Genomic DNA, 52,520 nt, shown 5'->3' on the forward strand with positions numbered 1-52,520 from the left:
AATACTATAATACCATATTATAGTATATAATATATACACTATATAGTGTATATATTATATATACATATATATTATACAGTATACATAATATTCATTCATCAGTTAGACACTTGGACTGTTTCCATAATTCAGCTATTATAGATAATACTGCTATTAACTTTGGGATGAATGTATCCCTTTGAATTAGTATTTTTGTATTCTTGGGGTAAATACCTCTAACCAAAATTGCTGGATTGTAGATTAGTTCCATTTTTAACTTCTTGAGGAAACTCCATACTGATTTCCAGAGTGGCTGCACCAGTTTGCAATCTCACCAACAGGGCAAAAGGGTTCCCCTTCCTCCACATCATCAGCAGCATCTGTTGTTTCTTGCGTTGTTGATTGTAGCCATTCTGACTGGTGTGAGGTAACATCTCACTGTAGTTTTGATTTACATTTCCCTGATAATCAGTGATGTTGAACATCTTTTCATGTCTGTTGGCCATCTGTATATCTTCTTTGGAACACTGTGTATTCATGTCTTCTGACCATTTTTTAATTGGATTATTCATTTTTGGGGTGTTGAGTTGCATAAATTCTTTTTTTTAATGTTTTTATTTTTGAGACAGAGACAGAGCCATGAGTGGGGATGGGAAGCAGAGAGAGAGGGAGACCCAGAATCTGAAGTAGGCTCCAGGCTCCCGGCTCCCAGCTGTCAGCACAGAGCCCGATGCGGGGCTCAAACTCACTAACTGTGAGATCATGACCTGATCTGAAGTTGGACACACAACCCACCGAGCCACCCAGTGCCCTGAATTGCATAAATTCTTTATATATTTTGGATACTAACCCTTTATGAGATATGCATTTACAAATAACTTCTCCCATTTTGTAGGTTGCTTTTTTAGTTTTGTTGATTGTTTCCTTCACTGTACAGAAGCTTTTTATTTTGATGAAGTCCCAGTAGTTAATTTTTGGTTTTGTTTCCCTCGACTCAGTGACATATCTAGAAAGAAGTTGATATGGATGATGTCAAAGAGGTTACTTCCTGTGTTCTCCTATAGGAGTTTTATAGTTTCAGGTCCCACATTTAAGTCTTTAATCCATTTTGAATTATTTTTGTGTATGTAGTAAGAAACTGGTCCAGTTTCATTCTTCTACGTGTTGCTGTCCTGTTTTCCCAACACTATTTGTTCAAGAGATTGTCTTTTTCCTATGACATATTGTTTCCTGCTTTGTCAAAGATGAACTGACCATACAGTTGTGGGTTCATTTCTGGGTTTCCTGTTCTGTTCCATTGATCTCTGTGTCTATTTTTGTACCAGTACCATACTATTTTGATAAGTACAGTTTGCAATAGGACTTGCAGTTGGGAATTGTGATGCTTCCAGCTTTGCTTTTTTTTTTTTTTTTTTTTTTTTTGTCTTCAAGATTGCTTTGGCTATTCGGGGACTTTGTGATTCCATACAGATTATAGGATTGTTTGTTCTAACTCTGTGAAAAATGCTGTTAGTATTTTGATAAAGATTGCTGTAAGTGTATAGGTTGCTTTGGGTAATACATTTAACAATATTTATTCTTCCAATCCATGAACATGAACATCTTTCCATTTCTTTGTTTCCCCTTCAATTTCTTTCAACATTGTTTTAGAGTTTTCAGAATACAGGTCTTTTGCCTCTTTCATTAGATTGATTCCTAGGTATCTTACTGTTATTAGTGCAGTTGTAGATGGGATTGATTCCTTAATTTCTCTTTCTGTTGCTCCATTTTTGATGTATAGAAATGCAACAGATTTCTACACAATGATTTTGTATCCTGTGACTGTACTGAATTTGGTGGAATATTTCAGGTTTCTATATAGAGTATCATGTCATCTGCAAATAGTGAAAGTTTGATTTCTTCCTTGCTGATTTGGATGACTTTTATTTCTTTTTGCTGTCTGATTGCTGAGGCTAGGGCTTGAAGTACTATGTTAAATAGTAGTGGTGAGAGTGGACATCAGAGTGGGATATTAATTTTTTCTCAAAGCATTTTTGATTGAATGTAAGAATATTATTCAGAGGCGCCTGGGTGGCCCAGTCAGTTGAGAGTCTGACTTCGGCTTAGGTCATGATCTCATGGCTCTCAAGTTCACGTCCCCTATCAGGCTCTGTGCTGACAGCCTGGATCCTACTTCAGATTCTGTGTCTGCTTCTCTCTCTTCCCCTCCCCTGGTTGCATTCTGTCTCTCTCACAAAAATAAATAAACATTAGAAAATTTAAAATAAAATAAATGTAAGAATGTTATTCATGTAGATATATTTATTTTGTATCTACTTTTTGTATTTATACATTGGTTTTATTTTTTTTTTTTATTTTTTTTTCAACATTTATTTATTTTTGGGACAGAGAGAGACAGAGCATGAACGGGGGAGGGGCAGAGAGAGAGGGAGACACAGAATCGGAAACAGGCTCCAGGCTCCGAGCCATCAGCCCAGAGCCTGACGCGGGGCTCGAACTCACGGACCGCGAGATCATGACCTGGCTGCAGTCGGAGTTCAACCGACTGAGCCACCCAGGCGCCCCTATACATTGGTTTTAAAACAATTTTAGTTGATTCTCTTTGGTTCCCAATGAATCATCATATTCTAAATAAATAATTTTGGCACCTTGTTCTATGTCTTCCATTTCTATGAAAAGCTTCCAGGCTCTCTCCATGTTATTAAACAATGAAAAGTTTATACTGAAGCATAGGCCAGAGTACATGTCTGGACTGCGACCTTGAAGGGTTATCCAATGTATCTCTCTCATGTCCAAATATCCAGCATCATGGATGAATTATTCTTTTAAAGGAATTAAAGACATTCTTTAGCTCTCATTCGATGTATTTTTTCAAGTATATATATTTTATCTTTAAGAGACTTTCTGCTTACATTTCAGACTAGGCTTTTTATTTTTCCTTTATTCTTCATGGTTTAATAAGTTCCTTAAGGATTTAAGAAGATACACAGTTGGGGCGCCTGGGTGGCGCAGTCGGTTAAGCGTCCAGCTTCAGCCAGGTCACGATCTCGCAGTCCGTGAGTTCGAGCCCTGCATCGGGCTCTGGGCTGATGGCTCAGAGCCTGGAGCCTGTTTCCAATTCTGTGTCTCCCTCTCTCTCTGCCCCTCCCCCGTTCATGCTCTGTCTCTCTCTGTCCCAAAAATAAATAAATGTTGAAAAAAAAAATTTAAGAAGATACACAGCAAGCTGGACACAAATGTAAAGGAAAGCAGAGAAATCAGTACCCACCTGTGCCCTGCATAGAGTTTAGCATAGTGTCTGATATAGAGTTGGTTCTGCCGTAAACTTGAAGGAAAAGCCACTTCTAAAAGGCCTAGAAATAAAAAAAATAATAATACAACTTCTTAAATTGATTTGGATTACTAAGTCTAAAATGAAAAGGAACTTCTAACACTAACATCTTCACTTCTGGGTGCAAGAGAGAAACATCACTAAATGAAAGACTATCATTGATTAGAAAAGCAAATAAAAACTCTGTTATCAATTTAAAGTGACAGCATACTAAGGGAGCCTGGGTGGCTCAGTTGGTTAAATGTCCAACTTTGGCTCAGGTCATGAAGTCATCGTTCACAAGTTGGAGCCCCACGAAGGGCTCTGTGCTGACAGCTCAGAGCCTGGAGCCTGCTTCGGATTCTGTGTCTCCCTCTCTCTCTGTCCCTCTGCTGCTTGCACTCTGTCTCTTTCTCTCTGTCAAAAATAAATATTAAAAAAAAATTTTTTTAAGTGACAGCATACTACTGCCACATTTTCTTCAGCCACATCTTCAAGAACAAATAAGAGCATTGAACAATTACTGGGTTTTAAAACTGGAAAATTTCAACTGATGACAGATATCAATTTCTGCTCCAACTCTGGAAAATTTTTCATTTTCTCCTTAATTTATTCATTTCTCCTTAAGTTTTATGAGGAAAACTCTATTATTGATGGCTCCCTCTTTAGGCATCTTTCTCAAAGTGGGGAAAATTAATGTAACATATTTAATTCATTTCCTTTTCTTGCCAAAACATAAGCTACCACTACTTCATTATAGGAAATACAGAAAAATGACTGGAACTTCCATTTTAAAAAAAAGGAAAAGTGATGTGAGTCAAGAGATATTCAAGAAGAATAAAGTTAAATCTGACTTTGAGCATATCTTGCTGTGGCCCATTCCTTTAGACAATTAATGCTTAGGCTTCACGATCATGATTTATTTTGAGATGTCAGTTTTAAGATCATGAAGGAAAAATGTTCAAGGCAATGATAATGTCCCACTTTAAAGTTCTTGTGTTTCTGCTTAAATGGTTATAATAACACATGCTGTAGAAATTTTCTATATTTATTTTAGAATTACTGGTATGTGCATATGCATTATTCTTGGTAGGATGGGCATCTTCATATCTAGGGCATCCCACTATGATGACTGATTATGTTCCAGCTGGTCTTTCTCTACTTAGGAATGAAATTTTTTACTAGAGTAAATTTAATCAGACAATCTTGTTAAATGTGGCACTGGTCCCAATCAGTCGAAAGTTTTAAAAAGAAAAAAAATATATATATATATATGAAAAAAGACAAAAGCTCTAGTCTTTAATGTCATGAACTTCTCCAATGTGAGTTCTGATTTTGGACAGACTTTGAATCATATCTTGAATTCATCACTTACTGGCTCAATTACTTTCAAAGAGCTGTGGAATCCCTCTAATTCTTGGTTTCTATAAATTGGAGATTAGTATTAATAGCTACATTTCAGGCTTGTCATGAGGGTAAATTGAGATACTGTTTGCATGTATTTAGCCAAGTGTCCCCAGATAGGAAGTAGGCAATAAATGTTGCCTTTTGTTGTTACTATTATGTTTTCTAACCAGTGTCAAAGAATAATTTACAAACCAACCACCTGCATCATTATCTCTTGAGATACTTATTAAAATATAAACTCTAAGTCTCTCTCAGTACCAACTATTTCAAGATCTATAGGCTTGAGGTCTAGGAATCTGGATTTTTCTAAAGAATCCCAGGTGATTCTTCCGCACATTAAAGTTTGAAAACCATTATTTAATCCTGGAATTTACTTTTATTTTTAATGCTGTTTTCTTATCATATAACAGGAGTTTAAAGTCGCTCATTAGTAATTATATTAATTATGTTCTTAATATGCTATCTTCCTGGAAGATAATAAATGAGCACTACTAGGTTTGTATCGTAAAAGCCCAACCCTGGGGCACCTGAGTGTCTCGGTTGGGCGACCTACTTCAGCTTAGGTCATGATCTCATAGCTTGTGAGTGCAAGCCCCGTGCATCGGGCTCTGTGCTGGCAGCTCAGAGCCTGGAGCCTCCTTCCGGTTCTGTGTCTCCCTCTCTCTGTCCCTCCCCTACTTACACACTGTCTCTGTCTGTCTCTCTCAAAAATAAACATTAAAAAATGATAATAATAAAATAAAAAAATAAGAAGCCCATCCCCCGGGGTGCCTGGGTGGCTCAGTTGAGCGTTAGACTGCAGTTTATTTATTTATTTTTTTTCAACGTTTATTTATTTTTGGGAGAGAGACAGAGCATGAACGGGGGAGGAGCAGAGAGAGAGGGAGACACAGATTCGGAAACAGGCTCCAGGCTTCGAGCCATCAGCCCAGAGCTTGATGCGGGGCTCGAACTCACGGACCGCGAGATCGTGACCTGGCTGAAGTCGGACGCCTAACCGACTGCACCACCCAGGCGCCCCTAGACTTCAGTTTAAATCATGATCTCACGGTTTTTGGGTTCAAGCCCCATGTCAGGCTCTGCTCTGACAGCTCAGAGCCTGGAGCCTGCTTCACATGCGGTCTCTGTCTCTGTCTCTCTTTCTTTCTCTTTGTGCCTCCCCTGCTCATGCTCTCTCTCTGTTTCTCAAAAATAAATAAATGTTGAAAATAAAAATTTTTAAATGCCTATTCCCTTTCCTTCCTCCCAAGCTCAGGGCCATTGACAACTGCTTCCAACTTCCCTGGAGTCTCTCTGATCTCTTTGCTCCCTGCCCAGGACCACTTGGCTCTCTATAATGCACTTCTTAGGCACTCTTCTTTTCTAAATATTTGAGCTTTTAATCATTCTCTAAATGGTAACTTCCAAGCCTCAGAATGTCCAAGTTAAAATCCTCAGAAATATAGCCTCTACCTCTCCTTTTAGCCATATCTCCATTCTGTCTCTGACACAGTGTATTCCAATGAAAGAGAAAAATTCATCATTTCAAGTAACTTATTTTGCCATTGAATAACTTTAAATTTCTTCCCATTGACATCATGTCCACTAAGATCCAGCTTGAACGCCACTTCCTCCCAAGAGCTTTTCCAAATCTTTCCAGCTGGAAGAGATTACCTTCTCAAAGCCCTTAGTTACTAACATTCTTCTAACACTTAGATTTTTCTTTTTTGTATTATGTCCACTATTAGGGTTTTTTTTTTTTCTTTTTTTAAAATTTCTTACAGACAAAAACACATCATCTCTTTCTCTTCATCCCTCATGGTTCTTGGCATAATCCTGATCTTAAGATGGTTATTCTAAAGTAACCACTGAATGAATGAGTAGTAGCAACGTGTGGCTTGCCAACGTGTGGTTTTCTACAGACACTCAACTTATAAAATATTTATCTTTTGGCACTTTTTTAAAAGCTGATTTATTTATTTTGAGAGAGAGTGCACATGCAAGGTGGGAAGGGGCAGAGAGAGGGGGAGAGAGAGAATCCCAAGCAGGCTCCATGCTGTTAGTGCAGAGCCCCATGAGAGACTTCATCCCACGAACCAGGAGATCATGACTTGGGCTGAAGTTAAGAGTCAGAGCTTAAGCAACTCAGCCACCCTGGTGCCCCCCTATCTTTTGAAACTTTTAATTACTCTGGGAATGCAAGCAATTCTTGCTTTGTTGAATGTGTATGGATCTTGGAAATCATCTATCCAACACTAGCCCTGCAGTTGAGATACTTCAAACCACAATGACTTGCCCAAATCATACTGTTAAGGATGACACTAGGTCCAGTAGTATATTGGACTAATTCTCTTTCCTGATGATTTATACATTTATTTTGTCATGTATTAATATACTTACTTTTCACTTTGGTATAGTATATATTATACTATATATTATATATTGTATAAGCTTGTATACAGTATATATAATAGTATATATTATATATTGTATAAGCTTGTATTAGTTTATTTTATTGCTTATAATGCTGTATTATCAACAATCACAAATTTTTACTGTGATACAACAAGAAGCACTGATCCTCATGCTTAAGAGACAGTTTGTTGACTATGTTTCAGCTGAACTACATTGGGTTCTGCTTTAGGCTGTGTTTCAGCTGGACTCAGCTGCAGACTGACTGCTGCATTCAGGTTTTCTACATGTGTCTTCTTTGGGGACCATGCTAATGGGGCAGCGGCCACCTGCGGCTTTTCTTTCGTGGTATGTCACAGGGCCTCAAGAATTAGACTGAACTGTGACATTATCATCTATGCCCACGTTCCATCGGCCAAAGAAAGTAATTTGGTGAAGCCCAGTATAAATGCTTCTCATGTTGGCAGGGGACTCCAAGTTGACAGGGCAAAGTGCATGGATGCATAGGAAAAATAAGAAGAACTGAGAATAATGATCTACCTACCCCATGTCTCTATAATTAGTTTTTACTATGTTTACATTTATATTTCATACCTGCAATAGGGATGTATGTCAAAATAGTTCATTTCTAAAGATACAATTATAGATATTCCTTATAACAAGTGCACCTTGAAAATAAAATAAGTAAAACTTTACCTACATGGAAATTTAGTTTCTATATCTCCATTATTAAATTGGAAAAAAAAGGTGTATTCAATTTTGTCTTCATACTTGACAACGTTTTTATAAGATTGGCCTACACTAACCATTCTCTATTACTCAGTCCTGCCCGTGTGAGAAATTACAGTGATTTCATTCATGCTAGCAATGTAAATAAGTAAAACTCTACTTGAAGATATTAAGGGATTTGGGTTTTGTTTCCTATTTGCACCAGCAAACAGAAGAATGTAAAGGTATGATTTTTAATCTGCAGTGATAAAATTCATGAGAAAATTGCTTAAAAGATATAAATTTTTAGGGGTACCTGGGTGGCTCAGTTGAGCATATGACCCTTGATTTCATCTCAGGTCATGATCTTCCAGTTTGTTGCATCAGGCTCCATGTCCGGCTCTGCACTGACAGCACGGACCCTGCTTGGGATTCTTTCTCTCCCTCTCTTTCTATCCCTACCCTGTGCACACTCTTGCTCTCTCTCAAATAAGTAAACATTTTTTACAAAGATACAATTTTTTAATAATTACCCAGGTTGAATCTAATGCATGTGGACTAAAATCAGTTTCAGTAAAACCTTCCTTCAAGGAAACCTCATGGAGCATGTTTACATAAATACACTGCAGAGTATTTTACACATGTATGTTGACTGCATGCGAAAATGATATCATTAAACAAAATATTCAACTGTTTGCCTTCTTGAGTGATAACTAGTGATTGCCTATAGTCTAGGCAAAATAGTATGTAAGAATAATTTGTTAGGCTCTATTATGCAGTCTTATTTCAAAAAGCTTACTACTTACCTATGATACTTAATAAGATCTGTAACTTTGCATTTAGCTGTACATTTTCTTACTAATTCTGGGATGGTGAGGGGTGCCTGGGTGGCTCAGTCATTTGAGCATCTGACTCTCTATTTTGCCTCGGGTCATAATCCCAACGTCATGGGATTGAGCCCTGCATTGGGCTTTACTCTGAGCTTGGAGCCAGCTTGAGATTCTCACTTTCTCCCTCTGTCCCTCTCCAGCACTCCCACTCTCTATCTCTAAAATTGAAAAACAAATAATTCCGGTATAGGCAAACCTTTAATTCCTTTCTAGTTCCTTGTATAGAAGACAGAACAGTTTTGGAAAACTCAAAAAAAAAAATAAAAATTTAGGGCTTAATTCTTTTTCTTTTGGAAATTAATATGTAACTAGAAATTGTTAAACAATGGGTTACTTAAGACCTCAGGTCTGAAAATTCAAGGTAAAGGGTTGTTTAAGAAGTTTTATTGCCACAAATACAAAGATTCAATAATGAATTATCTTTAACTCTCAGTTATTTTTTTATCTGTTGGGTTGCCTACCAAAAATCTTTAGCCCAGCTTTCTTCTAAATTTGATGTTGTTATGGGCCTAGCAATTCAGATTTTGTTTTTCTTTTGCCACATACAGTTTAATAACTGCCAGTTCTTTTTTTTTCCAGTTCTGAATAATGTAACCCATCTGATGTGCTATTTGTCCCCAGATGCCATGAATAAAGAATAGGTAAGAAAGATGCCACAGGGAAATGAACCCCCAAAACTATCATCATATCATTAAAGAGGGGGCACAAACAATTCATTTATTCCAGCCTAAATAGTTTTAGTATCTGCTGTCTCTGTATGGTACATTGAAGAGGCAGGAAGTATGTTCTAATTTGAAGTAATTTGTAATGAAAATAAGTTGTTTATTTCTGTCTACTCAGTATTGTATTGGTTGATTTCAACTAGGGTTCAGGTCTACATCAGGCAAGAGCTATGTGCATGTTACTCTGAGACCATAGTCAACTTTGACAGTGTTGGTGCTTTAGAAAGTTCCTTGGCTTTCATTAAAGTCATTTATTCATATTCATAACGAAAATTGTTCCAATTTTTCAGTACAAAGAATGCCGAACTGGTGAGTAATACTACCTTTACCGAAGTACGTATGTAATGATAAGAAAGAGGATGTCTCAATCTGGTTTTTAAATTTCATTTTTCATAAAATGAGGAATTAGGGGCACCTCGGTGGCTCAGTTGGTCAAGTGTCTGACTTTGGCTCAGGTCACAATCTTGCGGTTTGTGAGTTCAAGCCCCGCGTTGGGCTCTGTGCTGACAGCTCAGAGCCTGGAGCCTGTTTCAGATTCTGTGTCTCCCTCTCTCTCTCTGCCGCTTCCCCCTCTTATGCTCTGTCTCTCTGTCTCTGAAAAATGAATAAACATTAAAAAAATAAATTTAAAAAAATAAAATGAGGAATTAGAACTGTATCAGCTCCCAGGTCCCATCAGATAATAGGATGAAGTAGTAAGGAAGAATTATGTTTAGTCATTATTTTTATATACCAGTATGCATAATGATCAAAATACAGAGCATATTCAGGATGGTCCTAAGTGTAGAACATGTGACAGGATTATTTGTTGAGATACTAATTTGTGTTTCATTTTCATTGCTATGGAAGGATCAGAAAAAAAAAATAGCCATTTTTACTTAGTACCTCTATTCCACTCCTTCCCTCATTTCAGAAAGTAGCCTAGAATTTATATTACCTAAAGATAAACTTCCCTTTGAGCACTTGTTTCAAAAGCCTCAGTTTTTTAAGGTGTCATGCTGGACTCTGGAAAGAAAGGCAGAAGGAATGAGCAAGATACAGAGGAGAAGCATCAAAGTAGAAAAAGAAGATTGTCTCAAATAGGAAGGTGATGAATGGCTCTTACACCCGTGATTAACAGTCCACACATCATTCCTTATAGAAACCCTAGAAGTGCAGAAGAACCTGGGGAAGTTTAGTTGAGTACTTGGGTCTTCTAAGGAGGCTTCTCTTGAAGTAGTTGACAAAGCTTCCTTTGACTGGCATTACCTACCTACTTTCAAGAAGTAGGCTTGCATATTGAGTATGTCTTTAGGAGTCATGTTGACTGAAGTTGCCTTCCCCCATCTTCCAGTCGTCCCATGAAACTCCTTGATTCCAGTGTGGTTCTAAAGAGACAGATAGATGGGGCTAAAATGACTGAATTTGGATCTCTTACTAGCCAAGCAAGAAGAAGCTTGGAGTCAGATTCAATTTTATTTAATGATGAAAAAGTTAATGTAACATTTATTCCTTGTGAGTTTAGGAACTAAAAATTATAATGGCAAGAAATATTAAGCAGTAAAAAATTCTTTGAAAATGAACTATAAACATAACTGAATAATTAAATTAGAATTATTTTCCTTCCCCCTGAACATGAAAAGTTAAATTCAAACTATATATAGGGAAATAGAGTGAAAATAGTGTTATTGTTTGTAGAATGGATCACTGTAGATAAAAATTCTCTAGGATTTTTAAATACATGGAGAAATTTAAAGATCTCAAACTTATTTTTATAAACCTAAGGGGTAAAAATTCTTAAATTCAGCCTTTTTTAGCACTTATAGATGTACATCACTACACATTCAAGACATCTGCCTCTACAAAGCTTAGTTATTTTAGGATATAGCCCAGTGAACTTGTCAGCATGATGTAGTGGTGAGAAAAACATTCTACTGTGTGTCAAGTATCCTGACTCTAGTCCCAGTTTCTGACCTTAACCCTGTGAATGTGGTTACATCACTGAACTTCTCTGATTCTCAGTGATATCATTTATAAGTTTAAAGGATGGTGATGAGAGATTCCAAAGCTTCAGCCAACTTGAATTTTCTATTGTAATTTTTCCAAATACTTTATTTTCCTGGCGTTTAGTTGAATATCCTAAGAACCACCATCTTCACTGACATTCATGTACTAATATTGCCAGTTGAAGGAGTCACTATAATGATTCTTGCATCAGCTAACAATTTCAGAATTCTCTTTTCTTATTGTCTTCAGAGTCCATTTGAATTGCACAGCAAAGTATCAATACTATGACTTTAAACTCACATCAGTATTTGAACAAAGGCAACATTCCGCACCTCTTTTTATTCACAAGATGCCCTCCAAATGGTTCGTTTCAAAGAAAATCCACAAAGACTCTCTTCCACTAAAATTATTTAACAAAATTATGTTGCCAGCATTGATGACCTACACAAATGATGAAACCCGAAAGTATTTTAGGCATTGTCACTGTCTTTGAAATAAGCATCATCCTTTAGTTTATATATTGAGTTTAATTCACTAAATGTAAGGAATGTATGCTTGTTTTAGTTTTTTTTTTCTTTTTTTTTTTTTTTTTTTTTTTTTTTTTTTTTTTTTTTTTTTTTTTTATTTTTTTTTTTTTTTTTTTTTTTTTTTTTTTTTTTTTTTTTTTTTTTTATGAAACATCAGTAAGATTTCATTAATTGTAGGAAGTGGTAGGCCAAGGCAAGAAAGAGTATATATTTACATCATTTCCTGGTCTTCAGCATCAGAAGTAATGATACCATACTTACATCAATGTTTAAAAAGGAGGCTTCATTTTCTGCATATGCACATTTTAAACTGAACAGAAGTTTATACTTTAGAAATATAGGGAGACTGGTAGGGAATTTCTGAACGAATTTATTAGGAGGTGAAAAGTGGTAGTTCAAGCCTATTTTGTTTTCTCAACACGTTGCATGTTTTTATTTATTTTTTTTTCTTTTTCTTTTATGCATTCTTATGTTTACTTTGTCTTTATTAAATTTAACACTAGAAAAACTAAAAACAATATATATAGCTTGCAAGATTCCAAGTAAGAAACATAGATGGAATACCAAAGTATACAGGAAGACATATTAAGCAAAAAACAAGAAACAAAACAAAAAAAAACCCCAGTATTTATAGAAACGTCAATTTCAATTAGGATTTCTAGAAAATGTGTCGGTCTCAGAAGGGGTAACAACTTAAACTAATAAAACACGTCAGAGAAGCTGCAAAATCATATATTGTTTTGATTTTTGATTTGAATATAGTTGACACACATGTTACATAAGTTTCACGTGTACAACATAGTGATTCAACCTCTCTGTGTGCTATGCTATGCTCTCTACAAGCATAGCTACCACCTTTCACAATACAATGTCATGGCAATGTAACTGACTATATTCCTATGCTGTACTCTTATTCCCGTGGTTTATTCATCCTATAACTGGAAGTCTGTATCTCCGCTTCTCCTTCACCAGTTTTGCCTATCCCACCATCTTCCACCCCTCTGGAGAAGCTTTTTGTTCTCTGTATTTTTAGGTCTGATTCTGCTTGTTTGTTTGTTTCCTTGTTGTTTTGTTTTCTAGATTGTACATATGAGTGAAATCATTATGGCGTTTTTAATTATCAGTCTGACTTACTTCACTTAGCACAATACCTGCTAGGCCCATCCATGTTGTCACAAATGGTATGATCTTATCCTTTTTATGTCTGTGTAATATTCCTGTATGTGTGTGACCTCTTCCTTATCCATTCATCTATCAATGACACCTAGCTTGCTTCTATATCTTGGCTATTATAAAAATGCTTCAATAAACATAGGGTTATATATATGTTCTCAAATTCATGTTTTTGTTTTCTTTGAGTAAATACCCAATAGTGGAATTACTGTATCCTATGGTATTTCTATTTTTAGTTTTTTGAGGAAACTGTGTACTGTTTCCCACAGTGGCTGAACCAGTTAACCTACCCACCAACAAGGCGGGAGAGTTTCTTTTTTTCCATATCGTTGCCAATATGTGTAATTTCTCATCTTTTTTGTTTTTGCCATTCTGATGGTTGTAAGGTAATGTCTCATTGTGGTTTTGATGTGCATTTTCCTGATTATCGATGTTGAACATCTTTTCATATGTCCGTTGGCCATCTGTGTTTTGTTTGGAAAATGTCTATTCAAGTCCTCTACCCATTTTTTAATGGGATTGTTGTTTTTGTTTTTGTTTTTGTTTTTGTTTTTGGTGTTGTGTAAGTTCTTTGTTTTGGATATTAATTGCATATAAAATATATCATTTACAAATATTTTCTCCCATTCTCCATTTTGTTTTGTTGATGGTTTTCTTCACTATGCATATCTTTTTATTTTGATATAGTCCCACTAGTTTATTTTTGCTTTTTTCCCCATTCCTTAGGAAAATCTTAGGATTTTTATGGTATCAAGTCTCATATCTAGGTCTTTAATTCATTTTGAGTTTATTCTTATATATGGTATAACACAGTGGTCTGGTTCATTCTTTTGCAGGTAGCTGGCCAGTTTTCCCAGGACCATTTATTGAAGAGATTGTCTTTGCCCCATTTTATACTATTGTATCCTTTGTCATAGATTAATTGATCATATAAGCAAGGGTTTATTTCTGAACTCTCTATTGTATTGATCTATGTGTCTAGTTGGTGCCAGTTCCATACTGTTTTAATGATGACAGCTTTGTAGTGTATCTTAAAATCTGGAATTATGATAGATGCAGCTTTGTTCTTCATTCTCATGATTGCTTTGCCTACTTCAGGGTCTTTTGTGGTTCCATACAAATTTTAGTACTTTTGTTCTAGTTCAGTGAAAAATGCTATTGGTATTTTGATAGCATTGCATTGAATCTGTAGATTGCTTTGGGTAGCATAAACATTTTAACAATATTATTCTTCCAGTCCATGAACATGGAATATCTTTCCATTTGTTTGTGTTGTCTACAATTTCTTTTATCAGTGTTTTATAGTTTTTAGAGTGCAGATCTTTCACTTCTTTAAGTTTATTCCTAGGTATTTTATTTATTTATTTTTGGTGCAGTTCTAAGTGGAATAGTTTCCTTAATTTCTCTTTCTGTTACTTTGTTATTAGTGCATAAAAACATTGCTTTCTGAGTATTAATTTTGTATCCTGAAACTTTACTGAATTCATTTCTTACTTCTAGATTTTCTACTGTAGTTGTACATAGTTGTACATAGTTGTACATAGTAGAAAATCTGTTATAGATTTTCTACTGTAGTTGTACAACTTATGAGTTTACCTTTCTTAACAATATGGATGCTTCATTTTCTTTCTTTCTTTCTTTCTTTCTTTCTTTCTTTCTTTCTTTCTTTCTTTGTCTGGTTGTGGTGCCTGGGGCTTTGGGTATTATGTTCACTAAAAGTGGAGAGAATGAGCCTTTTTGTTTTGTTCTTGATCTTAGAGGAAAAGCTCTCAGTTTTTCACCTTTGAGTATAAGGTTAGCTGCAAATTTTTCATATGTGGTTTTTATTATGTTGATGTATAGTCTCCCTATACCCACTTTGTTTTTATCATGAACAAATGTCAAATTTTGCAAAATGCTTTTTCCGCATCTATTGAGATGATCACATGATTTTTATTTTTGTTTTTAAGTTTGAACATAATCTTAAATAACGTTTTTTTTTTAAATTCCTCCACATTTTATGTATATGCTGTCATGTCTTACATATTTTTAAAAAGTTTATTTATTTTGACAGTGAGCATGCACATGTGTGTGAGTGGGGGTGGGGCAGAGAGAGAGGGAGAGAGAATCCTAAACAGGCACAGCCCTACCAGGACAGAGCCTGACATGGGGCTGGATTCCACAACTGTGAGATCATGACCTGAGGTAGACTCAGAGGCTTTGACGACTGAGCTACCCAAGTGCCCTATTTTATATATTTTTACTCATAATTTTCTTGTTCTTTATTTTCGAGTATATTCTCTGCCTCCCCATTTTGCTTGACATTCTGTGTTGTTGCTGTAGATTAGGAAGAGTAGATACTTGTAAACTTGGAAGAATGGACTGTGTCTCCATCTCTCTTGCTTTCTCTCTTTTTTCTCTCTTGTATCTTTTGCCATTCTGTCTTTTGTTGTGCATAGGCTGTTCAGTCAGCCCTCAGTTCTTCAAGAATTGCTCTCTAAATGGGTATAATATGATGCTGTGTTCTATGGAGGAGGTGAGTTCACAGTCTTTCTACATCACCATCTTGGACCAAAACACTTATTTATGATTTTCTTTAAAAAAAATGCCCTTTTACAGAGGCATCTGTTAGACATGTGTCCACTGCTAACTGAAGACCCAGAATATCAAAGGGCCAGCATTCTTTCAAATTTAAAGACTAGGGATGTTTCCTGGAAATCACTTCAGTAACTCTACAATTAAAATTTGCATACATATTTTTTGCACATTAGCCTTTATCAGTGGGAATTGTTTACTCACTTTAATGAGACTAAAATAAAGGCATTCATTTAAATTCTGAATACTCAGATTTGTCCAAAGGATTTGAGGACAGGAAAGAAAGCAGAAAGGGGAGTAATTCATTTTATAGTTAAGAAAACTAAAGCAGACACATCATTGAGTTTCACAAAGTTAGACAGTAGGCTATGTTAAGTCTAGAACACAAAGAACCTTAAGCCATTTATCTTTGGAAATAAAGTCAGAAGAATTAATCCTCTCATTAATACTTTCTGGCCACAGTTTGTAGTTAGGGAAGTACAAGACTTTTTGGCCTATAAATTAAGTTTTCACCAATTCCCTAAAGAATAATGAAAATAGCTAAATACAAATATAAATAACCCGAAATAAATAATCTGTAGTGGGATGCAGCTTGTCTTATGAAGTGTCTGAATTTTTTACATCACCAAAGAAGTCATCTTTAGTTTCCTTAACCCACAGAAAATAAACTAAGCAATCAAATTGTAGGAAAATCTCATATGAATAGACAGATAGGTTGTAAATATTTTCCTCTGCCCCATATTTTAAAAAAGTGTTTATATATTTACATACACTCATAAGCTAATCCTAAAGTATGCTTGTTTTCAATTCAATTTCAAATTCTCAACTCTTTCCTTTATGACCTATAAATTAAGCCCATATACATGACTTGAGTTGGAAAGCAAATCTTTTGTAATAGTACATAAACCACCTCCTGACAATATTAGTAACCACTTCCTAAATTCCATGTTATATTTACTTTACCAAACAGGAAATGCAAATTATCCTTCTTTGTTATTCTTCCATTAAAGATATACCACTTCATTGAATTAGGGACTTTTGTTGAATACAAGCCAACCATTAAAAGAGATTATGAGTACCAAATATACACATACATCTTACCCCTTTCATTCTTAAAAGTGTGGAAGAATAGAAGAGAATAGGAGAGAATTAGAAAACATCTAAGCAGTCCTGTTCTAAGACAAGAGGACACTCAGCACTTTTCCAGGGCCCCACACTTACATGGGCTTTCATTTGTATTTTACTCCCGAAACATTATTTTATCTTGAAAATATTAGGAATTGGCTTGCATATAAGTATTTCAGTTCTTGATACTGGTCATTTATCTGAGATTCTTCTTTAGAACCGATGATATATACAGCAAATTAATTGGAAGTTACATTTAACATTTCTTTCCTATCTCCTAATTTTTTCTCCCTACCTCCCTGTCCCGCCCCCCCTTCTTTTTAGTAATAGCTAAATTGATAATACAAATTTAGAAAGGATCTGTTTGCAGAGATTAGTGAAAATATAGCAAGAAAGATAATTTTTTAATGATAAAGAGTTTTTATTTATATTGTAGGATTTCCTGAGTGTATAAGTTTGATATTTGTTTACACACACAGAGGACAGAGGGAGGAACAGGAGACCACTGTGGTCCCCCCATCAACAGTGTCACTCCATAGAGCTGGAGCTGTGAACTGGTTGCAAAAAAACAGGGGGCAGTAATAAGGGAGAACTAAAGTGGAAAAGTTATGAAGAAAAACAGATAAGTGTTAATTTTATTATTGTTTATTATGCAGCCACTATTGTTAAGTATATCATTAAATGATCATTTAAGCCAACAATAATCTTGTAAATTGGATGCTATTTTTTATCTACATTTCAAAAGTATGGAAACAGAGCTTACAAATATTAAATAGCCTGCTCAGGATCACACAGTTATCAAATGGCAGCACCAAGTTGTGGAATCAGGCAATCTAGCCCGGGAAATGTATCCCTTCTCAATGTCTTCCTCCCTCCCATCTTCTCTCAGTTGAATCCAACATATTTCTTTATCATTATTTGTCTTCCTAGGCGAGAAGAAGCTTGTTTCTATTCAGAAAAATTTCAGCTGCATTATCAAATTTTTTTTTAAATAGTGAGATAAATATGTATAAGCTGGGAGAAAGTAAATTTAACAAGCATTTATCTAAGTGCTTGACAAAAGGTAATTACTTTTATTCTTTTATCAACACTGTGATGTAGGAATTTTATTTTCCCCATTTTGCAGAACAAATTAAGCAGAAAAGTAAACTGCTAAGTAGAGATGCTAGGATTTGCACCAAGGCAGTCTGGCACCAGAATCTGTCTTAACAGGGGTTGACTTGTCCATGAGGCACATGGACACAATGCCAAGGGCCCGCCATATTTTAGGAAGACAAAAAATGTTTTAATCTGAATTTTTTTCTAAAATCAGAAGCAAAAAAAGAACATCATAACATTGATTATATAATAAATGCAATGAATATGATAATACTGAACATATAATAATGATTCCTTATGCCAACATGCACTCAAAATATAATAATATAATTTTATGTATGTATGTATGTATGTATTTATTTTTCAGTGAAGGAAACAGCCCATGAAAGCAAATACATTCACAGCCCACAAATGTCGAACTATAGCCATGTTCTTAGCTGCTGTGCTATGTTGACTCTCATTAATATATAAAGTTCATGGGCGCCTGGGTGGCTCAGTAGGTTAAGCATCTGACTTCAGCTCAGGTCATGATCTCATTGTTCCTGAGTTTGAGGCCTGCAGCAGGCTCTCTGCTGTCAGCACACAGCCTGCTTCAGATCCTCTGTTCCCCGTCTCTCTCTGCCCCTTCCCCACTAAGCATGCATGCACTCTCCGTGTCAAAAATAGACATTAAAAAAATAATAAAATAAAACAAATAAATAAATAAATAAATAAATTTCACATTCAAACATTCTTCAATTTAGTTGTGGAAATAATTTTCTCCCATAATTACCTACTTATTATTTAGCATTCTTCCTATTTCCCAGTTAATGGCATTCCATCCACTCTTTCTAACCAAAAGGAATTAAGAAACATGAATCTTCCTTTTCATGCAGATATCATTCATTACTATTAAACCCCAGACTCAGAATCATAAGACAAAGTGCTTTTGGACAATAAAATGTAGCTGAGGTCAATTTCACAAAGCATAAGACTGAAATCAAGTAAATTATTTCACTAGGCCTCATTAATTCTATGGAGTGCCACCTTTGGTGGTGGGGGTAGGGGTTGATAACATAGATCTGAAAATACTCTGAAAATTAAAAGACAGTTTAAATGTCGCATCCTGATCTGTACTGATGTCTGGCCTTGTTACAATCTACATTTATTTTACTTTTTGTGTGAACATCCATGCTTTACTAGACAAATAGTATTATGTTACATTCCAGAGTTCCATACCCTTTGAATATTATCCAGTACTCACTGTATTAAGGTATGTATTTATTTTCTTTGCTCTGCAAAAATAATAAGGGTTTCAAACAAGAGATTGAGGGCCCGTACTTTGTTTTGAGGATTCAGGTTATAATAGTAGTTCCCCACTTCCAGCTCTCAGTCAGGTGCCTGTATAGAAAAATCTTTTCGTGCATTGTTACGTATTGCATATTCATGCCCCTCCCCCCAATTCATATGTTGAAATCCTACTCCCCCAATATGATGATATTAGGAGGTCAGGCCTTTGGGAGATAATTAGAATTAGATGAGGTCATGAGAGTAAAGCACTCGTGAATAGGATTAATGTCCTTATAAAAGTTGCAAGAATGCTGGCTTCCTGTCTCTGCCCTCTGCTGTATAAGAATGCAAGAGAAGGCGGGAATTTGTGAACAGAAGAGGGCTCTCCGTGGCATATGACCATGTTGGTGTCTTGATCTCGGATTTCTAGACTCCAGAACTGTGAGAAATAAATTCTTAATGTTTATGGGTTGCGCCACGTATGTTTATTACAGCAGCTTGAATAGACTAAGGCACATACATACACATACAAACATACTTATATAATACAAGCGTGTTATGAGATCACAATAATTTATAGAAGTTTTTCAAGTATATGCCCTTTGTACTTTAAAATTTTTTGCTTTATTTTTTAATGTTTATTTATTTTTGAGAGAAAGAGACAGGTATGAGCAGAAGAGGGGCAGAGAGAGGGAGACAGAATTGAAAGCAGGCTCCAGGCTCTGAGCTGTCAGTACAGAGCCTGATGTGGGGCTCCAATTCACCAGCAGTAAGATCATGACCTGAGCTGAGTCAGATGCTCAACTGACTAAGCCACCCAGGCGCCCCTTAATTGTTTTTTTTAAATGTATTTTTTTATAAAATAATTTACAGTCAAAGGTAAGTAGTTCCCCTCTCCTCTGACATCCACCCATCCCTACCCTTGACTTTTTTGTTATTTTTGGGTTCTTATCCGGTAGAAGACTGTTAGCTTTCTGTTAAATCTTATATAGGTTTTTTTGTTTTGTTCTTGTTTGTCTATTTATTTATTTATTTGTTTTGTAATTTTATCAATCCCCAGTTGAGAGAACTGATGAACTACTCAACTCTTTGTAAAGAACGCTCTGTTATTCTGAGTGACAATTTATTCTTTTCCTGAGTGAATTCGTTAAGGCTTTAGGTGCCACAGAGACTGAGACTTAGGACCCTACAGATGGAAAAAACAAAACTGGAGATAGAAGAAAGGACTCAGGGGAAGCAAGGTGGGTGGAGGGAATCATTTCATCAATATTAATTGGTACCAATTTTCTATTATTCTTATTATAGCCTTTTCTTAGAAAAGAACATCTTTTATGTCCACATGGTGATATTTAATCAGTATAATTAGTAGCCCTAGTGGAAGACTCCTTCTACCTGCTGCTTTGCTGCTTTGTTTTTGCTCTAATAATTTACACAAGGATTTCACAAACCATAATCCATAGAGCTTTAGTCCTATAAAATATTCTGCCAAGGAAAAATATTAGATGTTCAAATACTTCTGGTAAGTTCATTGTACTGTCTCAACCCCGCCCCCCACCATTTCCATCTCTAGGCACTAAACCACCTCCACTGAGATTTATTTCACTGGGAACATTAGCATAAGGCACATTAGCATATTAAAGGCTCTGATAAGTGCCAAAGGGTTATTTGTTTTGCTTTATTTTAAAGTGATTTAATTGCATTCAACTCAGCTTTTCTTAAATTTTCCCCCTGGCAACTTTTTCCCCCCCAGATAACCCCTATTAGTATTCCAAGATAATATCCTTCCCTCAGGACAAACTTTGGGAAACTGTGTTCCATTTATTGTGCAACCATAGTTGTCAAGATTACACATTAGAAAGTGCTTGAAATCAGACTTGAGCAATTATTCAGCAACCAGTTATCCATGGTCTTGAGGTGAATGGGAGTCAAATGAGCTGAGGTTGATGGCTCTTTTCCTCCATGTGCTGGCTCTACTGACTGTGGGTGAATCCTTTCATTTTGTGGGTATCAGTTTCCTTGACTATAAAGCGGGACCCTAATATTGCTGTGGCTGGACTGTCCTCAGTATCCAATGGGAAAATCAAGCAGTCTGTCAAGTGCTTAGTGCGCAGAGCAGAACTCGGTGTTTTTCTTCCCAGCCATCTCTCACGCTGCTCCATTCATAAATGAACGGTTCAAAATTAGCAACAATAAAATTCCGATTAAAAAAAAAAATCTTTTTTTTCCCCTTCAGGTTCTTATAAATTCTGAGAAAGACATCTACTTTACTTATCTTGGGTTAGTGGGTTAGTGATTTCCATGGCTACTGAAAAATAATTTTACAGGAGACTAATTGCAAAGCAGATCAATTTTTTGAATGAACGTCCTTGAAAATGTCTCTTTAATTTCCATTTAATTGGAACAGATTCATCTGCCGTCCTTATTCATGCAAAACTCCCATTTGACACCACTTAGTTCCAAACTAAATGAGGTAATGTAAAGGCTAAAAGCAGCATCACTGCATAGAAACACAAATATTCGGCTCATACTCTGGTCCACAACTGAAAAAGTGAGGAAAAAGGGACTCAGTGGCAAAACAAAGCCTGTGATCCCAACACTGAAAAGCGAAACCTTAACTGAAAGCATAAAAGAAAAAAAAGTAGAATTATAGGCCTTGTCATGACATTTGGAGACAGGATTTGTAGAAGAGAGTAAAAGATTCCATCTTGCTTTGAACGTACTTCTACATTAACTCTATTCCTTCAATGTGTACATGGTACATGCTTAGTTCAAGCCACATCCAGTTCTAGGCAGGCTAGTAAATAAAATAATCGTCAAGTCCACTGGGATGCCCTCTACCCTCCAGAGCTTACATCTTGTGTAGTTGGAGGAGAGGGCAAAGGTCAGGAAGCAAACAAAAACTAGGCACATAGGTACACAAGAGAGAAAATTGTAAACAAGCTAAATCCTCTGATGAAAATAAAACAGATTAATATGCTGGAGAGAGAGAGTTAGGAGAAACATGGGGAGATGTCATGAAAGTCCCCTCTAAAGAGGAGTTTTGCTATTAATGTATCTCTCCTTTAGTTTATGCCTTTCATTTGTTTGTGGGACAACCTATTATCTGCACATTTCTCATATAACACAGTGCCTGGTACACTGTGGCAATGAATGGCAAACAGAGAATTTAATATGAGGACATAAATTTAAACTTCAGCCTAAGGGATTTAGTTTAGTTATTACTGGACACATCCCAATCCTGAAGTGTTAAATCCCTAAATGGCTTTGTTACTTTAATTTCTGGATTTCCTTTCTGTCTTAGTCTGCTCAGGCTGCCATTACAAAATACCATAGAAAAGGGGGGCCTGGGTGGCTCAGTTGGTTAGACATCCACCTCTTGATCTCAGCTCAGGTCTTGATCTCAGGGTGAGTTTAAGCCCCATTGGGCTCCACCCTGGACCAGAAGCCTACTTAAAATATAGCAACAAGCAAACAAACTACAGAACAGATGCCTTAAATGACTGAAATTTATTTTCTCACAATTCCTAATATTGGAAATCCACTATCACAGTGCCAGCTTGATCATGCTGTAGTGATCTCTCTTCCTGGCTTGGCTTTCCACTGTGTGCTCACAGGGCTTGCTATGAGGAAAGAGGGGGAAGAGGAAGACGGAAGACAGTAGAAAGGAGAGAGGCATGTGGGGAGGGAAGAAGGGGAAAAAAAAGGGATGGAGGGAGAGAGAGGATGAGGGAGATTGGGAAAGAGATAGCTTTCTCTTTCTCTTGAATCCCTTTTTCTTTCTCATAAAACCAACTAATATGTCTTGAAGGCCTCACTGTCATGACCTAATCTAACCCTAATTACCTCCCAAAGCCCTTGTCTTCCAATCCTATCACATTCACTTAGGGCTTCAAAATATGCATTTTCAGGGGGATATCAATATTTAGCCCATAACATTGTTTTAGCAGCTTTAAAAATAGGATGTGTTTACTAAATTGTTCCAGTCATCACTCAATTACCTGTAGCAATACAGCCGTGAATAAGATAAAGTCCCTTTTGCCCTAGAGCCTTAAATCTAATTGTAGAAGCCATTTTGCATAAATTAGAATGGCAAATAAATCTGTTCAATGTGTGATAGATTAGACATTTTCTTTAAATTTTGTAATGTTTATTTATTTTAAAGAGAGAGAGACAGAGCACAAGCAGGGGAGGGACAGAGAGAATAGGAGACACAGAATCTGAAGCAGGCTCCAGGCTCTGAGCTATCAGCACAGATACGTGGGGCTCGAACTCATGAACCATAAAATCATGACCCGAGCTGAAATCAGACACTCAACCAACTGAGCCACCCAGTCACCCCAGACTAGACATTTTTCAACGTTTATTTATTTTTCGGACAGAGAGAGACAGAGCATGAACGAGCGAGGGGCAGAGAGAGAGGGAGACACAGAATCGGAAACAGGCTCCAGGCTCTGAGCCATCAGCCCAGAGCCTGACGCGGGGCTCGAACTCCCGGACCGGGAGATCGTGACCTGGCTGAAGTCGGATGCTTAACCGACTGCGCCACCCAGGCGCCCCAGATTAGACATTTTTAAGAGAAAAACTTCTTACAAGTAAGCTTCTAACTGGCCCCCAAATGATCACGGACGCCTGATACAGCTTTGTGCCATCATCCATCTCTCACATCTTACTGGTCTATGTGGCCAGTAGCATAAGGTAGAATTGATGGTTTGTCATTTCCAAGATTATATTGTACAAGCTGTGGCCTCCTTCTTGAGCTTTCTCTCTTTTGGATTATTTGTACTTGAGAAGTCATGCCATGAGCAGCAGTAGGGAGAAAACCACATGGTTTAAAAAACTGAGCTATATAGCTAATAGTCATAAGGAACTGAGACTGCAAACCACCACGAGTGAGTTTAGGGGACGATTCTTTTCTAGATGACTCCAGCTCTGGCCCACAGCTTGACGACAATCTCAAGAGAGACCCTGAACCTGGAAACACCCAACTAAGTTGCTTCTAGATTCTTAATTGATAGATACTATGAAGTAATAATTATAGATTGATTTAAGCTGCTAAAGGGTGGTGGGGCACGCGTTTGTTACTCAGTATAGAGAACCAGTGCAAGTCTTGGATTGCGGATAGTTTGAGAAACAATGGTGTGGAGCATTCTTGACTATTAGATATTGAAGGTTTAAGTAAGAAGTAGCTAGTTCTTATTAAGCATGGCTGGATGTGTTAGAAAATAAGACCAATTATGGCACTGTAACAAACTAGATGAGCTGTTGATACTTCTTCCAGCTGTAAGATCAAATTATCCAGAATCCAAGCACTGTTATCTCCCATTACGTCAGGAATGAGTCAAATAACAAGAGCTATTTATAATGAATGTCATGGCCTTTTCCTGTATTTTAACCGATAACACTTATTATTTTAACAATTCTGAGTAGATTTCAGTAGGAGTGGGTGTGAGAATGTGTGTATGTACAGGAAAAAAATATCGGTTTTAACTCTAAATGCAAAAATTATTTTTAGATATCCTCCATACACATACCTGAGGCATGGGATTCTGCTTCCTGAATGCCTTTCTGATAATGCCTTCCTTTATTGATTCAAATGATCCTCCTCTTTCCTAACAAGGGTAAGACTTTCATTCATAAGTAACTTCTTTTCTGGGTGGAACAGGTTGCCTGGAAATACATTTGATAAACCAATAAGCACTGATAATATTTGACAGGATAGAAACAGAGAGTAACTTCAGTTTCGAATACAAAAGTGAGCCAAGACTAAAAACCTGAGTTTTATTTAGAGTTGTCATGCAGATACAAAGAAGATTTGTAGCTTTCTTTGATGTGCTTACATGAAATGCCTATAGTCAAACGGCTATTTTTAAACTTGAGAGGAAATTCAGGACAAAAGGAACATTTTAAATATAAAAGGGAATTCGGAAAGATCACAAAGAAGTGAAATCACGATTACAAAGTTCAAAGACACATTGTTCTTCAAATGCCAAGAAGCTGACTTAAGTATCATTGGTGACCCTCATTCAAGGGAGACTTTCTAGGTTTTAAGGAAGCTATGGACATGAGGCCATTCTTTTGGCACCTTTTCAGAAAATGCTGTGTTTTGGGAAATCATTCTTTTTTTACTTTCTTGAGATGAATTCCTGTGTGTGCATTCTTGTCAAGCAACATTTTCTCTCTTTCAACTACTACGCTACACTTTGTGAACTTAATAAGGAGATCTTAATAGCAAGATCATTGGCCTCTTGTGTCAGGAATCAAGTCAGCCAAACCACCAGAGACCAGGGAGAGGATTTTGATGTGTCAGTCCCCTGCCTGCGCAGGGGAAATACTGGAGACCAGGAATTGGCCCCCACATAGATAGGAAGGTAAAAAATTGTTCTAAACATGGGTAAGAAGTCAGGCTGAGTGTTCCCAGGTGTCAAGGACAGTTCTAAAAGTCATCCCTAAAGTCATAAGGATATAAATATGGCATATTTAGGCCAATGAGGACTAACAGAGTGAGATCTACTGTCTTATGTCATAGTAAAGTTCCAACAGATAAGAAAGACAACTTTTATGGAGTTCCAACTCTGCAGTTTAAGTACAATGGCTCATTTCTTCCTCACAGCAGTTTTGAAAAATAGGTTTTATATACATTATATAAATTTACAAGTTGAGTCTTAGAGAGATAAAGTGATTTGACTCGTGTTAGAGTCAGTATTCAAATCCATGACTTTCTGATGCCAAGTTCTGTTACTACTAGATGGTATTTTCCCCCATGTGGTTGAGGTCAACACAGCCATTGATTAAAAATAAGAAAATTGGGGGATTGCTTTTGTAAGGGATCTCAGGGCATCTACTACAAACCCTTGATTTAATAAATTTTTTAAAAAATAGGTCACATTGATACAAGCTATGATTCTGAATTCTGTATTTCAGATACATTAATGTTGGTCATATAAATATCAAAGCCTTAGAAATCACAAAGAATGTTTTCTTAAAAAATGAATTAAATGTACAAATATGAAAAATACATGTAGTTGAATGCCACTTTCAATTTTCCTTTTGACAATAATTTTAAGAGCAAAGTTTTATCTAAAAACCATTTGTACGTGAGTAATCAATCAGCTCTTTTCAATTGTCCAGTAAACTTTTGTTTTCAGAAAGTAATTGCTCATAACATTGCTTCAATATTTGAAATTTGTTTATATTTGTACAGTAAGGCAGTTCAGCAGGATGTTGTCCATTTACTGATTCTTTCATCCTGCAGCAAGCATTAAACGCCTACTATATGCCTTCTATGACTAACAACACACTCGTAATCAAGATCCTAATGAGTTTATCAAATGAAGTACAGTCTGAAACATTTACACATAATTTAGGACTATGGAAAAATACCGGCTTTGAGAGCCCATAAGGAGTTCTCCTAATTCTACTTTGGGGATCATAACGAGATAAAACAAACTCTTTCCAGGAAGACTTTCTAGAAAAGGTACTTTATGAATATTCCTACCAATGTCTAATACACATAAAAGGTTAACTTGTTAATGATTTAAATTTTTCTAAATCAAACTGTATCCCAGAAGAATAAAACTCCATTTCTAAAATGGACTTTTAAAAGCCTTTTTTCCTTTGTTAACTAACCTTTTACATTTGAGGAAAGCAGGGAAACCACACCTGTATCTCTTGCGGTGGTTCAGAAAACAACTCTAAGAGTAGAGCTTGGTGACCTTTGTTGTTTTATTGTTTATTTTATTTTTTTATTTTATTTTATTTTAGCTATTTAAAGTTGCTAATACCATGCTTTCAATTCTAAAAGATATGCAAGGTGTCCTTTTTTAAAGGAAGGCAAATGATTTGTATTTTGTTCTTTGCTTATCAGTTATTCCAAACCATGTATCACCTAGAAGACCCCTGACCAACAACATATATTGCTGTTCTACAAATGAGAATGCCTATGATTCTTACAAAACAAATTATAATTTAAACTACTAATTCATTCATTCTTTTAATGGATTAAAGAAATAGGACTGTAATACAAGCATATTGTAACAAGCCATTGTAAGTTCTAGAAGAAAAATTTAGTTACTTTTTACGTCACACCTCCAATCTTATCTACTGGAGGTACAATAAAAGATGGATATGTGTCTTTCTTTTTAATGATAAAAAGAATCAATATGTTAGGGGCACCAGGGTGGCTCATTCGGTTAAGCATCCAACTTCAGCTCGGGTCATGATCTCGCAGTCTGTGGGTTCGAGCCCCATGTCGGGCTCTGTGCTGACAGCTTGGAGCCTGGAGCCTGCTCTGGATTCTGTGTCTCCCTTTCTCCCTCTGTCCCTCCCCAACTCACGCTGTGTCACTCTCTGTCTTTCAAAAATGAATAAATGCAGGGGCGCCTGGGTGGCGCAGTCGGTTAAGCGTCCGACTTCAGCCAGGTCACGATCTCGTGGTCCCGGAGTTCGAGCCCCGCGTCAGGCTCTGGGCTGATGGCTCAGAGCCTGGAGCCTGTTTCCGATTCTGTGTCTCCCTCTCTCTCTGCCCCTCCCCCGTTCATGCTCTGTCTCTCTCTGTCCCAAAAATAAATAAATGTTGAAAAAAAAATTAAAAAAAAAATGAATAAATGTTAACAAAATTCTTAAAGAATCAATATGTATAGATAAATACAGTATCCATAAAAAGAAAAAAAAGAATTATAAATATATATTATACATTCTCAGTTGGCAGTGATATTGCTCCCAAGTGTTGAAAATTGATTCTTGGAGGAATGGATGTTAGGTATTACAATTGTTTTTGACCCTCCCAAGAATTACAGGACATGAACAGAAATACGGTGTATCTGTGGTATTAAAATTTAATGGGAGGAGGGCAATTAGGGATAAAAAAAGTCTGAAAGGGCTCCTTGGGGGGCAATAATGAAAAATGTTGAGAAACATTGGTGTATATATATATATATATATATGTGTGTGTGTGTGTGTGTGTGTATCCGTATTTGTATATGTAAGTACACTTTTATGTACATTATTTTTTTTTTGAACAAAAATAGGATATATTATTCTCTCTATTCTGTCTCTTTATTCACTTGACATGATCTGTCACATGTAAATCAGGGCTGACATATGCAAATACTTAAAGAGTTCAGGTGAGTAACATAACAAGAAAACCAGGGGTTGGGGAAGAGTATAGACCATAGCAAAATTGAGAGCCCATGCTCCTTTACCCTTTACCTCTTAAGGAGTAGCAGTGTCCAGCTCCAGCTAATAGCTGCCATGAAAGAATATTCTATGATTTGACAAATAATACTAGAAGTCTGAATTAAAAAAAAAAAAAATTAAGTGTTAATTCATTTTTGAGAGGCAGAGAGAGACACAGTGTCAGTGGGGGAGGGGCACAGAGAGAGGGAGACACAGAAGAGACATTTCTCCAAAGAAGACATCCAGATGGCCAACAGACACATGAAAGGATGCTTAACATCGCTCATCGTCATGTAAATGCAAATTAAAACCACGGTGAGGTCTCATGTCACTCCTGTCAGAATGGCTAAAATTCAAAACACAAGAAACAACAAGTGTTGGGGACAATTTGTAGGAAAAGAAGCTCGCATGCACTGTTGGTGGGAATGCAAACTGGTACAGACATTGTGGAAAACAGGATGGAGTTTCCTCCAAAAGTTAAAAATCAAACTACCCCTGTTCAGGACTACTGAATTAGAAACTCTATGGATCTATCCAGTAAGCAGAATGTTTAATAAGGAATTTCTTATGCAATTTCAAGTTTGAGGACCAAGGACATTGCATACTTTTTAATGGATACATAACAGAATTGAACTCCAAAATGTGAAAGCATCACACTTTGTTAAAACCATTCCCTTATTATGCCACATCTTCTTTATCCATTTCTTAATCAGTTGATGGACATTTGGGCTGCTTTCCTATTTTGGCTACTGTAAATAATGCTGCTGTAAACATAGTTGCTGCATATATCCCTTTGAATTAGTGTTCTTGTATTATTTGAGTAAATAGCCAGTAGTGCCATTGCTGGATCATAAGGTAGTTTTATTTTTTAACTTTTGAGGAAACGCCATCCTGTTTTCCACAGTGGCTGTACCAGTTTGCATTCCCACCAACAATGCATGAGAGCTTCTTTTCCTACAAATTTTCCCCAACACTTGTTGTTTCTTGTGTTTTGGATTTTAGCCATTCTGAAATGTCTGTTCATATCTTCTCCCCATTTTTAATTCGATTATTTGTTTTTTGGGTGTTGAGTTTTATAAGTTCTATACATATTTTGCATACTAACCCTTTATTGGATATGTCACTTGCAAAATCTTCTCCCATTTCATAGGTTGTCTTTTTAGTTTTGTTTATTCTTTCCTTCACTGTGTCTAATTTTAGGATCTAATAGATATTGTCCATTTTAGGATCTAGTAGGTATTGTAAACTTATTTTAAAAATGTTGCAGAGAGGCACCTGAGTGGTCAGTCGGTTAAGTATCCAACTTCAGCTCAAGTCATGATCTCGTGGTTCCTGAGTTCCAGCCTCGCATCAGGGTTTCTGCTGTCCACACAGAGCTCACTTCGGATCCAGATCCTCTGTCTCCCTCTCTCTCTGGCCCTCCCCCCTGCTCTCCCTTTCTCTGTCTCTCAGAAATAAATAAGCATTTTAAAAAATGTTGCAGAAAGTCAAACTCTGACCAGCAATACATGTGAGCATGCTTATCCCAACATTGACATCCCTGGGTATTAGAACATTTTTTAATGCTCTTCATTTTTTTACTGTGTATAATGTTCTGACTTCGAAGGCAGCTAAGAATTTTTTTCTAAATTTTCTTTTTTCTTTTTCTTTCTTTTTCCTTCCTTTTCTTTCTCTCTCTCTTTCTTTCCCTCTCTCCTTTCTTTCCCTCTCTCTCCTTTTTTCCCCCTTCCTTCCTTCCTTCCTTCCTTCCTTCCTTCCTTCCTTCCTTCTTTCTTTCTTTCTTTCTCTCTTTCTTTCTCCCTCTCTCCCTCTCTCTCTCTCTTTCTCCCTCTCTCTTTCTCTTTTTCTTTCAGAAAGAGAGAAAGGGACAGAGAGAATCTTAAGCAGGCTCCATGCCCAGCCGACTTGGGGCTGGATATTATGACTAACCGCGAAATCATGACCTAAGCTGAAATCGAGATTTGAAGGCTTAGAAAACTGAGCCACCTAGGTGCCCTGAGAAGTTTTTAGTCATGTGTTTGCATTTCCTCCTCTCAGAGAGTTTGCAGATATCCCCGAGCTGACAGTGGCAGGGTTGAGAGGTGAGTCAACACATTGTACACAGTGTCAATTTTTTTCATATCCTTACCTTCTTCCTAGGGTCCACCCTCCCATCAAATCCCTGTTTTCTTCTCACAGGGAGCCCACTAAGCCATTCATTATTTTGCACCATTCTGGAAGGTCTCTAAGTTTTCCTTTGGCATTATATTCATTTGTTTATTTCCTTTGCCCATTTACCTACTTAATAGTCTATTTTTTCCTTATCAATTTGATGTAGCTCTGTGAAAACTAGGCCATTAACAATTTGCTTTATATAATATTGTTAAGAAATGAATTATGAAAGCTACTATTTTACTTAATTAACCTAATTTGAGCAAATTTAATTCTAATCATATTAATCATTTAAAACAACTAGTATCATTTTTCTTTTTTGCTGCTTTTAGAAACTCTATTTAACATCATGCATTTTCAGTATAATGCTATAATAAGTTAACTGCAGAAAAGCCACTAATGAATATTATTTTACTTTATTAACTCACAGCAAAGGAACTATAAAGCTTTAAGTAGCTTATATGAAAGTTAAAAACTTTCCAAACTTAGAAATTAATTTTTTTTTTTGAGGGGCGAGGGGTCTTTCCCTCAAGAGCTCCTATTTCAAGACCCATGTGGGATTTCAAAATACAAGTAAATAAATGTCAAAGCCTCTTGGCCTCTGCTCTGCCATTCTTTGCCGGAAATCCTGCCAAAATGAAATTTTCCATTCAAGGACTGGCATTTACTAAGCTGATTTTTTTAAAGACTCACTTTCAGAAGTAGTGGAAATTCTGTGCAACTTTTGACGTTCCTCTCTGGATAGAACAGCTGCCTCTGTAGACATTTTCCACAATGGTAACTTTTTTTGAAAAACAGATTTTTAGTCCTTCCAATTCTTCAGCAACTGGGTCTATTGGCTTTTCCTAGGGCCAAGCATAAAAGATAAACAGCAGTCAAACTAAAAGCTGGTGTTTCACTAGGTATAGCAGCACAAACAGGAAAGAAAGAGAAAGGACAGAAGAGAAAGTGGGAGAGAGGAGAATGGTCTAAAAGTTCACTTGCTGGAGGGGCAAGTGAGATAAATCTCAGAAAAATTGTCTCAACAAAACTGAGCTGTAGTGAGACTGGCTGTCTGCTTATTCACATAACACCATTTTCAGTTACTGTTAAGATCAAATAGTTAAGAGCTGAGTGCGTTTAAAGAATCCAAGGGGGAAATATGGACCCCCGTCAGCACAAAGTAAAGTGTTAGGATTAGGGTGCCACTTCTGTTTGCCCAGTGTTAGTGGGAAAAAGGGGGAGTGCTTTTGGGAGCCTGTGAAAGAGTGGGGACTGGGAAATGGAAACTAAAATTGTCAGCCAGCAAAATCCTGCAGTATTCCTGAGTGAAACTTTAAAAAGTTAACAAGAAACTGCGATAAATTCAAGGTAAAAATGAAAATTACAGGAAGTTAGGTGAGAAAACTGAAATCCATCTGAAATCGAACTGTTTGCACTTCTAAAAGCAATGGCTTGAAGCAGCAAGTTACTAGTCTGTCTTGAGGCTTTCTTCCCAACCTACTTAATTCTCGAAAAGCCTTTCACTGCTTTTCTCATAGAGAGTGCACCCTGAGATTATCTCCATGCGAGCCTTCCTTTAATTTACGACTTCTTTTCCTCTTGTCAGACCTAAGGCTCCTTTTCCTCATAGAGTATTTGCTCAGCGACGAATCACAGAGGAGGTAGCGAGGTAGAAAAAAGTTTTGTGGTTTGGGAAACTTAGGCCTTTGTTGTGTCATTTCCCTTGGCCCTCCACGCCCCCAACCACGTGACCAGGAAAGGCCGGAATTTTGTGAATGGAGCCGAAAGGTTGCTGCTGGGGAGGGAGAAGCTCCGCCCCTTCCCTGGAGCGGCCAATCTCCTAGCGGAGCGCTGCGAGGTCAGCAATAAACAACAATGGGCTGGGAAACCACGAGACGTTATTGGCTGCGGCAAGAACCTCGCGGGGGCCTACCCTGAAGCTCCACCCCTTCCCGGTTACCCTGGATACCCGTCCGGCTCTGGCTGCTGAGGTCTTCGGAAACTGTTGCTCACGTTACAGAGGCTGGGTTATCCCGGGAATGCTGGGCGGCGGGACACCCTTGCTATTGGCTCCCCTCCTGATTGCACCCTCAGAATGCACCCCAGAGCGTCTCTATCCTGCGTTGCGAACCCGACTGTGCACAGAACCCCTCTCTGACCCGGGTTAAAATGGAGTTCCCGCTCAAAATGCTTGTAGGTGCGCGCGTTTGCACCGGCTACTCTGATTTACTAGTTTCAGGGAATGCGCTGTGGGTGTCCTTGTTGTCCACAGTTATTGGGTGTTTCCCCAGTAACACTTTTTCTGTTGTTTATTACAAAAAAATTTTTTTTTTTTTTTGGCGTAGGTATTTACCCTTTTGTTTCCCTCCATGGGTCCAGAATTGAGTCTTGTGTGCTCACACTCTCATTTTAATGCGTCTCCATAGCGTTCCATTTAAGGAACGAAACTTTATAGAAATTGAGAACTACAGCACGTTTCCCTACGGGCGGAACAGCTGCCGGAAACGTCCTTTGGTCTGGTCGCCATCAGTATCACAAGTGAATTTCAACACAGTGCACCAAGTCCCTGGTCAGATCCCCACGGCCTCCCATCCACTGTTGGGCCGAGGCTGCTTTCTAACGACTTTTTACAGCCCCAAGCCTAGGCGCGTCAGGGATAGTGGTTTCAGAGTCGCAACCCTCACTTTTTAATGTCCCGAGCATTGTCCTTGAAACCCGAGCCCCAACCCCGCTCGCCCCCACTCCCGGCTGGGGCTGTTTAAAAGCTGGAGAGGAAGTGAAAGCGTCAAGTACAGTAAGTGACACCCTCCGCCTCCTTGTATACATAACAAAAGCCCAGGAAACGTTCGAGTCCCTAGGATATCCGAGCCACCCCATTCCCTCCCCGCTCCTCCCCTCCTCCATAGTGGACTGGAAGCACCTTGCCCCAGTACACACGTGGGACACATTTGTTTTTTATAGTTTTCTTCACCTAGGTTGCTCTGTGGTCCTGCTAATTCTTCCTCCCAATGCACCCCCTCCTGACAAGCAATTCCTCAGCTCCCAGGTGATTTTACTCATGGATTCTTTATTTTACTGTCCCATGAACGATAATATCTTGTTTTACTTGAGGGATGGCTGATAAAATGAAATATTTTTGATAAACCATTATGGTGGTGCTGGATGTTGAAAAATAGGGGAAGAATTTGGGCCAAAAGCTTAGTGGGAACGAGGCTATAGAGCGAGGTGGGTTCTTTATCAGGTTAAAAGTACAGGGGGCTGGAGATCTTGAGGGAGGCGATTCGGAGGAGTAAGGAGGCACAGGCTTGGTGGATCGCACTTCAGGGTATGTATCCGAACCGAACAAAAGTGCTTTAGGAAATCAGCCCAGTAGTGGACCTAACACACCAGTAAGGAGAACTAGCGACACATGGCTTCAGTGTCCCGGACGCCTTAACAATAAGCAGCGGCTTAGGAAGGCAGCTGATTTCCTCTTAGGCGTTTGCTGACTGTGGACCCAGCGCCAGCCCGCGGAACATCCCTGTAGGAAGAGGGGCGCGAGAGATCCACGAGAAGGGGCAGCAAGCCGCCTGATTGACAGCTCGAAATCTGATCTTGTGAAAGAGACGCGGAGCCAATGGGAGGCAGCGATCCATCAGTTTGGATTGGAGGCCCCTGGAGGAGAAGTAGAGGAAAAACCACCGAATTGAGCTCTGTCAGAGGCGCTTTCGGCTTCCAAGGGGGAAGTGCTGGGCGATAATTAATGTTTTTATTAAATTTGGAGGGAATTTTTTGCAGCCGTTCGCCTAGCGTGGCCTTCAGGTGGGTCTTTCCAACAACTTTTTATGTCTCTCCAGATAATTGCATGGTTGTGGGTTGCAAAAACTATCCTTATGAAAGAGGTGTCTCCGTCTCTCTAGTCCCGTTAGGTGCAAAGCAAGTCTCGTTGATCGCCATTGCTAGTTTTGCACACGTTTGCGAATCAGAGCTGCCCGGGGTACACCGACCGCGCAGGGAAACATCGAGAGTGTAAATAAATACATCGCCTCTTGTTCGGATTTTTGCTACTGCCGAAAATATGTAAATTGTGAACTCTCTTGGCTCTCTTTGGATCCAGGTGAAGGAGGCTGTGTAGGGAGGGTTATTTTTTGTGAATGGGACTGTCTGAGGGTAATTAGCTATGCAAATTCAAGAGCTTCATTCATGATTTTTTTTTTTTTTTAGCCTAAAAGCCATCTTGTTCCCCTCTAGGTTGATAGAAGTCCACATCCCGAGGAAATCTCCAGCTAAATGCTCAAAATATAAAACACTGAGCTGAGCTTTGCGAAGAGCAGCAGAATGGATGGATTTTATGACCAGCAAGTGCCTTACATGGTCACCAATGTGAGTGATCAGTTCGAAAGTTGCTGTTTATAAACTTGACTCCAACGGAGGGGAGGGGGGGGGAGGAGGAGAGAGAGAATGAGAAGGGAGGGGGTAAGGGGGTTGGGATTGCAGATACTTTATCTGCTTTGTTGCCACTGTAGGGCGACTCTGCTTCTAGAAGCCCAGTCTTCAAAATGAGCTTACCTTTCAGTGACTTGGATAAGGCATAGTTTTGTTTTTAAGAACCCCCCCTTTTTTTTTTCTGATTAAAGTGCCCAAGATGAGTGGAAGAGGAGACGGAGGGCAGCAGCAGCTGCACTCAAAGTTTTTGGCTGGGTTTGTCTGCCACATTGAAAAGAATGAAGTTGAGACTAATGCTGACACTTTTTGTTTACATGGGGTGTTTTTCTTTCTTTTTTTCTTGTCTCATTTTTTCCTCATATTTTTCATTTCACCACTCTATGCTTTTTGTTTTGGGGGGTATCAGAGAGAATAAAACTCACTGTATTATAGTCTAGCTTTAATCTAGCTGAAAACGACTTTAAGTGTGATTGCTTAATGTTTTGATGCCAAGATGCCATGAATACAGGACTGATAAGTAGTAGTGTGTTCCGCTTGGCTGGTAACAACTCTCCCTGGTTGTTGATTTCTCAGCTTTCACTGTCAAATGAGCGCAGAAAATGAAGATTAGATTGGATACTATGGACTTTTATTTTTCTATGCAGAGAGAAGATCCAGTAGACTTATATATGCATGTGTTTTTGTGTATATGACATCTGAGGTTTACATTTTTTAAAAAGGATTTTTTCTTTCCCTTTGTAGAATCAGCGTGGGAGAAATTGTAACGAGAAACCAACAAATGTCAGGAAAAGAAAATTCATTAACAGAGATCTGGCTCATGATTCTGAAGGTGAGGTTTGATTTTGGGCTGAATCCCTGCTCTTTACCTATACTCCCTACCCTCATAAAGAAGAGGAACCCTTAAATCTTAGCTTAAAAATAATATTCTTTCAAATTCCTGCATTTAATTGAGACTTTTACTTGTAGCAATTACCATAATGTGACAGTTTGCATTGGAGGATATTTTATGGCCCTGTCACAGACTAATGAAAGAAGGAAATAAAAAGTTAACAGTGACATCCTTCTTTTAATCACTTTTGTGTTTAAATATTCTGGTCCATATGGTATATAACTAATCCCATACACTAAGGTAACAGTTTTAAAATATCCAACACAGTGGGACATAAGCAGCCACGTATACTACTTAATTTCTCCTTTTTACTTTATCAGAAGTAAAACAATATAAATGATTGCTTGATTTCCCATTCCCCTTACACTGAAACCATATACTATTATAAAACTTTTCGTGGATGATTTCAATGACTACATGGTGAGGTCCTAATATCTTGTTTATAGGCCGTCAAGTGTTCACTGAATCGTAATTAAGGCCTAATTAATAATTATAGTAACTATTTGAAAAATTATGATTTTTTTTAAATGCACTGTTGGCTACGAGTTCAATATATTATAAATTATTCCAGACATACGGTAACATTCATAATGAACTTAATCTACTTAGATTTAATTATCAAAGTTCATTTTGCCATTTTGATTAGGTGTATTGAATTCTGAAACTTAAATCTTCATCCATATTGGACACCCCTCTCCCTCCTACTATGACAGAATACACAGTTTTGGACTTGGTAATAAACAGGTGCCAGGGAATTACCTCACTTTGACTTTGTAACACCTATTAATGTAAAAATTTTCCTCTACAACATTGTATTCAAAAGTTGTCTCTTTCAGTTTTGAGGCATTGAACCTCAAAACATACAGTGCTTTAGAAATTATACCATGTTCTGTTAAATCTTTTATATAAGGTCCAGAAGATAAAAAGAAAATGATTTGCAGTCTTTCTAATCTTTCCCCTGTGAGAGTTGACTCTGTTTAAGAAAGGTTTACGTGGATAGACACACCTTCACCTCAGCCTTTTTGTGACTCCTAGTATATGTGTATTTGGTCTCCCGGATCTTATTATATTAAATTATTGGTTAAAAGGGGGAAACTCCTGCCTTTATTATGTATTTCACTAAAAGAGTTTTTTAAAGAAGTGTTGCTTACTAGCAATTACAATGGCAGGATTATTGAGCTATTTAAGTCATGAATCCTATTTACTTTTTATATTGACTCCCCTCCCTAAATTAAATTGAGATTTAATACCAACTTCATGACAGACAGTTCCATTTAATGGAACCTAAAGGTTTTCAAATCTTTTGTTTATGTCTCTGACTTGTTTTTTAGAACTCTTTCAAGATCTAAGTCAATTACAGGAAACATGGCTTGCAGAAGGTAAGGCAAAAAATTGCTTTAAAAAGAGGGGAAAAGCAACTCTAGAAGGGGTAAAAAAAAAAAAAAAAAAAAGTCCTGAACTTGCTGTCTTAATGTTCAACCCAATTAATTGAGCTCTAAAAGAGCCACCTCATGTGTCATGCATACATTAGAGTCTCTGATGAGTTTGTCTTTGGGGAATCTGGGGCTGCACTACCCAGTGTCATCACAAATTACCAGGAGAAATTGCTTCCAGCTCCCAATCACATCTGCTTTTGGCAAGAACTAAAGCACCAAGACTTCAAGTTCTAAGCCTCTGTTCAGATTTTAATTGCAATTGATCAGGTTTATATTATTGTACCTCGAGAGACCTCCTAGAGCCAGAACCCGGCTTGCTGTTTCTTTTAGAGCAGCGCATATCATTATTTGGTGTTCTGGTGGAGGACTTTTCTGATGGCAGAAATTAGTTTCTCTGGGTTCATCAGGACGGGATGCTTCAAGATTTAAGTGCAAGTGTCTTCTTTCCACCTTGTTCACAGCACAGAACGTTAGGTGTGTATGCAATACTTAGGAAATCTATGGCTTTAAAAGAAATCTTTGGAGGATTTAAGGATTCAAAATAATGTTTTCTATTTGTTACTATTAGGTGATAGTTGCTGAGATGGGTTTTGCTTTTATGTCACTTTCGTTAGGATTTATTTAATATGGCAAGGTGACATCTAAAGGCAGTACTTTTGTTTTTAATTACTTTTTAGTAAAATTTTGTGCTGCAATCTATTTTATCTTTTATTGGGTACAACTTTATTTTACAGGAACAATGAGATACTGCTTCAGTACAGTTTAATACAACTTGGGAAATGCCTAATATTGAGGGACTTTTGTTAGTGTCCATAATTTGAAATTTTTCTTTTGGATTTGTCATGATAAATGTGGAATATTAATTTTATCCTATGATGTGTTTTATGGGAAACACAAAAAGAAAATTATACATTTTTAAGCCCTGAGTCTAATTTGTATTTCTGTCTGTCTGTTATATGGATATGCAGTTTCCGGAACAGATTTCTAAGATTGTTAAAAGACGAGAGAGAAGGTCTCTTTAAATGGAACCCAAGTGTTGCTCTTGCTACTTTGAGGCTGACTGCAGGGTTTTATCGGGGGTCTTGCTTGCAGTTCATCAAGTTGCTGTTAGCATGTAAAATAAGTTTCTTTGTTTTGCTGATATTCTTGTTCTCTAAAAAGCTTTTGCAATCTTTATAAATCTTTTAAGTTAAATAGATTTCCTAGTAGCCCTTTGAAAGGGTGATTTAATTTGCATGTTCATAAAAGGTGAGTATTGATGAAAGCTTTAGTTACATTTAAAGGTCATTTTGCTTGTCTCTGTAAATGAAACTTACTGCAATAGATTACTTAGTATTGCGACATATACTATACCTTAAAACTTAACTTTTTTTCAGAAAAATTTGCACAGAGGTCCTTGTGTTAACTTTGATCTGTTAGTTTTGTAAAGTTGAAGGTTGTGAGGACATTATGTTTAGGAGGGCATTTGTTTGCTTATCTAAAATAACTGGAAATATCTATTTTAATTGTTCTTGAAGATTTTTGGTTCTTAGATGTTTAAGTCTCATTGATTCCAAGGCAGTGCTCTTGCTGGCAGATTTTGAATGTGCATAGCAACTCTGTTTCTGGAATTTTAAAATGTGGATTCTGTGACAGACTCTTGCCATTTTATAATCAGTTTTACTACAGTCTCTTACTTTTGTTTTGTTTATTTGTCGCTCGGGTAAGTGATTTCAATAACTTATCCAAGTTAATCTGTTTTAAAACTCTGCACTACATATATTCTTACCCGTGATTATTAACGTACCTATAAATCAGATCTGAAAGATTTAGCTTTATGTAAAACAAACCTGGAAAATGACTGATGTATTTGGAGGAACATGGACTTTTACATAGAAGGTAATTCATAAGCTTAAATAAGTTCAGGAATTAATCCTCAGGGTGTTTTATCGAATAGCCAGGTGGGTGACTGTTTATAAACTATGGATAAGGCTGCATTTTAGAATAATGTAAACAGTTTTCAAAAGAGTTTACGTTAATTTATTCTATCATGATATAAACATAATGCTGTTAATATGATTTTTAAAATCTTAATAATGGAGAGTTCTTTTTTACTATCTGTTAATAGACTGCACATTTATTTGTATTTTTAGCAACTCTATATAATAATATTATTTGCTTTAGCGTTTTAACTTGACTTATCCCACGTGTTGAACTCAGAACAGATCTTAAAATTACAGTAGATTATTTGTAGCTAGGTTTGCCTATTTATGTCCTTCTGGACGTCCACAAATTAAAACATTACCAGATTGGCAGACTATGAACAGTTTGTATATTTCTTTTCATAATGATTGGTAGCCAAGAAAGTGACCATGGAATTTTAAGGCTTCTTGACCCTTTTAAAAAAAAAGATCATGGGCGATTAACCAAGTTTCTCTCAAGAGTTAGAGTCCCACTGGGAAGTTAAACAGGTCTAAAAATCATATTAGATATGAGTCAAGTTGTGTCCAATGAAAGTTATGTTTTTAAAAAGTTATCAAAGCCCCTAAATACTTGGGAAATGATATATCCTAGAGTGTTTAATTTGTTTTTTCCTGTAAGAATTTTTATAAATTAGATTCAAAGTGCAACATAGGGATTAGTCATAGGTAAAATATTATGAATTATGAAATGTGTTTTACATCTAAGGACAAATTGGGGTAGATAAGGCGGGACTATTTGAGGGTGAAGGTTGGAGCCAGTATTCTCAATTTGCTAATATCCTCTAATTTAGGGGGAAGAATGGAAGTGTATTTTACATTTTTAAGCAGGATTAAAAATATGTTTGTGAAGAATGTAACTTTGTATTAGTATCACTTTTTAAGTATTAACCCTGAAATTTAAATGCTGTTAACATATATACCACAATTTAATGTATTCACATCTCATTCTGAAGAAAATTGAAAAGATAACGTTTTCAGTGACCACAGTAGCACTTAAAAAAATAATATGTGTCTTTTTAAAATATTGCCAAAGCCGCTTTATAATTTTACTATGTACAATTTTTTTATTGATTCTTTTTCTTTTGAATTAGATTGCTACTGACAGAAAGGCAATTTCAATTATTTGATCTCATGAAATAATGAGTTCATATATCAATCCTATCAACATCATGGTAACGTCTTACTCTTAACATCCTGTTTTAAGTGATGCTGTAGTGAATGGTGTCCTAGAAATTGGTAGTTAAAATGGACCCTTTTGTGTGTTAGGAAGATAACTAGAAGGATATAAAGTTGAGTTTAAAAAGGATTGCATTCTTCCAAAGTTGCTTATTAGAGCTTACCTACTAACATAACTTAAAGAGAAACCGTAAATTTCCTATGTATCTAATGTGAATACATAGAACATTTTGAACATTGTTTTTGGTGTGGATCTAGATGTTCTTGAGGTTCCATTTCATCAGTAATATTAAGGACAAAAGTCAACAGTGATTTGCTGCCACAGGGTAGAATGTTTCTCAGTGGTGTTATAGTTAAGTTTCCTGCTGCCACCACACTTAAATCTAAGTTTTCTCTTCAAGAACAGCCTTTCTACACCAAAAGTTATTGCTTCCGGCAGATAGGGCTTCTTTTTTTTTTTTTTTTCCCTTTTGTGTTGTGTGACCTTCAAATAATAGGTTGAGTTAACAGTAGAGATGTCTGCCTTTACTTCAGTGGCTGATACTAAATTTACATTCAAAATAATTTCTAATGAAGTCCCTTTAAATAATAGGTGCTGTTACTCGCCTTACATAATGCCACCCACAATGCACCCTGGTCCTAATGTACTCATTTTAATTTTTCAAAAATTATAACTGTTTCTTGTTAAAATGGAACATAAATTGGATATGTGTCCATTAATGTATTGCTTTTTCTTTTAAATGTGATCCGGTAAAAACTAAAGATTTTAAAAACTACGTTATGTTGTGTGGTTTACGTAAAACAGGAAATGAGAATAAAGCATCAAATTACCGAAGTCCATCCTATTTCTTAGTTTTGAGCAAGAATCATTTCATGTGTAGGGGGGAGGGGCGTGACCCCTCTTTTTGTTGTATCAGGAAATACTCTAAAATATGAGAGCAAGACTTCTCATTTGGACTTGATTAAAAGATAGCAGGTAAAGTAAATGTATTATATTTCTAAATATTTATTGGAATTCTATAAATGCCTTTTTATCTAGAGTCTACTTGCAAACAACCCCCCTCACCAAAACAAAAAGCCAAAAAAAACAAAAAAAACAAAAAACCCCACCAAACTTTGTTTAAATAGATCTTGGATCTGGTATAGTTTAGATACAGTTTTTCCGGAAGGTCCTAAGGAGTGTTAATGAAATACTGCTTTTCTGGTTCAGTTACAAGAAATGTGTCATGTTTTGGATTTAATAATATAACTTTATTCCCTTTGACCTGTGTACAAGCTTGTAATTAAAATGATAATAATAATGTCAGACCTCCGTAGTATTAGAGAAAATAGAAACAACAGCTCTTAAGCCACACTTAAGTTTTCAAGTCACTGTAGGTTAGTTTAATGTTAGGAATTGAAGCTTATTTGAGGCTAAAGACAACTAAAACGTACTGTTTTCTTTTTTTTTAGAGCATCAAGTATTAAAGATGTCTCTGTCATGCAGAAAAGCTTTCTCTCTCTCTTTTTTTGTCTCTTTAAATATGTTTATACTGCCGTATTAATTAATGCTTATACATTGGTACAATCATTTTAATTTTAAAAGCGGATGTGGTATAAAACCAGGCTTAGTGGCTTCATGATTATTTTGTTCCGTGGCCCAAAGCTTCATTTTAGGATTACACAGAATCCTGTGCAAAGGTTGATTTTCTTGTTGTTTTATTTTAAATAAAATTTAAGTTTATTCAGAGCAACTCGTTTCTAATTCTTTGGTTCAAAGTGAAAGGCTACAAAGTTCAGCAATAATCTAGTCTAATCTCAGGATAAAGAAAATCTGAATAATAGGCAAGAAAAACAAGGCATTTCTTCAATGAATTTTTTCCATCCTTGCTTCCTCCATCCTTCTCTCCATTCTCTTAGTTCCTTCCTTCCTTTTCTTCTTCCTTCCTAGTTTTAGACATTTAGGTTTTTGTGACAAGTTACCCTATAAAGCAGGACCCAATAAATCAGTCAGTCTATCCATCGATCATCTATCTGTCTATAGATGTGTAGATAGATAGATTCAATTTTGTAAACTTGTCATTTATTTAAATGTATACCTTAATGAACCCGAGCTGTATTTGAGATAGAGCGATAAAATCGGTGTGTTTATTGCAACTTCAAGTTGACTTGCTTTAGCTCTCTGGAAGGGTGTGACATGAAAAGATTGCGGTTGGGCCACATGGCTCATGCTGGACTGTGTTTTTGTGAATGGAGGCAGAACTCCAGTTCTGCCTGCTTGTCTGGAGGAATTGCTGAGGAGATCAGCTGTCTCATTCACAGGCAGAAAGAATGACTCATACATCTTCCGCCTTGTTTGGCTCCAGGTCATTGTTACAGTGGATAGAACTGGTTTTAATTAAATATTAACCCCTTTTATACTTGCCATTTGTTCCATTTTTAATTTTCCCACTTTTTTTTTTTTTTTCATAGCTTTACAAGAAAACTTCACGGACACCTAGTTTGTAAGAAACAGGTTGCCTGCAGCCAACCTTCGAAAATATTTAAACTCTCACCTTTTCTTAAGTAATTATTATTTCATCTGAAAGCTCAGCATAAGCATAAAAATAAAGGAACTCTATTTACAAACTGCCACCGTGCCCGGAAGTGTTAGTTAAGAAAGTATGTTGAAACTAAAAACGAGGGTTTGTGATGCTGTGACATCTGAATCATGATTAATATTTTTGAGTTTGTTTTTCATAGTCTGTATTGCGATGCAGTAAAGAGAGAGAGAGAGAGAGAGAGAGAGCGAGAGAACAACTTTGGATAATAATCTAGGTAAAGCAAATAGCTGAGAGTGCAGATACTACCCTTTTAAAGCTGAAGTCCTGAGACTTGATGGCAACTTGTCTATTAATGTGCAATGAACTGATAGAGCCACTCCAGCTATTACCAATAAAATCTACATGCTTAATCTTCTTGAAAGCCTTTTATTGGTCTTTTGGTATATACTTTTCCCCCTTGTCCTTTCTTACTCTTCCCCTTCCTCTTTAATTACATAGTGTGGGGAAACATTTTCATTCCCCAAAGGTGATTATTGCAAGCATAGTTGATAATAGATAGCAGTGAAAATAGTATTTTTTAAAGGTTGGCCTCTATTGTTAATTTTCCACTTTGGAGTTGGTATGGCTTGCCACAAATTTTCAGGCAGCTGTAGTTTGCTACTTCACAGAATCCCCGTGAATTGAGGAAAAAAGGAAACGCATGATACGAGTGTGGCAATACTTTGTCATATTTTCCTTGCCCAGATCCAACGTGTGTTTTTCGTTAACTGCTTTCCTTTTACTCTAACTTGAAATTAGAAGTATACTTAAGCCTTTGTCTATTTAAGTAGCATGCCTGCTTCATTTGGTCTATTCAGTTCCTTAAGATTAGCTTCTGTGAAAATGTGAGTCATATGTTTTTTGTTAAAATTCTGTAATATGTTCAGGCATAAGTGTGAAGTATTTATTCAGTATGTTAAAGAGTTAGAACAGAAATAGCAGCTCTACAGCAATTCGTATTCTTATTCTTTTTACAAATTGTTAACGCACCTATTTTCTATGTATCTGGAAGTATAACTTCCAGCTTGTTCTAAAATTTTGCTTTTTTTGCTCCCCAACATATTCCAGCACATACCACGTATCAAAAAAATCATCAGTGATTTTTATGTCTCTCTTGCAGTGATACGTATCCCAGAGTTGAAATTTTGTCTTATGATAGTAAGGAAAAAATAATGTCTGGCCTTTAGGACACTCATACCAGCATATTCAGTTACAAATATATTTTTGTTACTCACCAGCTATTTTTAACTATTCCTGTAAAGGGATATTACATTTTTATTAGATTCTTGTAAATGTTGGCTTTTAAAAAGCATAGTAATTGCTGTGGCTGATAATTTTGCATCTCAATAGTTATGTCTGTTTAGCTGTTAATTTCGAAGGCAAACCAAAACATGTGGATTTGATGGAAAAATGTGTAGGATTTGGTTCTGTCTACGTGCTGTTATTTATTAAGTAGATATTGAAAACATTTTTTTTTTTTGGTGTGAAAACTCTACTTGTACAACTCTGTGAGAAAAATGAAGCTTACTGTAATGTGAAAAAATGTTTATAGTTAGAGAATACTAATGTACAAATTGTAGCAGTTTTTTTTTAATCCCTTTCCAATATAATTCCCGAGAGCTGAAGATGTGTAACGTGCATTGTAATGACGGGAGGAGTTGTGTGTGTGTGAATTGAAAGAAGTGGGTGAGAGGTGAAAGTTTGGAAAAAATAAGTCACATTTAGAATTCCATGTAGTTGTCACAGAAAACCTGTATTAACACTTTTACACCGAGGAATAAAATACAGTTCAAATAGGTTAAATAATGTATGTAGTTTACACTGATAGGAAGTCATAAAACTACGATTTGAAGTTCACATGACCTTCGTTATCCATGGTAGCAGACATTAGTGGAATATGAAGGGGGCAAAAGAAATCTCTTCTTTTATTATAGGTTGATCAGTTAATAGCTTGGAAAAAAGTTCTTAACATTTTGGGTGACAGAGGATGGAATTTGTCTTTAATAAGCTGATATACTGGTTCACAGAGAACGTTAGGAAAGAATTTAATGTCACATTGTATATATTTTAATACTTGGCAAGATTTTCATTGGTTCTCCTTTTGAAAACATGATATAAATTTTATTCAGCCGGATATTTCCCGTTTAAAAAATGTGATTAAATAAGCCAACACAAAAGAATGCCTAATCCTATTTATGTTGTATTTCTTTTTTATACAAAAATTTTAATACAGAATTCCTTTTTATAGGGAATTTTTCTTAAATCACTCAACTACCAATCCAAAACTTTTTCAGCAAAGAGTGATTCTGTTCATAAACTTTCCCCATTCAACGTAGGCTCTTTTTAAAAAAATTAATTGGCATTTATTTTAATATGACTTGACTGGATAAAACGTTTCAGTATTAGATAATACTAGTAAAGTAATACGAGTAATCACATCATAGCTAAAGTTAAATAGAACAACTCCTATTTTTACCAAATTAAAAGTAACTAACTTCTGTTTTATGTAGTTTGTGTGTATGTGAGTATGTATATCTGTGTGTATACCCGAAAACTTGTTTTAGGAATATCTTGTTAATTTGGAATAGGTTATTTTGATGTCTGAATCAACCGTGATGAAAATATTTTAGAAGCGAAAAACTGTCCTTGTGTTTTGATGGCTGCTGAATGCATTAAGTCCTTGCTATTCAGTATTTTTTTCCTTTACTAAAAATAGGGAAGGTATTTGACGTGAGGGTTGATGAACTAGTGATATTCTTTTCATTAGTGTTGTATAGTTGCCAGGAAAATACTTGGTATGAAAAGATTGACTTTATTTTTATTATTTATACTGTGTTATGACACAGTCACTAAAATACAATATTGTCTTATATACGACCAAAATAAAAGACGATGCTTTCATTAAAAAAAAAAAAAAAAAAAGTCTGTAGCCTATTTTGGCCAAATTTAGGTCAAACATTTTTAATTATGGCAGTCTAATTTGCAATAGGCCGAACATACCAGAAGCCGGCATTTCTGAAAAAGCAGAGGGATGTGTGTAGCTGCACGTCGTTTGAAAGAAATTGTGTAGTTAATTTAGATGGGCTGCTGAAGCACTGGCTGTGAGTGAATTGAAATACTTCTTACTTCATTCTTGCAAAGAAGCACTGCAGCTAATAGAAATCCTGTAGCTTCTTCTATTTTGTATGTCTCTCTTATTTCCATCTGGCAGGTGATAGTCAGAGGGACCACAACTGCCCCAATTACATTTCTGACATAAAATGTTTTCTAGTTGACATCAATGGTTGCTTCTATTTTCCCTCCCAAGTATGGCCGTCAATACCGGTTGAAATAGGAGCTCATTGGCAAATAATCACAGGTTTGATCGGAGCTGAAAAAGACCTTACTTGAAAGATCTTACTTGACATTCCTTATGCCTTGGCAGTTGCTCTCTTAATTTTTTTTTAATTTCTTTTTTTCTTCAGCTCAGGTACCTGACAATGATGAGCAGTTTGTGCCAGACTATCAGACTGAAAGTTGTAAGTATAGTATGACTCATCTCTTGAATTTTTCTCTTTCTTGTTTCCTTCTTTCCTTCTTTCTCTCTGGTTGGTTTCTACTTCCAGTGTCTGTTCTTGCATTATGTTGGTACCTTTCTAGCTTACAGTCATGAGATGATTATATTTGTCAAGTTGTGACATCAGCAGGGTCCCTATATGATCTGAGTAGAGCTCCAAAGAGTAGCCAAGGAAAACTGTTTTGATTAAAAGATGGTCCTATTCTCTGTATTTGGTTAATATCCTCGGAGAAGAAATAGGGTGCGATCCATGAACGTGCAAGTGCTTACTTACAATTTTTTTTGTTATGTTCACGAGAAAAAGACTAAATACTGATGGGAGAAAGTCAGTAGTTAACATCCATGTGAAATTATTTATTGAATAACTTATACAAATGCATTGGCTCATATTATTTTACATTCATGAACTTGCACTTGTTTTGATTTAGTTTTTACCTTCGTTTTCTGCTTCCTAGTTACAGTAAGACGCATGGACGGAGCCCTTGGCTTCTCTTAAGATCCCTTCCAGTATTTCTTTCCCTGAGCCTTGCTCTAGGGCCTGTCAGGGAATGCGTGAGTTGTGATTCACAGGATGCTCGCCTCCCAGGAATCCCCGAGTGAGCATTATGCTTGTACAAACATGGCTGCCTCGGGGGTTCCTTCTCTATTTAGGCTTTGCCATTCTACCAACTAACTACAGCTGTTGACCTGAGGTGTAAATAGTTAAGAAAGGGGTATAAATGCCATCTTGATTATGAAACTGACCTAATACGTTTTCATTCATTAGTACCACTTAAAGCTCTAACTTGTCTCATTTTTTCCAGACCACTGACAGTTTCACAGGGGGCAGTATCAATAGCTACCAGAAATGCTTTCCACCTTACAATTTAGCAAACCCATATTCTCACACCTAATATCACACATCTCCTACAGATACCTCTGTGACTTTGAGAAACAGATGTTTGTAAGCCATGTTTTCCCCTTTTATGCTTGGTGTTTTCAATTTCCCAGGTGTCAGGAGTTGTGAGAGGTTATATCCATATCCTCTCCTGTGTTTTAGTTGAGCTCTATTACAGTTTTCTTTGCTTAATTGTGGTAAAATATATATAACAGAAAATTTACCATTTTAGCCATTTTGTAAGTGGGCAGTTCAGTGTCACTCACGTTGTTATGCAAACATCGACACTGGCCACCTCCAGAACTTTCTCATCATCTCATACTGAAACTCTGTGCTTACTAAAAACTAACTCCCCACTGCCCCCAGCCCCTGGTAACTGGTGTTCTCTCAGCTTAATTTTTGATCTGAGAAGATAATTTTGTGTGCTGTTTAATGTCTGAATATAGTTATTAGAATACGATTTCAAGAAACCTATTCAACAATGATATAGAACTAATTAGAGATTCTTAGAAATTCCCAGAAAGATGACATCTAAGGATGCTGGCTAGGCAAGGCCTGCCTTTCTTCTTTACAGTGTGGGAAGGGAATGGTCACACTTCTAGCATTGCTCTTTCTGGACATTTGAGTGTTTTCTAAAAGTTAAACCTGTCATCTGAGTGGGAGAAGTATTCTCCTTGAGTCATTTTACATCTGAAGAAATTGGTAATGCTTCCAATACTATACCAAATGCAAGGGTAAAATCACTACCAAAAAATACAAATTCGTTCCTTTTCTTATTTTGATGTCTTTTCAGTTTTTCAAATTCTTGACTCTTTTGTGTCCTTGAACTCTTTCTTCTCGTGGTCCACAGTGGGGTGATTTTTTCCTTTCCCTTTTTACTGCTTTGATAACTCCTCTTCACTCCACTCGTCTTCCTGCCCTTCTGTTTCCCTAGGGTTCTGTCTGCAAGCCTTTGCTCTTATTTAACATGTGCCATCCCTGCAAAGTCCCGTAGAACTATCTGTGATGATGGAAGTGATCTGTATCTGAAGCATTTGGCATTATAGCCACTAAACACATTGCTCACTGGGCACATGAAGTGTGGTTCATGAGACTGAAGATAGGAATTTTTTTGTTTAATTTTTATGTATGAATGTGGCTCTTGGCTGCGGTAGTGGTCAGCCCAGTTTTGTGTAGTGATGTCTCCCACATCATTATCTCTAGCGTGTGTGTCCCCTCTGCCCCTGTCTACTGGGCATCTTCACTGCTCCACCAACTCCTCCTTGATGCTTGTGCCAAGTCAGAAAAATGCAACACATCCGGACTCAACCCTCCGCTCTTAGCTTGGCATTGGCGTAAAACACTGTTACCCGTGGTGTTCCACAGACAATTCCTGCTCAGCCAGGCCAGTGTGGAAATTATTGTTACAATTTTTCCTGATCAGCCTCTCTCGTCCGCTTCCCTTGCCTTTCCCAGTTGATGACGTCACCATCCAAGCGGGAAATCTTTATCTTCAATCCCTCCCAGTTCTTTACTGTACACTTTCAGTTGCTTGCCTTACCAAGTTGTTGATTCTGCCTTTCAAAAATCTCTTCATTTTGTGGTCTCTGCTTATCTCTGTTTCATGCTCTGGGTTCACATCCACAGTCTTGACTGGTCTAGTGCATAAGCCTTTTGATTGGTGTTCTTGCCTTCAGTTTTCCCTCCTCTCAATGCATTCTCTGCAGCGGCATTAATACATAGCTGTCTGACCTTGTTAATTTTCTCCTTAAACTCCCTTCGGAGCAAAGTCTTCCAGAACATTATTCTACAATCTGGACCTCGACTTGCTGTGTCAGTTTTAACTTTTGCCAGCCCAGCACCTGGTTCCTCCCTATCTGCTGAGCTTGAGTCCTTCTAATTTTTCAGGTCTCGGAACAGATGAAGCTGTTTTAGGTCTCTGCCTTTGTACACGTGGCTCATTTTGCTTTTTTAAACTTGTGCTTTTGCTCTGTGGTGGTGGCAGACCTCCTACTCCAGACTCCCCTTAGGCTTCACCGTGTTGAAGTCTTTCCTGACTTTGTCTTGCCGTCCATACCCTGCACAGTGAGACTCCACAGCACCTTGTAACATTTTAGATACGTGTCTTTCTTCAATAAGACTAAACTGTTGCAAGATTAGGAGCATATCTGTTTAGCAAATACAGCAGCACAGAAGATAAAGTGGTTACCCTAAATGTGATCTGCTTCTTAGGACTTTTTTCCTCCTAAGTCTTTTCAAAGTCATGGGGCGCCTGGGTGGCGCAGTCGGTTAAGCGTCCGACTTCAGCCAGGTCACGATCTCGCGGTCCGTGAGTTCGAGCCCCGCGTCAGGCTCTGGGCTGATGGCTCGGAGCCTGGAGCCTGTTTCCGATTCTGTGTCTCCCTCTCTCTCTGCCCCTCCCCCGTTCATGCTCTGTCTCTCTCTGTCCCAAAAATAAATAAATGTTGAAAAAAAAATTAAAAAAAAACCCAAAGTCTTAATTCCCTTCTTAAGGTAGAAATACATGATCACGCCTTAAAACAATAGATGTAATCTCATTTTGGAAAAACATGCTAAAACCATGATTGTTTAGCCAAAATTTTCACAATGGTAAAGTTTTATTTGTCCTCATTAGTGAATATTTACAGTTTAACAAATGAAGTTCTGGGACTTGTGAATAAAACACCTAATTATGAAGGAGACCTCTAAACAAAGGTGAAAATAAATCTGAAATAGTCTAATGAAAAGGAAATGGAGATGTGCTTTATTTCACATTTTCATTGACATAAAAAACTATTGTTCAGAAGATGGTGAACAGCTAATTTCGATGTTCATTCATTGAGAACAGAACAAAGGAAAATGATTTAAAAAGAGAAATAGGGTATATGAATTAAATTCTAAGGATTTCTGGAGGCAGGAGGTTATCAAATATTGGAACTGAAAGGTTAGATTGTCTGCTAAATGCCCTATACAAATGTTTGATTCTTCTCTGGGAATACCTAGTGGAGCAGAGGCATCCTATCTCTAGGAATAGAAAGAAACCCCACCCCCTCTGTGTGGCCCATCTACAAATTCTATGGGGCCCTTTTTTCAAATGTAAATAACCAGATTTCCTTACCTACCTCAACCACATAAAATGGTTCTCTTTTTATTGCTTTAGCCCTTTGATAAATGTAGGTTAGGAGAATGAGCAGTTAAAGTCTGCTCAACACTGGATTACAGAGCATACATTTGTCTGTAATGTGTAAATCTATGTAGAAAAGTAGAGAACAGAGCATTCAAACATGGTGAAAAATGAGATTAAACCATAATACTTGGGTTTTCCCTAAAAATATTCCCATTCTTTATTTTTACTTCTAAAACATGTCAATTGGAAATCCAGAATAGAAAGATCTATATAGCTTGCTGCTGATCGTTTTGAAGGGTGCTGACTTTTGGAACACCTATGTAGACATCAAAAGCAAATGAAAAAAACAAAACCAAAACCAAAACAACTCCCTACAAGTCCATCCTGGGAAGTGAACGGAGGCTGAAAGAAAAGATTACTTGGCTATCACAAATTGTTTATGACTTAGAAACAAATCTTTTCAGAACTCAGACACTGTGCTGAATAAAGCAGAATTTCTTTAAGATATGCTTTAGTCCAGAGGAAGTAGAATTCTGTCTTTTTCAGAAAAGAGAATTTAAAGAATATTTAGAAGGTAGATTAGCCTTATCTTTCCAAATTAGATGCACATCTATATATAAACTGAATTTTTGTAGATTATGTGCTTTACATTTATACATTAATAATCTGATATTTTAAACTACATACTTTACATTTTAGTTATAGCACTCATCTTTTGAAATCTACTGCATATCATTTTTTTCACTGCAATAATATAAGTTTTCTAACTAGTTTGCTTCCATTTGGTTATATTAGTTCCTTTCATTGTTTTCTCTAAGTGATTCACATGATAGATGGTGTTCTCATTTACATTTTACCTCTTCCCAGAACATTCCCAGGGGTATAACCAGGGTTATGCAAAAATTCCCAGCGGGATAGATCTTTGTAACTGTACTCCTTTCTCTTACACTCAAGAAAGAATAGTGGAATGGAATTCAGTTAGAATAGTGTCATTAAAGGAATAATAATAACCTTGACTCTGCTATGTTTGTGCATCACAAAGCAAATATTAAAAGCTTGCAAGTTTGTATACTTCAATTGAAATTTGTAATATGGCACTGGTGGCCCAACTGAAAAGAATCAGGACAAACCAGTGTGTGGGGTCTCAGCTGTTTAAAGCCTCTATTACATGGGTGATACCTTGTTCAAATAAATAAAAGTCATAGCTATAATTCTTTTTCTTACGAATTAAAAAATTAAAAAAAAAAACGTAGTACTTTGGTCCTTTTTGCAGTTACATGGGGCCAGGGGAGGGAGGACCTTAACAGATTACTATTGCAAATCTTCTTTTTAAGAAACTGAAGCCAGAGAAGTGTATGCAGACCCTGACTGAATAATTTCTTTTAAATTATCACGTCCTTATCCTGGATAGGGAAGTTCCATGCATGTGTCATTTTTGTTTATTTTTTCTGCTTTTCTACTAAGCTATCTTTTTGCACTGTGTTCCTTTCTACACATATAGTGAGTACTTTATAAAAGTTTGCTTTTTTTTTTAAATTTGCTTTTTATTACTAATTTTGAAACCTTTCTTGCCTGTTTCACTTTTTGGATATGACTGGCCAGGAAGACATTGTCTTTCATTCCTACAGTTTCTTTACCAGAAGGTGAGCATATATTCAGAGAGGAATTCCATTTCTGGGATTTGGGAACATGAGTTTGTTACTGTGTTTTGATTTCTTTAAAAAAAATTGAGGCATTTTTAAACATGCCACTATAGTCAGACTCAAACCATCCATTCCAAGGATGAGTAGCCTCCTGCCTTCCTCATCTTAGGTAGTATTGCTTGAGATCTAAGCTGTAGCTAGCGCTTGAAGATTCTGTTTCCTTTGTGTATTGTTTTTGTTGTTTCAGGTGTATTGGGCTTTTTCTTTTTCTTTTTGTCTTTTTGAATATTTTATCAAAGCAGTATGTTCATAGAGTAGGGAAAAAAAACCACAAATAAGATCGTTCCCCATTTTCCTTAGGCAACCTTTTTTCTTTTTCTTTCTTTCTTTCTTTCTTTCTTTCTTTCTTTCTTTCTTTCTTTCT

At 36.8% G+C, this 52,520-nt stretch overlaps 1 protein-coding gene and 1 long non-coding RNA gene across 12 annotated transcripts in view; one reads left to right on the top strand and one right to left on the bottom strand.

Annotated features, from left to right (window-relative positions):
- Positions 1 to 3,246: 3,246 nt before the first annotated feature.
- On the bottom strand, positions 3,247 to 31,316 carry LOC121028103 (uncharacterized). Of its 2 annotated transcripts, none has more exons than XR_005789072.1 (4): positions 31,178 to 31,316; positions 24,691 to 24,826; positions 10,664 to 10,774; positions 3,247 to 3,332 (listed from the first exon to the last, which is right to left on the bottom strand). It is a non-coding gene; the product is annotated as an uncharacterized LOC121028103 (long non-coding RNA). The 2 variants fall into 2 exon arrangements; XR_005789071.1 differs by lacking the exon at positions 31,178 to 31,316 and adding an exon at positions 28,367 to 28,433.
- A 2,641-nt stretch (positions 31,317 to 33,957) lies between these two features.
- The window catches only part of ETV1 (ETS variant transcription factor 1), a 91,933-nt gene continuing 73,370 nt past the window's right edge, over positions 33,958 to 52,520 (top strand). Inside the window, exons 1-6 of one of the 10 annotated variants that reach the window (XM_040472549.1) lie at positions 33,960 to 34,267; positions 34,366 to 34,562; positions 34,670 to 34,828; positions 35,633 to 35,720; positions 37,112 to 37,159; positions 46,379 to 46,432. In XM_040472549.1, the coding sequence (XP_040328483.1) occupies positions 34,784 to 34,828; positions 35,633 to 35,720; positions 37,112 to 37,159; positions 46,379 to 46,432 (235 nt within the window). In that variant the 5' untranslated portion in view covers positions 33,960 to 34,267; positions 34,366 to 34,562; positions 34,670 to 34,783. Of the gene's footprint in view, positions 34,268 to 34,365; positions 34,563 to 34,669; positions 34,829 to 34,980; positions 35,175 to 35,632; positions 35,721 to 37,111; positions 37,160 to 37,356; positions 37,691 to 38,361; positions 38,465 to 46,378; positions 46,433 to 52,520 lie in introns of those variants that run through there. The other 9 variants (XM_040472548.1, XM_040472554.1, XM_040472553.1 and 6 more) reach the window with 9 other exon arrangements.

This window comes from Herpailurus yagouaroundi, unplaced genomic scaffold, assembly GCF_014898765.1.
Source record: "Herpailurus yagouaroundi ecotype Mexico unplaced genomic scaffold, PumYag 100, whole genome shotgun sequence".
Lineage (NCBI taxonomy): Eukaryota > Metazoa > Chordata > Mammalia > Carnivora > Felidae > Herpailurus > Herpailurus yagouaroundi.